Source organism: Amphiprion ocellaris, chromosome 9, assembly GCF_022539595.1.
Source record: "Amphiprion ocellaris isolate individual 3 ecotype Okinawa chromosome 9, ASM2253959v1, whole genome shotgun sequence".
Lineage (NCBI taxonomy): Eukaryota > Metazoa > Chordata > Actinopteri > Pomacentridae > Amphiprion > Amphiprion ocellaris.
The window spans coordinates 359591-431679 of NC_072774.1; the positions used below are offsets into that span (position 1 = coordinate 359591).

At 41.3% G+C, this 72089-nt stretch overlaps 2 protein-coding genes across 4 annotated transcripts; both read right to left on the reverse strand.

Annotated features, from left to right (window-relative positions):
* Positions 1-7800: 7800 nt before the first annotated feature.
* rprd2b (regulation of nuclear pre-mRNA domain containing 2b) lies at positions 7801-34818 on the reverse strand. 3 transcript variants are annotated; one of them, XM_055013664.1, is made up of 10 exons: positions 34454-34818; positions 29240-29369; positions 25355-25530; positions 25215-25267; positions 25012-25138; positions 18354-18529; positions 13692-13971; positions 13335-13589; positions 12289-12456; positions 7801-11659 (listed from the first exon to the last, which is right to left on the reverse strand). In XM_055013664.1, exons 1-10 carry the CDS (start codon positions 34800-34802, stop codon positions 9765-9767), a joined length of 3609 nt encoding a protein of 1202 aa, XP_054869639.1. In that variant the 5' UTR covers positions 34803-34818; the 3' UTR covers positions 7801-9764. The 3 variants fall into 3 exon arrangements, with proteins under 3 accessions (XP_054869639.1, XP_054869640.1, XP_054869638.1); XM_055013665.1 differs by having other exon boundaries at positions 12289-12453; positions 25215-25270; positions 34454-34816; XM_055013663.1 differs by having other exon boundaries at positions 25215-25270; positions 34454-34815.
* A 3937-nt stretch (positions 34819-38755) lies between these two features.
* On the reverse strand, positions 38756-57887 carry prpf3 (PRP3 pre-mRNA processing factor 3 homolog (yeast)). Its single transcript, XM_023294299.3, has 17 exons — positions 57722-57887; positions 51730-51883; positions 50946-51076; positions 49994-50161; positions 49803-49889; positions 48009-48256; positions 46067-46185; positions 45799-45986; positions 45559-45725; positions 44666-44748; positions 43838-43981; positions 43656-43755; positions 43422-43535; positions 43235-43353; positions 41138-41215; positions 40775-40830; positions 38756-40352 (listed from the first exon to the last, which is right to left on the reverse strand). The coding sequence occupies exons 2-17, from the start codon at positions 51872-51874 to the stop codon at positions 40203-40205; spliced, it is 2097 nt and encodes a 698-aa protein (XP_023150067.1). The 5' UTR covers positions 51875-51883; positions 57722-57887; the 3' UTR covers positions 38756-40202.
* Positions 57888-72089: the final 14202 nt, after the last annotated feature.

Sequence of the window (72089 nt, forward strand, 5' to 3'; positions counted from 1 at the left end):
AGGTTCTTTCTAACTTTATATTACATCTTTTAAACCAGTTGGATTAAAACATGAAGACATCTGTCAGTTAAATGCATCAGAATTAAAGCTGAATTAATAGCCTTTATAAAGGAAGGATTAATCTGCTGAGTGTTCCTAATAAACTGGACTGTTTCAGTCTTATGTTCAGTCTGCTCACTTTCAGGTCCATTATTATATTTCTATTAATCTTATTACTGTGGAAAACCAACCATAAAATCATGTTAAAAACATGAAGCTGATTAAAGAGAGCTGGTGCTGAATTATATTTAACCCTGTAAAGCTGTTTGTATCATATATGATCCATGAGTTTCTGAGACCTCCATCTCATCAACATGATAAATAGTTTCCTTAAAGACCTGCTGTATGTAACCTGATCCATGTTTTCTGCCCCCTTGTGGATTATAATTCCACTACTGGCAGTTGAAGTCGTATTTTGCCCCTTTTCAAAATGGCTACTCTCATGAACTCATCCATGCATGTTTTTCAGGAAAATCATTGCTAATTTTCAAGAAGGTAAAAATAACATCTAAACTGTTACTCATTTTTTAAAATAAGTATTTTCTGCATTGAATGAATGCATATTTCCTAAGTAATTCATTGTTTATATTTCAATTAACTTGTGTTAAAATGTCTATCATATATGATACTCCACGATTATAATGTACTTTTTTTCCTGAATTGTCATGTATCATTTTTGTAATGTAATCTACATTATACCTATGAAAATACAAACCCATACTACTTTACTTAGTTAACTTAATGAATGAAATACCATCTTCAAATGCATTCTGAGTATTTTTACAATAACAATTCCTCAGAAATCATAATTGCGATACTGTATTGACCAATTTTTAAATGTCAGAAAGACTAGAGGAAGAAGAGAGAAAAAGAAAGTCCATTGAAAATGTCATCAAGGAGATACTGGATGGAAACACAAGTGACATGGAGCAGTTAGAAGATGAGGACGAGGAGGAGATGGAGCAGGTTCTAGGCATGTACATGCATATGAGATTAGTACAGATGTTCAGTGTGAGAATCTACTGGGAGATGGAGACAAAGCTTCCTGCAGTTTGTTATTCTGTTCTTTCTTTTAATTTGATCAATTATTACATAATTTTTTTGCTATGAAGTGTGTCAGATCATTCAATGCTAATAGTAGACTGGAGCAGGTGGAGTTTTACTGTAGACTGTTGTCAGCAAAAAGTTACCAAAAACACCCAATGGATCATATTTGATACAAAAAATACATCATAAACAAAATGATATGGAAATTTTTTTTTTTTTTTGGGGGGGGGGGGGGGGATTTTGTTAAAATGGGTAATAAACATCTCAATTCCAAAAAATTAGAATTTTCTGGCTATTTTTTGATGGGTCAGGCTTTACAGGGTTAAGATCCTAATTATTAATAATTATTATTATGATTAGCCCTGTTAAATATTATTTATAGTTAATTTTATTTGATCACCGAGTTTCTTCTGACTGGAAAAGACATAAACAGGAGACCAAAGACGGTAAAACATTAAAGACGTTCATGATGGATCGGATCCACATCTTTTACTCAACATGTTCTAAACGGTTCAAACTCTTGAAACGCAGCTGGTTTCTAAGTTCTACCACGTTCTAGAGCTTCTAATGAACTATAAACCTTCTACCAGGTTCGAGAGCTTCTAAGGGACTATGAAGGTAGAACATCTGATGCTGTCGTTCTCCAGTCATGACCATGAAACCAAAGATCTCAGTGAGAACCTCTAGCTGCTCCTCACAAGATGTTTGAAGTCAGATCCAAGAGTCTTCAAGTTCCACGGTTGATGGAAAAGACCAAGGACCTCCACACTGAGGAACATGTCAAGGAGCTGCTAGGAAGAAGAAAAGCAGAGGACAAGAAGAACCCAAGGATCAGCACCAAGAGCATCCTGATGAATGTGAGTCCTCCAGAAGAACCAGGCTGGTCTCCATGGATCCCACCAGGAGGACACACTAAAGCTCAGCTGGACCTGTAGCACCTTTCTGGTCACCTACTGCTCAATCACAAGTCATGGCTGAAGGAAACACTTAGAACGTCAGGCAGAAGAACTGCTCCTTGGGTATCACTGGAGCTCCACCATGGAGCCAAAGTGGTAAAGAGAAAACAATGAGAAGATGCAGACCTGATCCATCCAGGATCTGTGGAGGAACTGAAGAGCAAAGTGATGGATAGGCAGCTTCAAAGATCTGGAGATGGCCTCTAGGAAGAACCAAACCCCAGTGGAGACCTGAAGACAGACTGTTGGACACCAGAAGGACTGATGTGGAGGAAAACAAAGACTGATGAACTCCATCATGAACCTCCAACGTGATGATTTACTATTTTCATGTCATTTCCAGCCAGAAGAACCCTGAAGGTGACGTGGAGATGAATGATGCTTTGTTTATATTCCATTTGATTTAGGTGTCAAAAGCATGTTAGCCATACGAGTTTACGATAAAGTTTATCTACTGGATGCTGCATTAACGGCCATTAGACACGTTTATCTGTTTTTAATTTCATAAAGATCCAAAATAAGACCAGAAATAATTAAATTCCATCACTAACATCTCTAACATCACGTCTTTCTGGGTTTTATCTGCTTCTGTCATTTTCAGCCAGAATTAATCTGGAAATCAGATAACAACTCTTTAAATTAATAACTTTGAGCTCAACTGAATAAAGTAATAAAACAAACTGTAGTTTTCAAAATAAAAGCAACAAAAATAAAATTAGTTCAATAAAAAAACAAGTTAAACGTGATTAAAACAGCTTCAGGTCACACATTATATACACAATAACACACACATTATATACACAATAACGCACACACGCATTATATACACAATAACACACACATTATATACACAATAACACACACACATTATATATACAATAACACACACCCACACAATATATACACAATAACACACATATATACACAATAACACACATTATATACAATAACACACACCCACACACACATTATATACACAATAACACACCCACATACACACTATAACACACACACAATATATACACAATAACACACACACACACACCATATACACAATAACACACACACACATTATATACACAATAACACACTATAACATACACATTATATACACAATAACACTATAAACACACATTTTATACACAATAACACACTATAACACAATTACATACACAACACACACAATTACACACACACACACACACACACACACACACACACACACACACACACACACACACACACACACACACACACCACACACCGAGCTAGCGGCTAACGTTAGCATCACTGACAGTTCCGGGTTCTCAACATGTCTGCGCACCTTGCTGTACCTCCGGAGCGCGCGGACCGTGGGCCGGCAGGTAAGCAGCCGGACGAGCTGCGTCACCGCCATCACACCTGGCTACAAACACGCGCTCGTGCCCAAATGCCCCTCATATCTACCCCCTGCACCGCGAGCCGCCATAACACAGGAAACCCGCACACCGGCGGAGATGACGTCGGAGGGGCGACAAGCTGTGACGCAGCTCCGGAGCAGCGGCGTGCGCGCTCCAGGCTGCGTCAGCGCCAGAGCGCGCCTCGGTACCAAGCTGTGGACATGCGCAGTGAGGTCAGGCCTTAAAAACAGCCTTAGTTCAACAGAAAAGGAAATCCTTTCTATCCTTTCATCCACAAACCAGCAGAAAATGTTCACAGACTTCAGGTAATGTCACTGAAAAGCTGAGACAGAATTCAGATGTTTTCTGTAAATAAATAAAATATTTTACATGTTTTATTAAAGTGTGTGATTTAAGCTCTGGTTCCACAAACTGTTCAGAATTAACAGAACAAACTCGACCACAATAACTTAAAACATCCCTTTTTCTGGAAACTTCTTCAAAATCTGTTAAAAACTGTCCTTAATGCTTTGAATCTTTCCAAAAATGTCTAACAAAATAAAATAAAATCCCAAAAAATTCAAAATCCTTCTGAAAATGGTTGAAAAACACACAAAACTTTCTGAAATGATTCAGGAAGTGTCCGTTACACCAAAATAAATTCAGTAAAAAAACTGCTCCTAATAAAACAAATCTTTCCAAAATGTCTTCAAACTGATCCAAAATTAGTTAAAAACCGTCCCTAATGACATGAAACTCTCCTAAATATCCTGAAACTTAAACCAACAGTTAAAAATCATCCCTAAAGACTCGAACCTTACAAAATGTCTTGAATCCAAAATAAGTTTACAACTGCTCCTAATGACATGAAACTATTCGAAATGACTCAGAAACCATCCAAGATGTCCTAAAATTTGTAGAAAAAAGCTAAAAGTTGCAATTTATAACGTGAAAGTGGTCCAAAAGAAGAAAAAAAATGGTCCCTAATGACTTAAAACTTTTAAAAAAATTTACTTGGAAGTGTTCAAAACATCATGAAACTCGGTGAATATAAGCTGAAAATTGTCCCTAATGACTGAATCTTTCCAAAGTGTCTGAAGCATCTTAAAACTTGGGCTAAAAAAATGACACAAAACTGCGCAAATGATTTTTAAATGGTCCAAAACGAGTTTAAAACTGTCCCTAGTGACATGAAACTAAATGAAGTGATTCATAGAAATGGACCACGTCTCGTCATTTAAACATAAAAAGCTCTAGATTATTAACTGGCTGGAGGTTAAAGAATAAAAGCATCTTAATTCTGTTAGAAATATAAACTGTAGAAATATAAGAATAGGGCCGAACCCTGCAGACGTTTACTGAGAAAAGTGACTCACGTCTAAGTTCATCATTTTAAAACTAATCTCTAAAAGAAGTGAAATTCTTAATTCAAATTAAACTTTCTGAAATGTTTTTTTTAAATCATTACACTTTTCTATTTTCGAAGCCTGATCTCTAGATAAGCAGAACTGACTCTGGTTTCACCATTTTAATAAAAACTAAACCAGCAGCTCAAATAATAGAGGCTGGATGTAGTACCACAGATCAGCCACAGGGGGGCGCTGCAGCACTGACACAGAAAATAAACTGCATCTCCTTAGAAGAGAAGAAACAAGAACCCAGAGATTCAGCTTTAAAACGTTAAAATCTACAGGATTTATTTAAACTGTTTTAGAACCAGGATTTAAATATTTAACAACTGCAGCGATTCACTGATTAGCAGGAATAGTTTTGATTATTGATTAATCAGTTTGATTATTGATTAATCAGTTTGACAGGTAAAAATCTGCATCTTCTTAAATCCAAATGTTCCATTTTCTTCCCTCTTTGGACAGTAAACTGGGTATCTTTGGGAAACACATTGATTTTCTTATTTAGAAAAAATTTTTTTAAATCATCGAACCGACACAGAAATAAATTATGAAACAGATTTATACTTTTTTGTCCAAACAGCCAAAACTAGGTAATTAGTCATAAAAATCCTTTTAATAATAAACTAATTAGAAATTTATTTTGCTTTTTCTTTTGTAAAAGATTAAAGATAAATTTAACCCAAAAAAATGCACTGGTTGCAAATATTGCAGCAAAATGACAAACATTTCTGCATAATTTAAATAACTTAAAAAATGATACTGGAGCTACTGTCCACTATTTAACTATTTTAATGACTGATTAATGTGTTTTATGTTGTTTCCTTGCTCCTGTAGGACAGTAAATAGTTGTTTTGGGGGGAAAAAGCCACTGATTGACATTTTTAACAACTAATTTATGAATCAACAGCAGAAATTCTGGTAGTTTACAAGAAATCCATCAACTGTTTTTCATCTACCTTTCTCAGAGATTTAACATTCATATATTTATTCATGTTTTTATTAGAAATGTAATGGTTAAAATGTGAACTGGTTCAATTCTGCTTCTTGAAGCTAAAAATTATAACGAGTAGAAAACTTCCTGTCAGAGACCAAACATTTAATCAATTCATCAGCAGCAGATTAATCAATGATGAAAATAATCAGTTTCTCCCTTCCCTGTGTGCATTTAAAAAGTAGTTTTACTTCACGTTCATCTCCGAAGTATAACTCAGTTAATGTTTTAATTTTGACAGTAAATTATGAATTTAGAGTCATTCTTAATTAAAATAAAATGTCTAAACTGTGATTTCAGCTCTTTAAATGTGAATATTTTCTGGTTTCTTTGCTCCTCTGTGACAGTAAACTGAAGATCTTTGGACAAAACAAGACGATTTTTACTAATGAACTTTTTTTCCCCCAGAAAATACCCGACTGATTATTTAAAAATTTATCTCTGATTTCTGAAAATGTGTCCCGTGTGGCGATATATTCTGTAAATCAGTGTTCGTTAAATACGTTCGAGTGTGAACTGTAATGAAAATGTTCCACAGGAAATCTCAAACCAAAAATAAAACATTAAAGGCAAAAAAATCTTCTGAAGGAGGTAATAAAGAGAGAAGTTTGAGGGAAAAAGAAACAAAAAAAATCCAACAACTCTGACTCCTTTAAATCAAACCGAGCACCGACTGATTACAGCCAACGGTGCAAACACCAACAGAAAGCAGAAAAATGTGAGAAAAGATCTAAAAATGGAGTTTTCATTCTGGCTGTAATTCTTTTAAAAAATCTAGATATCTGGAAATTTTTTTCATTATTTAACCCTCTGAACTCCAAAACCTGAAGGCAGATTTGGAGCCAGAAACTTCGAGAAACCACAAAAACTGGAAGAATCTTCAGACTGAAGCAAAAATAAACCGTAGGCTCAAATCAAATTTTATCAAAAAGGAAAAATTCTGTCCTCTTTGCAGAAAGCGTGACGATGTTCTCCACTCAGCTGAGACCGACAGTTGGGTGAGAAAACTTCAGGGAGTTTTTAGGTGAACTGCAGGATGTGTTAACACAAAACAGGAAAATCGTCCTGAAAATAAATAAAGATCTCTGCAGTTCTTTTCCAGTGTTGGTCACACCGTCTGTAGGTTTTTAACATTTTTTGTACAACAATAACAAAAAAATCTACTTTTTTTAAAACAAGATTTGTGTCATTCTATTGTACAGAAGATATTTCCCTCCATTTCCACAGAGGTGCAGGACTTCATATTACAAAACACACAGTAATAAAGTGGAGTTCAGAGGGTTAATCTGCTAATATTCTGTGTGCTGCTCGTTCATCACACTAGAAAGGATCGGACTCTCCAGACCAGTCGTTGATGAATATAAGACGGACACACCATCAGCTTCTCACGTCTTCACATGTTTCAGGTCATTTACAGTAGAAGAGTTCAGCCGTTCTTATCTAGCTTCGATTATTACAGATGTTGGTCAAAGACATTCAGTGAAACATCCAGAGACGTGCTTCGTTTTTTACACAGGAAGGTTTGCAGCATCTTGAACTATAATTTCCATTTATATAAAACAAACAGAGCAGTGTGGAGAAGCTGCACGAACGTTTAAAGGCAGAAGCATGAAATTAGCAAAGAAACAACCTGGAGAAAAGAGGCCACAACTAGAGCGGTATTTAAACAAACCCTTTAAAAGCAGTCCTAATTAGATCTGAGATGCCTGCAAACGGTCAAACTGCCAATTTTATCCGGTAGAAAAAACAAACAACGCACAACGGATAAGTGATAATGCAAGGTGAGAATGAAGCAGCTGTGTAAATATATATATATATATATATATATATATATATATATATATATATATATATATATATATATATATATATATATATATATATATATATATATATATATATATATGAGAACAGTTCCTCTGGATATATTAAAAACTGCGTAATTCAGTGATAAATAAAATACCTCCCCCCCCCAGTTGAATTGAAACTGTGGATTTTATTCAGGTCAGTACATGTTGAAACCTAGAAGACGTTTCTCTTCCCTCCCATCCTCTGAGTGTCTTCAGGACTCAGTCTAAGCGCCTCAAAACAACAAAAAACCTAAAACAGAATCATGTTCGCCCTCCTCTTCAGCGTTAGCAGAAACTCTTCAGGGCTAAAGCTTCTAGACGGGCGATAAATAACCAACCAGTGTCCTTGTTAACACAAACAGGAGCTGCATCCACTCAGTCTTTATATTTACAAGCTGGAATATTCAGTGAAGGGAAGGAGGGGAAAGAGGAAATCAGGAGAAAGAATTATTTACAGCAGGTACTGTGGAGGTAAGAACAAGAGTTAACACCTCAGCTGCAACACAAATCATTGTTTAAATAAGAAAACACAGCACACCCAGACCCTGGAGAACCTCCAGACCCTGGAGAACCTCCAGCCTGTCTTCACTCCTCACGGTATAAAAAGGACTGGTTCGACATTCTGGGAAACTAAGATGGTTCCTGTCAAGAGTTTTTATCTCAGTATGAAGCAGAAGACAGAGTCGGGCTCACGCTGCAGGAGTTTAAAACCAGAAAAGAAGAAAAAATGCTACAAAACTACAGGATGAGATTCTGTACATGGAAGCAGACCAGAGACTGAAGCTACAACTTTTAGTAACACTAAAAAAACTAAGCAGAAGCAGCTCTGATAAGAAAACAGTTCAACAGTTTCTCTTCAGCTGGAACTGGAGATTTTATCAGTTTCTATATCTGTAGCTAACGTTAGCTTGAAGGCTAGATTTGTGTTCAGGAGGTCCAGATTTATCTTCTGTTTGGGGTAAACTGGTCTGAAACTCCTGCAGCTGGAGCCCAACGTTAGCCGAGCATGAAGACCAGAAACTGGTTCAGTCTGGCTCCATTTTCTGACTTCCTGGAGATTCTAAGAAGTCTTCTGTGTCGGACTGAATGAATCAGACTTCATGTACGAGGTTTCAGGTGTTTATGCGAACTGAAGCTTCGTATACGCAGAATGATCAAAAAGTTCTGGGACTGCTGGTTTTCAGAGTGTGTCACGGTTCCAGATGTGCAACATGAGGAGCACTAAGAGTTACAGGAGACCTCGTTTGGTTTCACTATCAGAACCTGTTAAACACGTTTTAGTGACCAGAGGTGGGTCAGCAGCTACCATCAGCAGCAGCAACAACCCACAGTTTAAAGACCAGAAAGCTCAGGAACACCAGGAGAATGCTCGCTGGTTTTTTTCAACATTTATGAGGTTGTGAGTTAGTCCTCAGGAGTCGGACTGTCAACGCAGAGTTTCAATCGAAAGCCGGACGCTGTCGGAATTTTCTAGCCACAACAAAAAAACTGCTTTGCCTCACTGAAACTCATGTTTTTCCAACACATTTTACGAGATTCAGCTTGACGGAGTTTTGCATGTTTACAGAACAGGACTTCCAGGGAGTGTTGCAGGAGCACTCGGAGCAGAGCATCGCTGCACAAGAAAACACCTTTCACCAAGATGGCAGCCAAATTCAAATCAAGTTTTTAAAGTTAGTTGATGCAGTCTCTGAACTTTCTGATCACCCCTGGTACAGCAGGCTGATATCAGTGTTTTTATGTCACCCAGAAAGCTTATATACAAATTTCCCAAAATGCTAAATGATTGCTTTTAGATTCTCTCACATTCCAAGAATCACACAACTCTAAATGCAGCATCGTTTTAATTTCTACTTGAACTATCCTCTTTTTTTGTCACTCTTGAACCTAAAGCAAACTTTTATCCACTGTGAACGTTGAGATGGAAAAAGGGAGATGGAGGGTTGATAACCTCTGGGCTGTACTGGACAGCTTTAATCAGCTATTTACACACGACCTACAGGTAGTTTTTACTTGAGTAAAGATATCTGGGCTCATACCAGCAGGGCTAACTCTGCTCTGCTGGTTCCTTCAGCTGGGAGACGACCACTTCAGTAGCGAGGGGGGAGGAAAGGCCTCTTCTGAGCATGGAAGGGACTGCCTGCAAACGGAGGACCAGAGCGCTTCCCCCCACGAAACCCCCCCATGTGGTGGTCCTGCTGCTGGGAAGGGGTCCGGCCTCGCAGCAGGGGTCTCTGACTGGACAGGATGGGGGGCCTGGTGGTGGGCAGGTTGAGCAGCGGGACGGGGTTGGAGGTTTGGTTTCGGGGCTGCTGACCGCCTGGAGGGCTAGCGGGGGGCTGAGTGAGGGAGCGATTCGGGGGGGCGTCGACGGCGGGGGAGTTGGGTGTGGATGGGGAGGGGGTGGAGGATGTGGGGGAGGGAGATGTAGGTGGGAGAGGTAGATTTAGAGGCTCCTTTACGCGACCCAGTAAAGGTGGAGGGACGCCAGGGGTGCCGGGGCGGTGGAGGGGGAGTGCGTGGCGAGGAACAAAGGGTTCTTTAACGGTGCCGGGGCGGGGGAGTTTAGGGGGCTCACCCAGCAGCGACGCCATGAGGGGGGGAGGCACCGCTTTGCCTCCCCTCGCACTGCCTCGATCTGCACCTTCAGGTCGGATCGGGGGAGGAAGGGTGAGGGGGCGGTCGACTGGGACCAACACTCCCCCCACCATGACCGCTGAGGGAACGGATCCATGGGGGGGCGGGGGGGAGAGGCGCTGGGGAGGCGGGGGAGGGCGAGGGATCGGCGGGGGGGCGCCAAAGAACTGGGACGTTGGCGGAGGGTGGAGGTGGGAGGGAGGAAGGGTGTCGGGGTGGTAGGGCATGTGGAACGGAGTCTGGGGGGGAGGGGGGAGGGACAGGGAGTGGAGGTGAGGCGGGGGGAGGAGGAGGTGAGGGGGAGGCGGCATGGAGACGGCCATGTCCTCCAGGGGAGGCGGGGGGAGGTGGGGTGAGGGAGGCGGAGCTTCCAGGTACTCCTCCTCTTCGTACCACATGGCCCCGCCTGGCCGGCTGCCGGCCCCGCCCCCTCGCCGAGAGCCGCGGCCAATCACGCGGATACTCTCCACCGTCTTGATGCGCTCCCCGGCTAGAGGGCGGTTGGAGTAGCCCAGAGTCTGGATGGGCGCCCCCTCGGTGCAGGGCGACACCAGGGTCTCTATGCGGTGGTACTGGCCCTCCTTCCTGCCAGGGGACTCTTCACTTTTCAGCTCTCTCTTCCCGCCGTCCTCTGACCCGGTGCTCGCCTTACGGGAGCCGGCCAAGTGTCTCCGCTCGCCCATCGCTCTCATCCTCAGCTGCTGCTCGTCTTTCTTAGACTTCATGTCGCTACCGGGCGACGAGGAGACCCGCTTCCTGGCGTTCACGGCGTCATCGTCCTTTAATTTAGCGTCCCTCTTCTTCCCAGATCCGAACCGCGACGAGGCCAGAAAGTCTCCGTCGTTGTTGCTTCCCGACGGGGTGATGACAGCGTCCCAGGGTTCGCTCCGGTACGCGGTGGGCGACAGGTTGTGACCTCCAGACGAACCCAGAGACTCTGGGACGCTGCCGGGCGTGTCCATGATCTCGTCCTGGGTCGGGGTCCCGGCTGCCTCGTCTCTAACCGGCGTCCCGTCCACACCGTCCGGACTGACGTCGCCCAGAGCCAGGCTGAAACCCGGGTTTCCCTGCAGGAAGCTGTTGATCTTGGACTCCAAACTCGGAGGGGAGACGGAGGGAGCTGAGGGCCGAGGAGGTGGAGGAGGTGGAGGAGGAGGAGACAGCTGCCTCTCCTTCTCCCAGTCTCTGGTTCTTCCAGGGGCGTCTCGTTTGAGGTTGTTCCCCAGGACGGGCTTCGTCTTCGGGGTGGCCGGGGTTAGCGGAGCTTTGATGGTCGCCGATTCTGGAGAGGTTCTGGTGGGAGGAGCAGAGGAGGTGTTGGTGACGCTCTGCAGGAGGGACGACAGACCTGGAAGGACCAGACACAAGCAAAGAAAAGGTGACATGTAGAGAACAAACAAACCAAGTCTGTCTGTGGAGGTTCTCAGTCATCAGGTGATCCTCAGAGCTTCAGGAGAAACCAGCTGGACTTCTCTGTAGGTTCTGGAAGACGTTCCACCTCCAGGTGAATCCAGCTGATTCTACTGAAGCTCCAATGGAAACAAAGCTAGAACATTTCTGCAGCACGTTTGAAAACAACCTGATGTTCCTGATGTTAGAGAAGCAAAAACCAAAATACGTGCAATAAAACACAACAGAGAACAGGACAAATTCTAAAACAAACCAAATATAAAAGCATGAACACACCAGCTCAATGTTTTTCCTGTTTTAGGTTTTTATGGATGTTTTTATAGATATTTTCACATATCTTCTAACAGCTTCAGCTAATTTAGTTCTTAAATCACCAATAAGCTGCATCAGTGATTCATAAACTACATATTTATAGTATTTTTCTGAGACTTTCATATTTTACATTAATCACTGTGTTTTTAAAAATGTCTGTGTGAATTTCTGCTTAATTTCTTTTTAGACAAAAACAACCTGCTGTAATAAATGTGAATGGAGGTAAAATACGGACTTTATCATTAATAATCAGACCTGGTGTGTTGGTCTTGGACAGGGCGTTGAGGATGCCTTCAGGTGTGATGTCGACCCGTGATAGGATGCTGGCGAGGGCGGGGCTCGGCGGCGTAGTTTTGGAGGCTGCTGATTGGCCAGACGGGGTGGTGGGTGTCCCTGGAGACGGCCGTGGCGACGGACTCGCTGCTGAGAAACACATAAACAAATATCTGATTGACTGAGAGTTAAAACGAGTTACACACCGAAAACTGAAGAAAAAAAAACTGTCTTGTGTCAGTTTTTACCAAAAAATGAAAAATAAATCACACTTAAAATATTAAAAATAAATGTTTGTTTTTCATGAGTGACATCATGTAAACAAACTGACATTTATAAAATATTATTATTATTATTCTTAGATTGTTTTTACCACAACCAAATATTAATTCATTTTCACAATTTTAAACCTTTAAATGCCGGTTTGTTCACAATGCCACTGTTGTTTATTAACAATAAACAAACAATTTTTAATTTACTTTTGATAGTGATTAGTGATAAACAGATTTTTTTCTGTGATGTTCAGTGATGAGCAACACTTGAAACCTTCAGGTCAAAAATGTCCTTCTTCAAAAAATTTAAAATTTGTATTTATTATTGTTGTTTTCCCATTTTTACCAAGTTAGATATTTTAAACCAACAAAAGTCCAAATGTCAACAAAAAACTTCAAACAGAACAGAAATATCCTCATTAAAAAACTAAAATACAAATTTTAAATTTAAAGCCAGTCTGTTCACATGAAGTCACTGAAGTCTTTGATGGAAAAAAATATTGACTTTCCGTAATACACAAATCAAACATTATTATTATGGGTCACTGATTAGCTACAACATGAAATCTGATGGATTGTGATTATTTTTATTGTTGATTATTGGTTTATTATCAGAATTTTAACCCTTTAAATGCTGGTTTGTTTACATGAAGTCATTCTAGTTTTTAATGACAAAAATTCTAAAATGACTAATTTTAAGTCGAACAGGTGGTTTAGATATTCAGAGTCAAGTTAAAGTCTTCTGTCTTTTCCCACCTGTGTTCTTCATGGCGGAGGTAAGCGAGCTGAGGATGGAGCTGATCTTTCCCAGGTCCACCTTGGCCAGGTTGACTCCCAGCGGGGGTCCTGGAGCTCCAGCAGCTGCAGCAGATGTTGGGGTCAGCGGGGTGGTGGAGGCAGCAATGGAAGTGTTCGTCTTGGAGGCTCTTGTCGGCGTGATCGGAGGCTTTGACGCCACATCTGACTTGGTCGTCTTGGAAACGGCGGCGGACATCTTGTCTTTCTTGTCATCTGCGTGTGAAACAAAGACGAGGAGGCGATGTATCGCTGCAGCTGAACATGGATCCACATGAAGAATTAAAACCACATTAGACCAGATCTGCAACCACTGACCTCCTGCTGCGTCCACCTCCTCCTCGGACATGTCCATGTCCTCCATGTCTCGGTTGTCGTTCTGCAGCTCTCCTTCGTCCATGGCCTTCCCGTCCAGCTCCGGATCCACCTGGGCCCTGCCGACCCCCATCCCCAGGAAGGGTGACTCCGAGCCGGTGGGTGAGGGGGCGTCTTCGGAGGGTGAAGGGATGGGGGAGTCCTCAGGTCCGGGTAGAGTCGACTTCAGAGAATCCAGTTTCCTTTTGAGACTGGCCACACGGTTGGCAAAGGCATTATACGCCTGAAGACAAGAAAAGAAACAGAATTAAACAGGAGATAATAGGAAAATATTTACAGTTATTGTGATTGTAGCCGTCTACATACTACCGTGAGCTAATGCTAAATTAGCACTGGAGGAGTTGTACTGCTTGATCAGTCAGCAGATGAATGACAACCCAGAGGTGGCTGTGATCGTGGCCAGAGACTTTAACCAGGTCGAGCTAAAAGCAGTTTCCCCCAAATTTCACCGCTTCATAAGAAGCGAGAGACAATAACATCCTGGATCAGGTTTACTGTAACATACCTGGGGCATACAAGGCTGTTGCAGCACCACACCTGGGCATGTCGGATCACATCACTGTGAACCTGATCCCAGACTATAAACCTCTGATCTGCAGGGCAACACTGACCACCAGCACCGTACAGGTATGGACTGATGAGGCGTCCTCAGCATTACAGGACTGCTTTGAGTGCACTGACTGGGGAGTGTTCAAAGAGGACACAGATCTAGATGGATGCATATCATCAGTTCTGTCGTATCTGAAGTTCTGTACTGATGCTGTCCTGCCCACAAAGACCATCAAGGTTTTCCCAAACCAGAAACCATGGATGGACAGCACAGTGAAGCCCCTACTCAAAGCCCGTGATGCCGTCTACAGGTCAGGTGACAAGCTGGCCTACAGCAGGGAGAGAACTGAAGAAGGGCATTCAGCTGGCAAAATGCAGCTACAAACGGCGCACTGAGGAGCATTTTGCTAATAATAACCCACAAAGTACGTGGGTGAGAGGCATTAGGACCATACCAGACTATAAGTGCAGTGATCAGCTGGTTATCCATGATTCCACTCTTTCCGACACCCTGAACACATTCGATGCTCATTTTGACACACCTGGCAGCAGAGGAAGTTCATTTACCCCGACTGGAGGAACAGCATCAGTCTCTGGTCCTGCAGCTGCACCAAGGGAGTTCTTGCATGAAGAAAATCAACACCATCAAAGCTGAAGGACCAGACAGGGTGTCGGGTCGCACTCTGAAATCATGTGCTGACCAGCTGGCAGAAGTTTTTCTGGATATTTTCAACCTGTCCTGCAGCTTGCCACAGTCCCTGTTAGCCTCAAAACCTCCATCATTGTGCCTAAAAAATCAGCAGTCACCTGCCTGAACGATTACCTCCCTGTTGCTCTGATCCGGTGATTATGAAGTGCTTTGAGAGGATCGTCCTAAAGCACATGAAGGACGTCATCCTGCTGGTCTGGATAAATATCAGCTCACCTACAGGGAGAACAGATCAACAGAGGATGCAGTCTCCATGACTCTTCACACAGCCCTAACCCTAACCTGCAGCTTTCTAACACCTATGTGAAGATGCTGTTTGTGGACTTCAGCTTTCAATACGGTGACACTGAAGCTCCATAACCTGGGACTGTCCACATCACTGTGTCACTGGATCAGGGACTTCCTCACCAACAGGCCTCAGAGGGTGAGAATGGGAGACAGTACATCCTCCACACTGGTCCTGAGAACAGGAACACCTCAGGACTGCATTCAGTCCAGCCCTCTTCACACTATTCACCAGCAACTGCATCTCCATCCACTCCACAAACACGATGGTGAAGTTTGCTGATGACATCACCGTAGTGGGTCTTATATCAGACAATGATGAGATCCTCTACAGAGAGGAGATCCAGCACCTTATTCAGTGGTGTTCAGAGAACAACCTTGTTCTGAACACCAACAAGACCAAGGAGGTCATGGTGGACTACAGGAGGTCCAGGAGGACTACAGGAGGTCATGGTGGACTACAAGAGGTCCAGGAGGACTACAGGAGGTCCAGGAGGACTACAGGAGGTCATGGTGGACTACAAGAGGTCCAGGAGGACTACAGGAGGTCATGGTGGACTACAGGAGGTCATGGTGGACTACAGGAGGTCCAGGAGGACTACAGGAAGTCATGGTGGACTACAGGAAGTCATGGTGGACTACAGGAGGTCCAGGAGGACTACAGGAGGTCATGGTGGACTACAGGAGGTCCAGGAGGACTACAGGAGGCCATGGTGGACTACAGGAGGTCATGGTGGACTACAGGAGGTCCAGGAGGACTACAGGAGGCCATGGTGGACTACAGGAGGTCATGGTGGACTACAGCAGGTCCAGGAGGATTACAGGAGGTCATGGTGGACTACAGGAGGTCCAGGAGGACTACAGGAGGTCCAGGAGGAATACAGGAGGTCCAGGAGGACTACAGGAGGTCATGGTGGACTACAGGAAGTCCAGGAGGACTACAGGAGGTCATGGTGGACTACAGGAAGTCCAGGAGGACTACAGGAGGTCATGGTGGACTACAGGAAGTCCAGGAGGACTACAGGAGGTCATGGTGGACTACAGGAGGTCATGGTGGACTACAGGAGGTCCAGGAGGACAGAGCAGCTCCTCTCCTCATCAAAGAGGAAGCAGTGGACATGTTCACAACATCCAGTTCCTGGGCGTCCACATTCCATCTGACCTGACCTGGTCTCTGAACACAGCTCACCTGGTGAAGAAGGCTCAGCAAAGACTCTTCTTCCTCAGGAAGCTGAAACATGCTGGTCTCTCCTTTCAGCTCCTGATGAACTTCTACAGAACCTCAATAGAAAGCATCCTCTGTCTTGGTGCAACAGTGTGGTATAGCAGCTGCACAGCTGAGGACAGAAAGAACTTATCCCGAGTGGTGGAAACAGCACAGGGGATTATGGGAAGTCCTCTTCCAGACCTGGACTCAGTATACCGGGTCCAGAGGAAGGTCCGACGTGTCACTGCCGACCCCACCCACCCAGGAAATGGACTGTTTGTTCCGCTTCCCTCGGGCAAACGGTACAGAAACATAAAAACTCTGATCTCCAGACTGAAAAACAGTTTCTATCCCAGAGCTGTCCATCCATTCCCTCTGAATACACAACAGACACACTATGTGCAATAAAGAACTGAGTCTGCACTGGACTGAACTTTATCACTCATCCTACTGCTCATGTGCACTAAGACTGTTTACATATTTGTATATAGTGTGCCTTTTTCTATTTTTTATCTGTAGCTGGGTGTCACCAATCATAATTTCGCTGTTTGGAAACACAACGACAATAAAGATTCTAGATTCTTGAGTTAACTTTTATCTAACATTTGGACAGTTTCCTGGATCATTTTACTAAAAGATCATCGATAATAGAAACATCACCTGGATAACTCTCTGAACCCCAGAACCTGCTAGTGGATCTAAAAAGCAACTAAACCTAACCCATGATTATACCAATGAATCGGCCTCAAATCAGGTGTTTCAAAAAATTTCAATCTGGATATTGAAAAAGGTTCCAAAATGGTTTAGAAATTGACCAAAAATAAAATAAACTGATCTTAAACTGACCATGAGAGGAAAACCAAAGCTACTGGATGAATAAAATAAATGCAGCAGTGTGACGACCCTCTACCTGGACAGGTGTTCCTGTCTTTCTGGAGCTGAGGGTCATCAGCTGATGAGCCACACCTTGGATCAAGTGGCTCAACTCTATATAACCTTCCTCACTTCTACTGCAGCTCTGTGACAGGAGCGGCTCTCTGCGGAAGCTTCAGCACAGTGCTTTTGGGCTTTCCACGTGTGGTTTGTTGTGCACATTTTGGATTGTTTGGTTACAATAAAATCATTTTTAGTCACCACACTGTGTTTGTCTCCCTGTTTTGTTGCAGCCTTCAAGCCAAGCTGTAACAGCAGAAACAGTGAACAGAGGAGCACATTGTTGGAGAGCCATCCAGCATGGTGGAAAATCTTCTAGTTGTTGGAGATCCATCCAGCATGGTGGAACATCTACTGATGATGGTGGAACATCTACTGATGATGGTGAAACATGTGGAACATCTTTCTACTGATGATGGTGGAACATCTTTCTACTGATGATGATGGAACATCTACTACTGATGGTGGAACAATCTTCTGATGATGAACAGAGAGGAAAAGTCTAGAGATGTAGATGTTTTTCTACAGGATGTAGAGTTTCTGTTTTTCCTGTATTTTCTACTTGAAAACTACTGAACATTTTAATTCAATGCTTAGTTCTTTTTTTAATTTTTGCCAATTAACTAGTCAATTAGATGTAACTTTTCTCATGATTTGTGGCTTTTTTAATTAAGTTATACTGCGCAAAAACATTTCTTAGTTCTGTCTACTTCTAGTTTCCACAGAGCTGCAGTGAATTTATATTTATATTTATTTATCCTGCAGTGAAAAACGAACCACAGCAAGGAAAAATGAAACAGGAGCCCAGAGAAAAAACACAGATCACACAAATGAACACGTCCTAAACAACTGCGAACCCATTCCAGAGTTCTCTCCACTAAAATATGTAAATATCTCTACATTTTAGGAGCACTTCACTCACATTGGCCACAATCTTGACCTCCTTGTACTGCATCTCGTAGAAGATGTCTGCGTTTCCCAGAGCTTCCAGCAGAGGAGGTCCCATCTTCAGCTCCTTCTCTAGGAAACCCACAAACTCCTGCAGCTTCAGACTGCCATCCTCGAAGTCCTTGGTGAACTTGTTCCCTCCGGCTTTGTCTACATAAAAACCACAAACAAGGTTTGAAAGTCAATGTTTTCTTCAGTTTAAATTTAAATTGTGTTGAACCAACGGCAACAGATAAAAGGTCATAGGGTTAACCCTATCAGTGTTGGTGCTCAAAGCATCAGGAAATGGAAGAAAGAAAACAGGTAGTGTTTCAGAACAACATTCTGCAGAGGAGATGTGATCAGACCTTGTACATGGATCCTAACCCTGTACATGGATCCTAACTCTGAACCTGTACATGGATCTGACAGGTTAAACCCACTGTAAAACATCTGGGACTTTAAATATGTAATCAAAGATTCTCCTTTCATTTATATCTTTCATTTTATTCTAAATGTCTTCTTGAAAAAAATCCCAAGAAACAGATTTAATTTTTAACAGATCCTTAAAAAATAAACACTCTAGAAGCCCGATTCCAGAAAAAGCAACTCAACGGCTGATGGCTTCCAAGATGGACTAAAACTCTGCATTATTTCTCTGTTGGATGTTTTTGGGTCTGGTGCATTTATTAGAAAGGGTTTGGTTTTACCGTAGCTATATGGCTCCATTAAGCCTGTGAACTGTGGTAAAAATGGAAAAATTGCTATGAATTTAAAGAAATAGTTTATTCGAACACTTCGTTTTATTTCCTAAGTATGTAACTCTGACTACGATAAATTTGATTTTAAAAAAATGGGAGAGGAGCATAAGGGGTTAAAGTGTCAAAAATAAATATCAGCCTCAAACTTCCAGCAGGACTTAGGCTTTAAATGTGAATTATTAATACCAATTTCACTTTTATTTTAATTTACGGAAACTAAATGATCAAAAAGTTTACTTTTCTCATCATTAATGTCATTTTAACTGTGACCCTGCACCTCTAGTCATGGTTGTTCTGGTTCCATAGAGCTGCAGGACTTTACATTGCAGAGAAAGAGGAGACAGAAGAAAACCACCAAGAAACTGCTCAGAGTTCAGAGGGTTTGAAGGCCGGTATCTACCGCTGCTTTATTCTTTAGGTTGCAGTAAAAAATGAGCCCAATAAAAACAAACTGAGCAAGTAAAACGCCCGATTCAGAGGGTTAATGAGATAAATGTTTTACAGCAACAACATAAACCAGACGACGCATAAAAGGATGAACCTGCACTTATTTACAGAAATTACGAGTCAGAGTCGCGTCCCTATGCCTACATTTTTACTGGAACAAAACTAAACTTTACAACCGTCACTGACAAATGAGCGTCTCAGGCATCCGATACAACACTCTACAGGTTTCCTGGCACAAAACAATCTTCTTGTGTACCACAATAAACGCAGAAAAGAAGAGATGCTGATGCTGAGTCACAGTTTGGTAGAGATGCTGAAGTATCGACTCTCTGGAGTGCCACGATAGGCCGAGTAGGGGATCAAATACAGAATAAAATCTGAAGAAGGGCCTTGTGTGTATTCATCTGCATATTGAATCAAGTTAATCACACCAAAAGGGAAGAGGAGGGATCCAGTCAGGTTTCTGAACTATGTCTGTAGGGGGTATTATCCTGCTAAGTGTCCATCAGGGGAAGCAGCTGCCATGTTTAGGAGTTAAAGGAACATCCAGAACATTCAGATCTACAGATGGTTGCATTCAAAACCTTTTTTGTGAAAGCGTGCAAGCCAACGTTTCACATTTTTGCATTTGTACAAGTGTAGGATTTAGTGATGGGACGAACAACACTGATGCATCAGCACTGTGCTGAGCACACAAGAGTGAAACCCCGTATTGGTGCGTGTATCGCTTTAAGAAAAAATCATGTGACCGATACAGAAAGTGTGTCGATTAGATGTGCTGCGCCAAATTGTGTTTAAAAGGAAACAAACTGTATTGACATGTATTGTTGCTGTGTCTGTTTGACCTCACCTTGTTCAACTTCTGACTTCATGGATCGTTCCAATAAGAAGAAGTTTTCCCCAGTCTGGAATCATTTTGATCTTTTGACGGCAAATAAGGTAAATCTTTTTCTCCTTTGGGCATTGTTTACTGTTAGTTTTTTTAATTAAATATGTTTCTACTCTTTTCTGTAAGAGGTTTGATTGTTTTCAGATGGATTAACTTCCTATTTTATTGTAGGTGAAGTGTCGGCTCTGCTCCACAGAGACATCTTACATCAATAAGAGCACTTCATCAATGCTGAGGCATTATAGAGCTCAGCATGGCAATGAAGAATTGGCAGATACTCGTGTGAGTACCCCAGGTATGTTGAAATTCTCAAAAATTTGAATTTCCAAAAATAGTTTATTACACACAAAAGGCTTTGTGTGACTCTGTAATATTGTTGGTAAAAAATACAGTCCTTTAAGAAGCTTTAAACAAAATATTTCCGTTTTGCTTGCAGTTTCTAACAAGCAAGCAGTGGATGAGGCTGTGGTCAACATGATCATCAAAGACTGAAAACACATATTTTTTTGTGTTTGTATATTTCTGTTGCAGTTTGTCATGTAATAATAAACTAACAACTAACAGAATTATTTCTAAAATATTTGTTAGGGCACAATCTCTGGAAACCTCTGGATATGGAGGTTGAGGAGAACAACTCGACCTCGAATACTACAGCTGATTCCATAGTTGAAGTCCAACGCTACCTGGCTGAAACCAACACACCCAGAGCACAAGATCCGTTACAATATCGGAAAAATAACCAGAAAACATATCCACACCTGTATCAACTCGCACTTAAATTTTTATGCACACCATCCTCATCTGTACCCTGTGAGAGAGTTTTTTATAAGGCAGGGAAACTGGTGTCCAAGAAGAGAAATCGTCTCAGAGCAAAGACACTACAAAAACTTTTGTTCCTCAATAAAAGTGTATGAATGAATCCATTTTTAGTCTGTTATTTCGTATGATTGAACACTTAAGTTAAAAAAAATTCCATACATAAGTTAAAAATTGGAACTCTGAATTTTATTGTATACAAATTTGCTATATTTTACATACCAACTCATTTTAGCATTTACACAAACAAAGCAAATTTAAAACTCTTCTCATAAACAACTTCAACTCAGCAAACAAATTGAGCAAATGAAATTAAACAATGATGAGATCATATTTTCAGTAAAAGACTAGCAATTAAATAAAGATTAAATATTATTTCACAGGCTGATGTTGGGTTTGCAGCATGTAAGCTTTTCCATCTTATTTTATTTTTTTTTACCTGCAATGATTTTAGATCTACTGCAGAGGTCACTATTGAGTGACCAACACAGCGTCAATACAGTGCCAACACAGTTTGGGTAGTGTGTCAGTACACTCCTTGAGGCATCATCATCCCATCACTGGTAGGATTATCATTAGCTACTGAGTAAGCTATTAGGTTAAAATTGTACTTTCTTTGGTCTCTCCCTGCCTGATGAGTGAAATAATACATTTAGCCATTAGCATATTCTAAAGATGAAACCATCTACAGCTGATTATTTTAATAAACTAAACGAGGAGGAGGAGGACTGATGGAGAGGAGGAGCTCAGATACAGGCATGGAGATACTGAGTTAATACATTCAATCCTTGGAGCTACCGCAGCACTATGGCTACAGTGGGGATCGAAAGATTGGGCACCCCAGGTAAAAATTTGTATTAATGTGCATAAAGAAGCCAAGGAAAGATGGAAAAATCTCCAAAAGGCATCAAATTACAGATGAGACATTCTTATAATATGTCAAAAAAAGATTTTATTTCCATCATTTACACTTTCAAAATAACAGAAAACACAATCATGGCGTCTGCAAAAGTTTGGGCACCCTGCAGAGTTTATAGCATCACCGCCCCCTTTGGAAAGCTGAGACCTGACAGTGTCATGGATTGTTCACAATCATCGTCTGGAAAGACCAGGTGATGTCGGTCTCAGAGGTTTTAAATGCCCAGATTCATCTGACCTTACCCCAACAATCAGCACCATGGGTTCTTCTAAGCAGTTGTCTAGAACACTGAAACTGAAAATAGTTGACGCTCACAAAGCAGGAGAAGGCTATAAGAAGATAGCAAAGCGATTTCAGATGCCAGTATCCTCTGTTCGGAATGTAATTAAGAAATGACAGTCATCAGGAACAGTGGAAGTTAAAGCAAGATCTGGAAGACCAAGAAAAATATCAGACAGAACAGTTCACAGGATTGTGAGAAAAGTCAAGTCAAAATCCATGTTTGACTGCATGATCCCTCCAGAAAGATCTGGCAGACACTGGAGTTGTGGTACACTATTCCACTATAAAGAGATGCTTGTACAAATATGGTCTTCATGGAAGAGCCATCAGAAGAAAACCTCTTCTCCATCCTCACCACAAAAATCAGCATTTGAAGTTTGCAAATGAACATATAGACAAGACTGATGCATTTTGGAAACAAGTTCTGTGGACCGATGAGGTTAAAATAGAACTTTTAGGCCAGAATGAGCAAAGGTACGTTTGGAGAAGAAAGGGCACAGAATTTAATGAATAGAACCTCTGTCCAACTGTTAAGCATGGTGGTGGATCAGTCATGCTTTGGGGTTGTATTGCAGCCAGTGGCACAGGGAACATTTCATGAGTAGAAGGAAAAATAGATTAAATAAAATTTCAGCAAATTTTAGATGCTAACATGATGCCATCTGTGAAAAAGCTGAAGTTAAAGAGAGGATGGCTTCTACAAATGGATAATGATCCTAAACACACCTCAAAATCCACGGTGGATTACATCAAGAGGCGTAAACTGAAGGTTTTGCCATGGCCTTCACAATCTCCTGACCTCAACATCATAGAAAATCTATGGATAGACCATAAAAGAGCAGTGCGTGACAGACAGCACAGAAATCTCAGAGAACTGGAAGACTTTTGTAAGGAAGAATGGGCGAAGATACCTCAAACAAAAACTGAAAGACTCTTAGCTGGCTACAAAAAGCGTTTACAAGCTGTGATACTTGCCAAAAGGGGCAGTACAAGGTATAAACTCTGCAGGGTGCCCAAACTTTTGCAGATGCCATTATTGTGCTTTCTGTTATTTTAAAAGTGCATATGATGGAAATAAAATCTAACTTTTTTTTGACATATTATAAGAATGTCTCATCTGCAATTTGATGCCTTTCGGAGATTTTTCCATCTTTTCCTGGCTTCTTTATGCACATTAATACAAATTTTTACCTGGGATGCCCAAACTTTCGATCCCCACTGTAATATATTTAACCGAATATACCGTCAGTTTTTCTCTTCACACGATGGACTGCAGTACTGACGTTTAAAATGCACTAAACTCATAGAAAAACAATCACCTCCATAAAAATCGCTGTTTTAACCTCAGCAAATTGGACGTTTTCCAACTAATTTTTGGTCACACGTTTCTGAGCAGCCTGGCCAGCTTCACCTCAGCCTGCATGTGAGGCGTTTAGGGGACATCGGTAAATTATAGTGTCTACCTATCAGTAGACAGTTATAGGGCCGATATCAGGAAAAGACTGTTCATATTTTCAGATTAAAATACTTCACAACTATCAAGTCTTTAAACACTGACAATCTTTACATCACTGCAAAACTGGGTTCTACAAAGACGGCTGTTCATCAGCAGGGGGCGACAGTTCAGACGATGCTGGACCAAAATAACAGTGTAAGGGGAATGCCTAAATCATGAGCTGAGGCAACAAACCAAGAAAGTGTTAAAGTTATTGTGGAGCCGTCCACTGCCCTGCCACCATCTAAACAACACTAAACCAGACCAGGACGAACTCTTCTGTCGCTCCGTTCATCCAGTTTTGAAGCTAGTAGTTTTTAATGGTGGACAGGAGTCAGCATGGTACTAAAAATACAGAAACTATCACTGCAGCATTAAACTTTCAGCAGTTTGAGCTGCAGTCGCTCTTCTCTAAAATTTAGTTCACTGGTTTCCCTTTCTGGGAGCCTCTGGTCACCACTGGATCGTAGGAACTCCTAACAATGTGAAAACCTGCCGTTATGGAGACATCTGGACCAAATCTGTCACTCAGATCTTCAAACTGCTCATTTTTCCTGCTTCCAAAACACCAACTATAAGAACACCGTCACACTGAGGTTTAAAATCGACACATTACAGTAAAAATATGAATATTTAGTACATTTAAAAACTCTCACTTTATCCACAAGGATCTATGAAATATTATTTCTCTATTAATGGACTATTCTGTGCAATGTTAATTCTTCTCCAACAGTATTTCTACTAGAACTATTACTTCAGTATATTTGGGTTTATTTCTCTGCTGCCATTTCCTAAATATCTGCTGCTGTAACGATGCGAATGTCCCCCATGTGGTATTAATCATACCTTGTGTATATTAAGTGTAAATAAACCTGTAATTATTGTTATTAACTAGATTTATTTCTATTATCAGAATCTGCACTAAATTTTGTCTCATGTGATTACATGCATGTGGATCATGATTTTCATTAAACTAATGAGTGTTTTAATGCTTATCGGTGTGTGATGATGCAGAATGATGCTAACAGATGTTGATCTTCCAACCTTTGAGTCTTTTGAGGGCTTCGGTGCTGCAGACGTCCACCCTGTGGGTTGAGAGCTGCTTCTCCCTGAACTCCTCCTCAGCAACGGCTCGCCGGTACCTGGACAGCTGTTCTATGAGGGACTGAGGCTGGAAGAGAGACCTGAAGCTGCATTGTCTGTTTAACACACATTTCTAGAAGAAATGTCACATGAAGAAGACTTACCGTGAACTCTGCTACGATCTTGGACTTCAGGGCAGCTTTGGAATTAGCAGGAGCTGCTGGAGAACAAAAATAATGACCTTAAAACACCTTTTTATCCACAGATTGAAACTATTCTAGATCTGATAAACATGAAAACTGACCATCTGCAGGTGGAGTCTCCTTTTCTTTCTCCTTCTCTTTCTCCTTCTGCTTCTCTCGCTCCTTCTCCTTTTTGTTCAGGTTGGTTTTGAACTGAGCAATGACCTCCTCGGGATAAACGCTCCTCTCCTCCCAGATCGAGAAGATCCTTTCCACCGATTGACGAACCTTCCCGTCTCTGACAGCAAAGCGACAGATAAAACCGCAGTAAGACCAGGATCACATCAGGACCAGAAACACATCAGGACCAGAATCACATCAGGACCAGAATCACATCAGGACCAGAATCACATCAGGACCACCAGAAACACATCAGGACCACCAGAAACACATCAGGACCAGAAAAACATCAGGACCACCAGAATCACATCAGGATCACCACAATCACACCAAGACCAGAAACACACCAGGACCAGAAACACGCCAGGACCAGAATCACACCAGGACCAGAATCACACCAGGACCAGAAACACATCAGGACCACCAGAAAAACATCAGGACCACCAGAAAGACATCAGGAATACCAGAATCACACCAGGACCGCCAGAAACACATCAGGACCGCCAGAAACACATCAGGACCGCCAGAAACACATCAGGACCAGAATCACACCAGGACCAGAATCACATCAGGACCAGAATCACATCACGCCCAGAATCACACCAGGACCAGAATCACATCAGGGCCAGAAACACATCAGGACTAGAATCACATCAGGACCACAAACACATCAGGACCACCAGAATCACACCCGGACCAGAAACACATCTGGATCAGAATCGCACCAGGACCAGAATTACATCAGGACCACCAGGAACATATCAGGACCACCAGAAACACATCAGGACCAGAATCACACCAGGACCAGAATTACATCAGGACCACAAGGAACACATCAGGACCACCAGACACACATCAGGACCACCAGAAACACATCAGGACCACCAGAAACACATCAGGACCACCAGAATCACATCAGGACCAGAATCACACCCGGACCAGAAACACATCAGGACCAGAATCGGACCAGGACCAGAAACACATCAGGACCACCAGAATCACATCAGGACCACCAGAATCACATCAGGACCACCAGAATCACATCAGGACCACCAGAATCACATCAGGACCACCAGAATCACATCAGGACCGGAATCGTACCAGGACCACAATCACATCAGGACCACAATCACATCAGGATGACCAGAATCACATCAGGACCACCAGAATCACATCAGGATCACCAGAATCACACCAGGACCAGAAACACATCAGGACCAGAATCACACCAGGACCAGAATCACATCAGGATCACCAGAATCACATCAGGATCACCAGAATCACATCAGGACCACCAGAATCACATCAGGACCACCAGAATCACATCAGGATCACCAGAATCACATCAGGATCACCAGAATCACATCAGGACCACCAGAATCACATCAGGACCACCAGAATCACATCAGGATCACCAGAATCACATCAGGATCACCAGAATCACATCAGGACCACCAGAATCACACCAGGACCAGAAACACATCAGGACCAGAAACACATCAGGACCACCAGAAACACATCAGGACCACCAGAATCACATCAGGACCACCAGAATCACACAAGGACCAGAATCACATCAGGACCAGAATCACACCAGACCAGACACACATCAGGACCAGAATCACATCAGGACCAGAATAACATCAGGGCCAGAAACACATCAGGACCACCAGAAACACATCAGGACCAGAATTACACCAGGAGCAGAATCGCACCAGGACCAGAAACACATCAGGACCAAGATCACATCAGGACCACCAGAATCACATCAGGACCAGAATCACACCCGGACCAGAAACACATCTGGATCAGAATCGCACCAGGACCAGAATCACATCAGGACCACCAGAAACACATCAGGACCACCAGAAACACATCAGGACCACAAACACATCAGGACCACCAGAAACACATCAGGACCACCAGAAACACATCAAGACCAGAATCACACTCGGACCAGAAACACATCAGGACCAGAAACACATCAGGACCAAAATCGCACCAGGACCACCAGAATCACATTGGGACCAGAATCACACCGGGACCAGAAACACATCAGGACCACCAGAATCACATCAGGACCAGAATCACACCAGGACCAGAATCACATCAGGACCACCAGAATCACACCAGAACCAGAAACACATTAGGACCAGAATCACACCCGGACCAGAAACACATCAGGACCACCAGAATCACATCAGGACCAGAATCACACCAGGACCAGAATCACATCAGGACCACCAGAATCACACCAGGACCAGAAACACATTAGGACCAGAATCACACCAGGACCAGAAACACACCAGGACCACAATCACATCAGGATGACCAGAATCACATCAGGACCACCAGAATCACATCAGGACCACCAGAATCACACCAGGACCACCAGAAACACATCAGGACCAGAATCACACAAGGACCAGAATCACATCAGGACCAGAATGACACCAGAACCAGAATCACATCAGGACCACCAGAATCACATCAGGACCAGAATCACATTAGGACCAGAAACACATCAGGACCAGAATCACATCAGGATCACCAGAATCACTTCAGGACCACCAGAATCACATCAGGACCACCAGAAACACATCAGGACCACAAACACATCAGGACCACCAGAAACACATCAGGACCACCAGAAACACATCAAGACCAGAATCACACCCGGACCAGAAAAACATCAGGACCAGAAACACATCAGGACCAGAATCGCACCAGGACCACCAGAATCGCACCAGGACCAGAAACACATTAGGACCAGAATCACACCAGGACCAGAAACACATCAGGACCACCAGAATCACATCAGGACCAGAATCACACCAGGACCAGAATCACATCAGGACCACCAGAATCACACCAGGACCAGAAACACATTAGGACCAGAATCACACCAGGACCAGAAACACACCAGGACCACAATCACATCAGGATGACCAGAATCACATCAGGACCACCAGAATCACATCAGGACCACCAGAATCACACCAGGACCAGAAACACATCAGGACCAGAATCACACAAGGACCAGAATCACATCAGGACCAGAATCACACCAGGACCAGAATCACATCAGGACCACCAGAATCACATCAGGACCACCAGAATCACATCAGGACCACCAGAAACACACCAGGACCAGAATCACATCAGGACCAGAATCACATCAGGACCACCAGAAACACATCAGGACCACCAGAAACACATCAGGACCACCAGAAACACATAAGAACCAGAATCACATCAGGACCACCAGAATCACATCAGGACCACCAGAATCACATCAGGACCACCAGAATCACATCAGGACCAGAAACACATCAGGACCAGAATCACATCAGGATCACCAGAATAACTTCAGGACCACCAGAATCACACCAGGACCAGAATCGCACCAGGAGCAGAAACACATCAGGACCACCAGAATCACATCAGGACCAGAATTACACCAGGACCAGAAACACATCAGGACCAAGATCACATCAGGACCACCAGAATCACATCAGGACCAGAATCACACCCGGACCAGAAACACATCTGGATCAGAATCGCACCAGGACCAGAATCACATCAGGACCACCAGAAACACATCAGGACCACCAGAAACGCATCAGGACCACAAACACATCAGGACCACCAAAAACACATCAGGACCACCAGAAACACATCAAGACCAGAATCACACTCGGACCAGAAACACATCAGGACCAGAAACACATCAGGACCAGAAACACATCAGGACCACCAGAATCACATTGGTGCCAGCATGATGGACAGATGCTGCAAATAAAAACCTTGGACTGAATAAAACTGACTTGATGAGCTGAGCAGCGCTGGGAAGAACCTCAGCGAAGGCGGAACGGAACACGATGGCATTCTTCCTTTTGCAGTTCTGGATCACGTCGTTGGCCAGGTAGAAGAGATTCAAGCGATGGTTGTTGTCAGCTAGAAAAAAAACACACAAATAAGAATTAGATTGTGAATTTAAAGGCTCTGGGTTGTTAGAGAGTCACATATCATTAGGGATTAGGGTTTAGGGTTTAAGGTTTAGGGTTTAGAGAGTCACATATTGTTAGGGGGTAAGTTTAGGGTTAGGGTTTAGGGTTTGGGGTAGGGCTTAGGGTTAAAGAGTTGCATATCGTTCAAACTTCTCGCTCTGTGTTTCTTTAGGGTTTGGGTTAGGGTTTAGGGTTTGGTTTAGGGTTTAGAGAGTCACATATCATTTAAACTTCTCACTGTTTCTTTCCTGCTTTTACAGAATATCAGATATCTTAGTACAGGAGTGGATCCGTCAGGAACATAAAACTGCAGTACAAAGACTCCATTAAATTCACATTTCTGTTCATAATATTCCTAAAAAACCTCTCAGGGATCCACAAAGAACGATTTATATTTATGTTGTCCATTCAAAAATGAACATTTCCTGATACATGTTGTTCCGACGTTTTAAATCCTCTAAACCCGACTGCAGGTTTAAAAGGTTCTCTTTAAAAAACAACATTACGACATATTATTACGAAAGTTCTTAAAGTCAGGATTTAGCGTCAGATGGAGTCAGCTGGTGAGCAGATAGTGGGCAGTAAAAAAAATCCTCTTTTCAATGAGAACTTTTAGAAAGACTCTGCAAACACGACTGTAACACTGAGATATCAACATTCTCAGGATGAAGCAGATAAAAAAGTGACTTCCACAGGGAGCAGCTGTTAAACCTCATTACTGATCATTTCCTTCATCTGGTTCTTCATGCAGATCCCAGAACTGACACTTTGTATTTATGTAAACTATGAAATTCACTACAAAATATGGTAATTCTACATAATGAGTTTATCAGCTTTATTTAAAATGTTTGAACAGAAGACATGATCCAGAAATGTGTTTCTACAGTCACTGAACTCTTTAACCCGAATATCATTTTTTTCTGCATAGACGAACTTTTGGCTCCAGGGTTATTCTAAGAAGTTCAGAAACTAGAAAATATTCACATTTAATTCGCAATATAGCATTTTTTAATTGATAAAAATTACTCAAACAATTATCTGATAATGAAAACAGCTGACGATTAAATTAATTTACCGACTGATCATCAGAAATCTTTAACAAATGAACAATAAAACACTGCGAACTGACAGCGTTTTATCAGAAGCACAAAGTTAAAATGATCCAACTATGAATGAACTCTGGTAAAACACGAAGCTTTAAATGTTTAGTGAAAAACAAACACAGTTTAACGTCACAAAACAGAAAAAAGCTGAAGTCACACAATTTACCTTGTTTTCCTTGAAAAATTACAAAAACCAGTTAATTTTCTGGAGTGTGTTTTTCACATGGAGGCAACACAAAAACACGACAAACATTAAACAACAACAATAATAATAATAATAATAATAATAATAATAATGATAATGATAATGATAATGATAATGATAATAATAATAATAATAATAATAATAATAATGATAATGATAATGATAATAATAATGATAATAATAATAATAATAATAATAATAATAATAATAATAATAATAAACACAGCCGCCCATTCAACATCCAGCAGTTTACCTGAGCAGGAAACCAACCTTAAACTCAGAATATATTAATTATGGTCTATAACTCCCTGAAAACCACCAGCATCTTTATTATCAGACAGAATATATTAATTATTGTCTGTAACTCCCTGATAACCAGCAGCTTTATAACAGTTTTTATTTGGAATGAAGCCTTCTACATTTTGTGAGACCAGAGAAGCTGCAGACGTCCAGCTTCCCAACATTTACCTTTAAAAGACATCAGGCTCACCAGAAATGTTAAAACTCAGCAGAATCTCAGCAAATACAACCCAATAAACATTCAATTCAGCCTCAATCCCGCTTTAATAACTAACATTTGATCAGATCCACATCTACAAATTCATTCTGACTATGAACTAACTAAAAACTCCACCACAGTTTTGAGCAAATATAAAACCCAGATTTATTCTGGTAATAATCCTGGTGAACACGACTAAACCCCAGATTTATTCTGGTAATAATCCTCATAACTAAATGATTCCTGAACAGAGAAATTCCTCCAGGCTCTACTTTATGAATTCACTTTCTTACTTTACCAAATACAACAGAAAACCTCAAATAAAAACCATCAAATGCATGAACTCCTGCAATGAAAAGATCTCCTGAAACCGCTATACACATAAAATGTCTGATTATTATTAAAGCAGCTTCCTTTGTTCAGAGGAACTCGGATCAGAAGCTCCAAATATTAACAGCAAAACAGGATTTAGAGTAGAAGCAGCAAAGAAAAAGTGTTTTAATAAAAGGTCTCCAGCGAAAGAAATGAGAGCACAACTAATTTCATATTAAAGGAAAATGAATCCTGAGTGCAGACGACTGTCATGTATGACCAAAACAACATACCAACAGAAACACGGCATGTTTAATCTCATCTGGAACGTTTCCAACAAACAACGTTCACTTTTTCTTCCACACATTTCAAACATTTAGGAACAACCAAGTAAAACATAAAAACCTGTTATTAGTTAGACAAAACTCTATAATTACATTATTATTGTTATTATCGTTATTATTATTACTATTATTAGCATTATTAGCATTATTATTAGTAGTTATTAGTTAATAATAATAATAATAATAATAAATATACTACTACTAATAATAATAATAATATTCTTATTATTATTACTATTATTATTACTATTATTATTACTATTATTGGTAGTTATTAGTTATTAATAATAATAATGCTAATAATAATAATAATAATAATAATAATAATATTATTATTATTATTATTATTATTATTATTATTATTATTATTATTATTATTATTAGCATTATTAGCATTATTATTATTAGCATTATTATTAGTAGTACTAGTAGTATAGATGCTCCTCCTTTTACTGGACCTGCTGAGTCACAAAAACTTCTAAATGTGTTAAAACTCCTGCTCTGAACGTCTTTAAAATCAGGAAATAAATTCTGTTGTTAAAGACGAAGCAGTTTCTGCTTCAGATGTTTCAGATCATATTAATATAATAAGGACCAGTCAGTACTAATAAACCATAGATTAAAAATACATAAATATTAAAAAATACATTAATATTATCAGATCTGTAGAAATAAAAATCCACTAATAAACTATTGATAATTTAATATAATCAGCATCAGTCTGTAGAAATAAGGTACTGGATTATTTAGGATCCACTAATAAACTATTTTCAGAAAATAAAATGTGTAAAAATGTGTATTAATTATTAGTCATTATTACTTTATTTAACTCCCAGCTATGAACTGATGACAGAAAGCTCCTTTAATTTCCTGATTTTATTTATCATCACTACTTTATTGGTATTTAATTCATTTAAAAATGGAATAAATCAGTTTATAGCTTTAAGTTCTCATCAGTGCTTTAGAATTTAGTTTGCTTTAAATATTTTTACTATTACACCACTTTCTGTTTTGAATATCTTTCAAGTTTAATAAAACTAGTAAATAAAACATTTTATTGTTTTATAATCGGGTTAGAGAGGATTTCTGGAAGCTAAAGAGCAGATTTTCTCTTTTTATTGTGGACTTTACAGAAGAACCTTCAGCTCTTTTCCTTTATTATTTTAAATCTAAATTAATTTTTATTTTTTAAATTTAATTTAACCTTTATTAAATTTATTAATTAAATATTAATTTTCCCTAAACCTAGGAAAACAGGTATTTCCAGAACACGTGGTTGTAAATCCTAATGAACCAGATGAATTAATACAGTTGGAGAACCAGGATTTAACTATCCTGCAGCAGGGTATTATAATAATAATAATTTTATTTTTATTTATATATATATATATATATATATATATATATATATATATATATATATATATATATATATATATATATATATATATAAAACCCTAACCCACTCTGTGCTATAATACAACCCACTCTACGTTATAATCTAATTATATAATATAGTAATGTGGGCTGAGAGCATCTCACTCGTTAAAATTCATTTTCCTGTGAATAGTTTGAATTTATTTGGCCAAAAAGTGATTATCGTCCAGTTTAAATAAGTTTCCATCTGATTTTATCAAGACTAAACATTAAATACAAAGAACCAAATTCATATTTAAATGTTGGTAGTAACGGCAGGTCTCTGTTAAATAGAAATGATTGTATTTCAGATGTAATATTATTTATCATATTTAGGCTGATATATCAAAGAAACTACACTGTAATCAATATTATTTCTGGATGATTTATACGCATGAAATAAAGAAATGATCTCTAATAACAATAATAATAATAGCCCATGTAAATGAGCTCAGACATTTCTGTTATTTTAGGTTTTATAATCTCTTTTCTGCGAGTGCAAAATGCATTCTATGAAGTGAACTGGTCATTTCCAGCTTTTTAAAAACCCCTGGTTTGGTTATTAGAATAAAAATATTTACTGTTTATCAGTTTTAGGACCAAACTGAGTCTCTATTGTTCTCCTTTAGCTGGTTTGGTTTATTAGAATAGAATAATTACTGTTAGTCTCTAATGTTCTCCTTTAGTTTAAAACTGTTAGCATCACAAACCCAGTCATCATGTTAGCTTAGCAACCAGCTTCAGGTACAAACCACCGCCTCCAGCTGACATGTAGCTAATAATAATAGCTAATAAATATTAATAAGGAGAATAAAACACGTAAACCGCCTTTCTTTCTCCATTCAAACCAAGCATGAGTCGCTGTCCGGACCGTGAACCCGACAGGCCCGACTGTAAACACAGCTAGCTGTTAGCCTAACTCGCGTTAGCGGCTAATTTAAGTACAACGCGACTGTTAGCTTCCAGAGATGCTGCCAGTTGAAAGCTAAAAATTACGTTTGGAAATGAGTTTTTATTTGCATTCCACTGCTCTGCACTGAGAACACAGCGACCACGGAGAGCTGCAGCCGAGTTTGGTTGGTGCACGGATGCATTAGAATCAGCTAAAGTAGGCTAAAGTTAGCCGCTAAAGTTAGCCGCTCGACTACTCACACTTCTTGAGCCACTTCATCCAGTGGCGCACGATTAGGCTGTGCTGCTTCTTGTTCTCGATGCAGAAGCTGGAAAGTCCCTGGATGGACTCCATGGTGTTGGATACTCCTTGGAAGCGCCGGTCCAGCGTGGCTTCCAGCGCAGCGGTGGAGCTGCGGGCTCCGTGGCCGCTCGCAGCGCCTGAACCGGCCGCCATGTTCGCAGCTCTGGCCGCCGATGATGAGGATGAAGGAGGAAGAACCGGAGAGACCCGCCCCCGGTCCGCTGGACCAAGATCCAGTCTTGGACAAAAAAATACTGCAGCAAATAACCTGGAATCTGAGTCCGAATGATAATAGAAATTAATCATTTTACTGTACAACACTCTCGATTAATCGATTAGTTGTTTCGTCGCTAAAATGTCAGAAAATGGTGAAAAATGTCAACGTGTTTTCTAAACAACCAAATATATTCCGTTTTCTATCACAGACCAGGACAAAAAAACTGAAAATCTTCACATTTACGAAGATTCAATCACAAAACGTGATATTTTTTATGAAGTTGTCGACGACTAGGGAGGCTCCAACCGATTCAGGGTTCCCACTCTGTCCCTGAAATCCTTTTCCAGGACTTTTCCAGCAGAGACACACGTTGTCACGTCATACACTAATACATTCCCGTCCCCCTCATTCTTTGGAAGTGTTCTTTACTACAGCTGTAACTTGCATTTACCCAGATTGTTTCTATATTTATTACTCAGACATTTGATGTGCAGTCTATGGCTGTAATTTATCTATGAAAAATAATTATGACAACTGTATGATAGAATAATGCAAACACACCCACAGATTACAGCGTAGCGCTTCACTAGCATGACAAACTGGAGTTACAGTGTTCAACTGGGTAATTCCAACTCAACTTTCTCTTCTCTCTTACTTTCTCTGGTGCAATTGATTTAAAAATATTTGTATATTTTCAATAAATCACTGAAAAACTACTTCCTTTGTTTCATGTCAGTTTACTGCACTACTCAGATTTTTTATACATCTGGCACCTGCATTTCTCAGACATAATTAAAATCAAAATCACTGCCAAAATACCCAAACACATCATAAACTGTAATAAATATAACTCAAATATCAAAATAAAACTTTATCCTGCAGTGCAATAAGGTCAATATAAAACAACGTCATTCTAATAAAAATGCTCCTCCAAGAAGTTGCTCAGTTATTTTAGCTGCTTGACCCCTGCTAGCGGTTCAAATGAACATGTCATAGTTCCAGATTCTCCTCTTCCCTGAGGTCTCTGTGCACATCTCACTCTGTTGACAACTACTTTTATTGGAAATTAAGAACTGGGTTGCAGAACTGCTGGAAGCGGAAACGCACATTTGATTGGCTGGTAGCGTCACGTGGTGCGCTGCGCTGGCTAGAAGCAGAGAAGCGTTATTATATATATATTATTATATATATTATATGCCTTAATGTTGCCCAGAAGATAAGGGGACAACACACATGCATGAAGGATAAACATTTTTCCAGGATAACTTAACCGTTTCCAGGACATTTGACCTTTTTTCTCATTTTCCATATGTTTTCCATATGTTTTCCATGACTGGAAAATTGGTCAATCATTTTCCAGGTTTTCCAGGACGGGTGGGAACCCTGCCATTGTTGAACTTCGGATTCAGGAGGAGCAATGATTCCGTCCTGGTCATGGAACAGTGGATCGGAGCTGCTGAGGGGGTCATGGGAGTTTGACCTGCCAGTCTACATGTGTTTTGTGGATCTGGAGAAGGCCTACAACCGTGTCCCCTGAGGGCTTCTGTGGGGGGTACTGAGGGAGTATGAGGTACTGAGGGAGTATGAGGTACTGAGGGAGTATGGGGTACTGAGGGAGTATGGGGTACTGAGGGAGTATCAGGTACTGAGGGAGTATCAGGTACTGAGGGAGTATGGGGTACTGAGGGAGTATGGGGTACTGAGGGACTATGGGGTACTGAGGGACTATGGGGTACCAGGCTCTCTGATACGAGCCATTCGGTCCCTGTACAACCAAAGTGAGAGCTGTGTCCACATACTCAGCACAAAGTCAGACTCGTTTCCAGTGGGTGTTGGACTCCTCCAGGGCTGTCCCTTGTCTTGGATCCTGTTTGTGGTCTTCATGGATCTCAAAGTGCAGCTGGGGTGAGGAGGGTCCGGTTTGGGGACCTCAGGATCTCATCTCTGCTTTTTGCAGATGATGTGGTTCTGTTGGTTCCTCAGACCTTCAGCAGCACTGGAGCAGTTTGCAGCCGAGTGTGAAGCGGCGGGGATGAGGATCAGAACCTCCAAGTCCGAGGTCATGGTTCTCTGATGGAAACCGGTGGATTGCTCCCTCTGGGTTGGGAGGGAGTTGCTTCCTCAAGCGAAGGAGTTCAAGTATCTCAGGATCTTGTTCATGAGTGATGGGAAAATGGAGCTAGAGATGGACAGGAGGATTGGTGCAGCGTCAGCAGTAATGAAGGTGTTGTACCAAACCGTCGTGGTGAAGAAGGAGCTGAGCCTCAAGGAGAAGTTCTCAGTTTACCATCCATCTACATTCCAACCCACACCTATTGTCATGAGCTCTGGGTAGTGACCCAAAGAAGGAGATCACGGATACAAGCATCTGAAATGAGCTTCCTCTGTAGGGTGGCTGGACTCAGCCTTAGAGATAGGGGGAGAAGCTCAGACATCCAGAGGGAGCTCAGAGTAGAGCTGCAGATCCTTCACCTCTAAAGGAACCAGCTGAGGAGGTTTGGACATCTGATTCAGATCCTCCAGGGAGACTTCCTTTGGAGGTTTTCTGAACACATCCTCCTGGGAGGAGACCCCGGGGTAGACCCAGAACCCTCTGGAGGGATTATATATCTCATCTGGCCTGGGAACGCTTCGGGATCCTCCAGGAAGAGCTGGAAAGTGTTGCTGGGAGGAGGAACGTCTGGAATGACCTGCTTCACCTGCTGCCTCCACGACCCCAGATAAGAGGAAGAAGATGGATGGATGGATGGATGGATGGATGATGGATGGATGGATGATGGATGGATGACTACTAATCAACAACTAATCAATTAATCTGTAGCTCTGTAAAAATGAACATTAGTGTTTAAGATGCCTTGTTTTGTCCACAAGCCAAAGATCTTCAGTTCACTGTCACAGAGGAAAGAAACCAGAAAATATTCACATTTAAGGACCTGAAATCGTTGAATTTAGAGCTTCTTAAACCCCCGAATCAACCATCAGAACCTGTGCTGCTGTATTTAATAGTCCACCATTAAAGGAGTCATTTCTGAAGCTTTATTTATGTGCAGTAATGTTCAGGAGATAACTAACATCTACAACATGAAACTGGAGTTCATTCCTATTTGGAATAAACTTTCAACACTTTGGCAGAGCTTGGAAACACAGATTGACATTTGTGTGACATTTTACAAGACAAAATAATGAAAATATGAATTAGTTTCAGCTCCTTCAGACAACAATATTGTCAAATTAAGTTTGATCTGAAAAGATTAGTTGATTAAGCAATGACAGTTCACAGGAACTCCTTGGATCAGGAATAGATTTACTTCATCTTTTCCAATGTCAGCAGTTTGTTCTGTTAGTGTGGAAATAAAATTCTCCATCCCCGATTTAAATCCCGATTTTAAACCCTTTTCTCGTAAAACATCAATATTTATAGATACTTGTGAAATTTTAGCTTCATAAACATTTTTAAAAATCTGTCCGTTGACCCACTTTATCAGGTTTATCATTCTCTCGTTAAATCAACAACATGCGAGGAACTATTAGAGATAAAAACCTGAAAGTTTCTCTCTTATTTTTCATCATGTCATTGATCCAGAATCTGGAATATTAGACAGTAGATCAATAATAACATGATGAGAAAGAAGAGAGAAACTTTCAGGTTTTTATCTTTAATAGTTCACACATGTCACATGTTGTTGTTTTAATAAGAGAATAAACCTGATGGAAGTCTGTTAAAATAAATCTCTGAATATATTTAATAAATGAAGCTAAAATTTCACAAATGACTTTAGAAATATCCTGATTTTATGCTGTATAATCAAACAAATTGTAAAGATTTGCTGATTGGAGCTGGAATGATTCAGTTTCCGGTCATAGAGGAATAAAACCAGACAATATTTAAAATTCAGCAATCACAGAAACTTTTCATCAAAGCGACACATTTATTATTAATAATAATAATAATAATGTGTTATTATTATTATTATTATTATTATTATATTCAACAGTTGACACCGGATCGATTGATCGTCATGGCTCTAAATAAAGAACTGAGTCGGTTAGATTTGGTTTATTTCTTCCTCTGACTGTCGAGTTACAAACAGTTCGTTTCTGAAAACAAAAAACTGAACGGGGAACTTTTAAATTCTGCAACATCGTCACCTCGCATCCTTCAGCTTTAGTCTCAACGAGTTTGTTCACCGTTTATCATCAGCGCAGGTTCTTCTGCTCTTAACACAATCGTCACGCAATCTATCAGACGGCATTCAATCACTCCTAGGAAAACATCAGAGAAGCCGACAAACAGCCGGATCCACACAGATAGTGTTCACGTCTCTGGGGGATCCACCGAGGAACGACGGTCAGCATAGAGGGTCTGGAAGGAGGGAGGAAGGATGGAAGGGAGGGAGGATGGATGGAAGAAAGGAAGCCCTTCCTTGGATGGAAGGAAGGAAGAGAGGAAGGAAGGAAGGAAGGATGGAAGGAAGGGGAGGGAGGATGGAAGGAAGGGAGGAAGAGAGGAAGGAAGGAAGGGAGGATGGAAGGAAGGGAGGAAGGAAGGAAGGAAGGGAGGGAGGATGGAAGGAAGGGAGGAAGAGAGGAAGGAAGGAAGGGAGGATGGAAGGAAGGGAGGAAGGAAGGAAGGAAGGGAGGATGGAAGGAAGGGAGGGAGGATGGAAGGAAGGGAGGAAGAGAGGAAGGAAGGAAGGGAGGATGGAAGGAAGGGAGGAAGGGAGGGAGGATGGAAGGAAGGGAGGGAGGATGGATGGAAGAAAGGAAGGGAGGAAGGGAGGGAGGAAGGATGGAAGTGAGGGAGGAAGGATGGAAGTGAGGGAGGATGGAAGGAAGGGAGGGAGGATGGAAGGAAGGGAGGAAGGGAGGGAGGATGGAAGGAAGGGAGGGAGGATGGAAGGAAGGGAGGAAGGAAGGAAGGAAGGAAGGGAGGGAGGAAGGATGGAAGGAAGGAAGGGAGGGAGGGAGAATGAAAGGAAGGGAGGAAGGGAGGGAGGATGGAAGGAAGGGAGGAAGAATGGAAGGAAGGGAGGAAGGAAGGGAGGGAGGATGGAAGGAAGGGAGAAAGGAAGGAAGGGAGGGAGGAAGGAAGGAAGGGAGGAAGGGAGGGAGGATGAAAGGAAGGGAGGATGGAAGGGAGGAAGGGAGGGAGGATGGAAGGAAGGGAGGGAGGAAGGAAGGGAGGAAGAATGGAAGGAAGGGAGGAAGGAAGGAAGGAAGGATGGAAGGAAGGGAGGAAGGATGGAAGGAAGAATGGAAGGAAGGAAGGAAGGAAGGAAGGGAGGAAGAATGGAAGGAAGAATGGAAGGAAGGAAGGAAGGGAGGGAGGGAGGAAGGGAGGAAGGAAGGGAGGAAGAATGGAAGGAAGGAAGGGAGGGAGGAAGGGAGGAAGAATGGAAGGAAGGAAGGAAGGAAGGAAGGGAGGGAGGAAGGGAGGAAGGAAGGAGTGAATTCAGGGGACCAGAAGGACGATCAGCTCTCCTCCAGCTTCAGTCGTCCGTTGGCTCCAGGACGCTCTGACTCAGCGCCAGGTCCCAGTAATGTTCTGTTGCGTGCTTCTTGAAGTGTTCCCGGGCCATGCTCTCCGTAGGACACTGCTTGAACTTCATCTCCCCGAAGCTTCGCTCTTTAGCCGTTCCCTGGAGAGACCAGACGGATTATTATTATTATTAATGACACATAATGAAGGAGGGAAGGCAGTCAGAAAACTAGAAAGAAAACAGAAACCAAGCCTGAAATTAAGCAAAAAACAAGAGAAAATAGTGGAAAGAAAGAAAAACAGAACGAAATAAAGAAACTGAAAGAAAGACAGATGGAAAGAAAACCAGAAAGAAATAAAAAAGAAACAAATTAAAATAGTTAAAAAGAAAAACAGAAAGAACTAGAAAGAAAGAAAAGCTGTTCTAAAGCATAAAGAAAGACAGAAAGGTGAGGAGGACGGTGCTTTTAAAGAAGTCCAGGAGCTCATCGAAGGAAACTCATGTTCAGACTAATGCTGGTGGAAGGAAAATATTTAGAATAAAAAGCAGTAAAACTAGAAGCAGCATGTAGAAAGCCTCACCTCCCAGATCAACCAGCACCTGTTGTTCCTCTTGGTGTCGTCGTCGCCGTCTGGATCTGATGCAGAAGAAATGGAAAGAAAACAGTTAGTGATGAAGAATTCACCATCGCAAGCCTGGAAACATGGAACGTTTGAAGAAAAACACTGAAGTCATTTAACTTTTCTTCTTTTATTATTTATCTGCAGCTTCTGCTTTAAATTCTGCACATTAGTGACCTTTTAAAGATGATTTAATAATCATATTCTGGTTATTATTGACATTTTAAAGATGATTTAATAATAATATTCGGATTATTCTGGTTGTTACTGACCTATTAAAGATGATTTAATAAGAATCATTCCAGTTATTAGTGTCCGTCTCACCGTCTCGTTTGCTGTTGTGTTCCTCCCATTTGATTCTGTGCATCATCAGCCTCTTGAACTTTTTCTGGGATTTTGGGCCTAAAAACAGAAAAACACATATTTAGACTTTAAAAAATAGAAATGTAAGAAGAAATGTATTAAAACGGGTTTATTAACATTAGATTTATGTTTTATCCATTCTGCAGCTCCTTTTACATTAATAACAATAAAGAAATGATTAATAAACAGTATTTAGTAGAACAGAACAAAGCAGCACATCAAGCTCCAGATCTGCTGTTTTTCTGTCCTAAATTCTTTTTAAAATATCCCAAATCTCCCAGATAAATAATAAATCAACAATGTTTTGTAAAACACAGCTACACAAAGTAAATATTAATTTTAAATGATTTGCTCTAATCTGTCTAGAAAATCACCCAGAGTTGGTGGATGAATGAGTTTGAGAATAAAAGAGCAAAGATCCGTCTAGGAAACATCCAACACAACAAGATGCTTAGAATAAAAGAGCAGAAATAATAACGCAACCAAAGATTTGTCTAGGAAACGTCCAAAAGAGCAGAAAATAATGAGAAAACGACAAAAGATCCGTCCAGGAAACGTCCAACACAACAAGATGCTTAGAGCCGATGATAAAAACTTCAAAGTTTCACTAAATAAACCACATTCTGGCATCATTATTTATTTTTAGAATCTAGTTAACATGGAACTTGGCTGATAGCTGCTGAATGAGGTCTAATCTTTATGGAACACTGACATAATTTTCTACCATTTTCTGATATTTTCTGGATAAAAACATGAAACTAGACGTAGTAAACTGTCAGAGCAGAGAGGATAAGTTGGTAAAAATCAATTATAGCTAACAACAGATCACTTCTATTATCTTTTTAACATTTATTGTGTAAAAATGCTGAATATTTTCTGACTCCGTCTTGTCCAATGTTCATCTAGTGTAGTTTATCTGACAATAACAATAATTACTTACAGTTAACATGCTTATTGATTATGATGCTGAATATTTAACTTCATTTCATCAATCTGATCATAAAACACAGATATTTATGAAGACATTTGTGAATTTTTTAGCTTCAAAACAAATACTTTTAAAGATAATAGATTTAATTTCCAATCTGAGCAATAACATGTGAGGAACTATTGAAGATAAAAGGCTGAAAGTTTCTCTCATTGATCCAGAATCTGGAATATTTTACAGCAATCAATAATCTCTGATCATGGAGGAAGTAAACTTACAGAAAATAGTGGCTCATAAAAATAAAAGAAAGATATGTTCGTTTAACTTTCACAATTTTCCAGATCCAGAAACACCGAGTTATTCCACCTTTTTATAGATTTAAGATATAGATTTAAAGATGTGTGAAACATATAGAACACTAAGAGTGATATTTAATAAACTAACCCAGAGTCAAAGAAAGTTTCTTTCTACGTCTTTTATCCAAAGTCCAGACATTTCTGACCCGTACTGACCTTAAATAACGTTATTCCTGCTTTAATCAGCTCCAGACTGGACCACTGAAATTATTATTATTGTCATTATCATTATTATTATTATCATCATTATTATTATTATCATTAATATTATCATTATTATTATCATCGTTATTATCATTATTATTTTATATCAGTGTCTCCAATCCTCGTCGTCCATCCTCTCTGGTCCGTTCCTCTCCACCGCCTCCATTCCAGCATTCTTTAAACTCTGATTGATTTTAAAGCTTTGTCTTGTTTATCTGAGATTTAAACTCTAAAGGACCAAAGAAGCTCTGAGGTCTGATCAGTGTCTGAATCTAAACCCTGGGGTGGCCACATGTTCCCTGGAGAACCACAGGTTCCATCACTGACCCGTAGGTGTGGTTGAATCAGAGCTCTAACCTTTCCTGTGTAAACAGCTTTAATACTGAGCAGCACGGTGATGTCTGATGACTTTTATTTCTTCCAGATGTGTGTTTTACTGCTGTTTATATTTCTATTGTGTATTTTCCTGCTGTCTCTGAATTCCTGTGCTGATTCTAAGTTATTCTCTGGTCTCCCTCTGGGCTGTACAGGACTCTAGAAATGAACTCTGACTGATGGAGATCTATTTACCTCCTTCCACCACCACCAGGTTGACATCTTTGTGCAGAACCACGGTTCCTGTCAGGTACAGCTGGTTGGCGTTGGCCTCCACCTTAAACTTCTTAGCAGGGTTCTGCAGGTTCCGGATCCTGGAAGAGAAGGGACTAAATGAGACCCAGAGACAGCTGTATCCAGCGTTAGATTTGTTTCTACCAACCTGTACACCGCAATGTAAACACCGTCCGTCAGGTCTTCTTTTAACTTCTTCACTTTCTTCTCTTTCCTCTGCTCTGCCGTCAGCTTCCGAGCTGCATTCGCCTCCTCATGAGCCCTGCAGGAAAAAACTGTTTTATAAGGATCGGTGCAAGAAATTAACAAAAACAACCAAAGACGAGGAAACAGAGGAATGAATATTTAACAAGAAAGGCTGAACAAACAGAGCGTCACTGACTTCTGCCTCTTGGCCATCTGCGCTCTGACGTGAGCTTCCACTTTGGTGGGATCCTGAACCGCCTCCGTCCCCAAAACTCTCATCAGGTTGGAGATTCGCACTGAGGAAATGAACCCAGACGTGATGAAAGTCTGTTTAATGTGGGGTTATAATAAACTACAGTTGCAGGGATTAGTTCCTACCTTTAGGTTCTGGGGGAGGCATCAGACCCAGACGGACTTTCTCCTGAACTTCTTTCTGACCCTCCCTTCGTGTTTGTCTTCTGAGTTTCTTCTGTTCTTTCTTGGTCAGATAGACACCCAGCGTTACCGGTTTATCTGTGTCCACTGAGAATGAAAACAGGTTTACTGTGACTGATATTAATAAACACCATTAAAGACACACTGCAGCAGATGTTTAGTTTTATTTATATATGAAGACAGAGAACAGGAATTATCACCAGATGGCTTTAATAACTGATTATTCTAGACGGAATTACTCTAGAATAATTGGGTAATTTTTTTTTTTAGGAAAGTTCATCCGCATGAAAAAAATCAATTAAAAAAATTTCCTGGGGACAAATAGTTCCTACAGCTGACAAAAACTGCACAATTCTAATTATTATTATATTTATTTATTATAAATGATAATCCTGGTGATGCAGATCAACACTGACCTCATAAATATGTGTTGATTTTAAAGAGACTGTATTTTTATTGTATTTTCTGATTAAACAGAGCTATATTCCTGGTAACCTCCTAGAAAATTCTGAGTGTAGAGCATCTCCTAGAAGTTAATATGAATAAAACACTCCTATTTACAGACGCTCCCTAAACGCCTCACAGAAGCTTCTGGTCTCTATCAGGTACTGGAGACTGAAATAAGGAGTTTTAATCACATTTACGTCAAACAAGCTGGTTTTAGCAAACTTGCACACATACGTGCACAGCTGCTCTTCTTCCTGCTGATGACTGCAGCTCTAATTTCTGCTTCTTGGATGAGTTTATTTGTCATAAATCCTACAGACTCACCTGGAGGACTGATCTGAGCCGGATGTTCCACCAGGTTGGTCACACCAAACAGATCGAACTCTTCAAATTTAGTGTCGGGGTTTCTTTGGGACGTAAAAGAGAAAATATTCGTTAGATTTATAGTTACTTTCACAGATACAAACATCATCATCTGTGTTTAAGACAGAACTTTATGAAGGAAATTCTGAAACTCTGATGCTGCTCAGAAAAGAACTCGATTTAAACGTGATGCATGAATAAAAATGAAAATAAGGGAGCTTCCTGTTAATGTACAGCAGCATCACATAAACACGGCCCTCTTCTCTCAATAACTTTATAAGTTCAGTAAGAGAAAAGCAGAAACAACTATTCTGTATAAATGCACCACTAATAATAAAGTAATAATATTAATAATAGCGTATTAAAGTGCAACAGTCGCACATGAACCGTCATTGAAACTCCAGATTTAACCAGAACTCTGCAGATCCATTGGTTCTTTCCCACAGAATTCCACTTTATTTAAAAATATCACAGCTTACAGTCACCTAATGTCAGAATTCTACCTGACAACTCTGAACTAACCCTTATTATTATACTCTGAACTAATTAAAATGTGTATTCATAAAAACAGCATGTAACTGAAAACTAAAGAAGATAAATAACAGATGAAGTACGGTTGTGCACGTCCTATCTGTCCATTATTCATCTGAGCCTATAAAAGGTGCACTGTCTTTATTTTAGGTTTATTCTTAGCTTTAATGTACTTTTTTGTTTCTAGTCCTGATTTTTTCATCTGGATCAAACTGCTGTAAAACTTCCCCAATCAGGGAACAATAGAGTCCATCTTAAATCAGACTAGAGTGGAATGAATGGCAGTAGGAAGGTATCATTAAAGACCATGAAGAGCTTCTTACATGTCTACGTTGGAGGGCAGGATGTACGAGTCCCACCACTCGATGTTGGGCACCTCTCCTTCTCCGATCTCTTTCTTCGGGGCGATCAGAGCCAGTTTGGTCGACGCCTGGATTCCCGTCTTCTTGGCCGCCTGAGCAATTTCATTCTGCAGCCGTTCCAGCTGAGCCTGATCCGGAGAACAAACGTGATGAACAAACTCAGTACGAGACGACGGCTGATAGTTTGGTTTTACATCCCACCTTAGTCCTGATCCTCTGAGCGATCTTCTCGAAGCGGCCCTGGTCGTGGAACTTGAAGCCCCGTCGGGCGCGCTGAGCCGGCGTGATGGAAACCCGATGGTCAAAGTAAGACGTGGACTCCAGGTCGTCTCCGGGTTTCTCCTTCAGCTGCTGGCGGAACTGTTCCCGTTTCACCGCTCGGATGTTGGCTGAAGAGGAAAGAGTCGGCTTGAGGAGGACCAGAAGCAGAACAGACGGAGTGTTTCTGTGATTGTCGTATGAATCAAACCTTTCAGTGTGGGCATCCGGTGTGTGAGCTCCACCTCCTTCCCGCTGGCATCCACTGTTCGGCCCTTCTCGTCCAGAATCAGAGGCGTCGGCTTGTTCACCTCCTTAATTTCTACTTTTCTGCACATGAACACGTTCATGTTTGCAGTGAGTAAATAAAGATAGGTAAGATCTTAACCAATACACAGCTTTATTTCATACAATAGAAGAAAAACGACTATAAACTATTTCTAAATGACAGAATCATTAAAAACAGGAAGCGAGGAAACACCGCGAAAATAAACACCATGAAGCAGAAAAAGTCACAAAATAAGAGCAAAACGAGAAAACAATTACCGTATTTTCGCGACCATAAGGCGCACCGTATTAAAAGGCGTAGTCTCAGTTCTGGGTCCTATTTCTGTATTTAACACATACATAAGGCGCACCGGATTATAGAGCATGGGCAGGTAAAACATACCTGTACTAGCTTAAAACATGCATGCTAGCGTGTGTTTTAAAAAAGGCAGCAAAACTGAGTTCAGTTGTACTTTATTGAAGTATTTAGCAATGTTTTCACGTTGTTTTTTGATCAATCCTCATTCACAAATCCATCAAAGTCCTCATCTTCTGTATCCGAAATGAACAGCTGGGCTAGTTCTCCATGGAACACGCCAGGTTCCCGCTCGTCATTGTCAGAGTCAGTCTCGTTGCCGTGCGGCTCCTCATAAATGATGCCAGCTTTTGCGAGAGCTCGAACAACAGTGCAAGCAGACACGTTAGCCCAAGCATCCGCAATCCATTCACAAATTGTGGCATAACTCGCCCGGCGCTGCCTCCCAGTCTTAGTAAAACTGTGTTCGCCATCTGTCATCCATCGCTCCCCCGCCGTTCGCAACTTCACTTTGAACGCCCTGTTTACACCGATGTCCAGCGGTTGGAGTTCCTTCGTCAAGCCTCCCGGAATGATAGCAAGCTCCGAGTTCATTTGCTGCACTTGGTTTTTCACAGCGGCTGTGAGATGGACGCGCATGGAGTCACAGATCAACAGGGACGGTGACGCCAAACCCATGTTGTTTTGCATAATGCAAATACCAGCACTATATACCAACTGGGGGCAGCCTTTAGCGTCTTCTTTCACGCCCACACTTCCCCCTTTAACGTTCTCATGCTGTCCTCTGTCACGTCCTCCTTTTCTCTATATAAGCAGCGTGTCGGCAGGAAATGCTCTCAGTCAGTCAAGCGGAGCTCATCAAAGTCAAACAACAACATTTACAGATTTTGGAACTCAGTGCACACATAAGGCGCACCGCATTATAAGGTGCTCCGTCCATTTTGGAGAAAATTTAAGACTTTTAAGTGCGCCTTATGGTCGCGAAAATACAGTAGGAAGTGAGGTGATAAAAAAAATAGACTAAAATGTTTGGATTAGTAGAAAAATAAGTGAAAAACTGAGTTAGATAAATAACAAAGTGCTGCCTGACTAGTGGTTTGGCTAGAAGGCCTTTATCAGAAGAAGGTCCAAAGCAAAAAGACTTTTTAAAGAGGTCCACATCCCTAAACATTATTAACTAGTAGGGTTAGTATAAATAATAATAATTAGTATGTATAGTGGTTTCCAGACATGGCTTCATGTCCTGATTATTGGTGATGTTTGTGCTTCTTATTCAGTTTTTCCAACTTGTCTCTGTGCTAGAGAGGAAAATGCTGACGTTAACCAGACTAGCGTTAACAGCAGGCAATATACAGAATAATGATCAACTGATAATCAGTAGATCCTAATATAGTACATATAAGTATATAATATAATTTAACTCCTGATAATCAGTGGGTCCTCATATAGTACATATAACATAATAAAACTTCACCTCTAACCCAGAGACTGACAGAGGAAACCTGGATTAAAGATGCTGCGTTTAGAGGCTGTAGGTGAGATAAAATAAAGCTTCCATCCATAAACTCACGGCGGGGCGATGCCCATGGCGTGGAGGTTAGCCAGAGCCACCAGGTTGTGAGGCCCGCTGTTTCCCAGTACTCCCAGTATGCCGGGCTTCATGGCCAGCTGGGACTGGATCCGGGCCTGCAGCTCCGCCGCCTTCCGGGCTTTTTCTATGGCATCGTTCATGAAGCTGGCCGCCTGAGAAGGAGCGATGGAGGAGGCACCAGAGGAGCTGCCAAGGAGCCGCGAGACTGGAGGGGAGTCAATCTGAGACTGGAGGGGGAGAGGAGGAGGAAGAGGAGGAGGAGGAGGAGGAGGAGGAGGAAGAGGAGGAAGAGGAGGAAGAAGAGGAGGAAGAGGAAGAGGAGGAGGAGTAGGAGGAAGAGGAGGAGGAAGAGGAGGAGGAGTAGGAGGAAGAGGAGGAGGAAGAGGAGGAGGAGGAAGAGGAGGAGGAAGAGGAGGAGGAAGAGGAAGAGGAGGAGGAGGAAGAGGAAGAGGAGGAAGAGGAGGAAGAAGAGGAAGAGGAGGAGGAGGAAGAGGAGGAGGAAGAAGAGGAGGAGGAAGAGGAAGATGAGGAAGAAGAGGAGGAAGAAGAGGAGGAAGAGGAAGAGGAGGAGGAAGAGGAGGAGGAAGAGGAGGAGGAGGAGGCAAAGGAAGAGGAGGAAGAGGAAGAGGAAGAGGAGGAAGAAGAGGAGGAGGAGGAGGAGGAGGAGGAAGAGGAGGAGGAGTAGGAGGAAGAGGAGGAGGAAGATGAGGAAGAAGAGGAGGAAGAGGAAGAGGAGGAGGAAGAGGAGTAGAAGGAAGAGGAAGAGGAGGAGGAAGAGGAAGATGAGGAAGAAGAGGAGGAAGAAGAGGAGGAAGAGGAGGAGTAGGAGGAAGAGGAGGAGGAAGAGGAGGAGTAGGAGGAAGAGGAGGAGGAAGAGGAAGAGGAGGAGTAGGAGGAAGAGGAGGAGGAAGAGGGAGTTTACATCTGTTTGGTACTATATATGTGTACTATAGTACAGGTCTAGAGGTATCAGATTACTGTAGTAACTGGAGGAGCATAAGTAATCAGATTAGTTGCCATGTTTACATGAGACATTTCATTCCTCTTTAATTCGGAATTAAAGTTAATTCTGCTTTAAAATCTCCTTGGAAACACTTAATTCCGAATTAAAAAATAAATTCTGAATAAACTACATGGTTTCTTCCAATGTTAATTCCGAATAAACTAATTCCTGTGTATGTTCTATTCATGTATACAGTTAATTCCGCTTTAGTTAATTCCGGTCATTCTGCGCATGCTTGGCTCCTCATAGCGATGACGTAGCGACGTACACAGCTTGGTCGTCTGCCTCCTTCTCCGGTATTCTATCTCTCTTCTCCTTCTCAAGTGACGCAACAGAAGTAGTACGCCATTGTCGAGTTGCTGTTTCAAAACGACAATAAAAAGCAAAGCGTAAAGCGTGCTTGTTAGTTGTTCCTCCATGTTGTTGGGGAAAAGAAATGCCGCAGCAAATGGAGTTTGTTTTCTTCCGGTAAACAGTGATACGTCACGTCCACTCCCTGTCCAATCAGAATCCTTTCCAATGCCCAAGCGTTAAAGCGGCATTAAGGAAGGGGAATAAACGTGCGGTCCATGTAAACCTTAATTCAGAATTAATATTTCCATGTAAACGCAAAGCACAAAACTTTAATTCCGAATTAATAATTCCGAATTAAAAAACTTCATGTAAACGTGGCCACTGTAGTAACTGGAGGAGCTTCAGTAATCAGATTACGGTAGTAACTGGAGGAGCTTCAGTAATCAGATTACAGTAGTAACTGGAGGACTACTTACTGTGGCTCCAGGGACGGAGGAGGCAAAGCTCAGCTGCTTCTTCCTCTCTTCTATCTGCCTGGTGGCGGCTTCCATCATCTGTTTGATCTGTTGGTAGAACACCAGAACCTTAGCAGGGTTAGGGTTACTTATAGAACCGTCACTCACAGACCAGCTCCTCATTTTGCGGAACTGGACTGCCGGTTCTGTACCTGCATCTTGGTCAGCATGCCGGGGCTCTCAGCTGGAGGTCCAGGAATCACCTCCGGCTCCTCCACCTCCTCAAAGCGAGGAACTCGTTTCCTCTTCGCTGTCGTCCCTCCAACCGACTCGGGAGGTTCCCACATGACGCCTGGTTCCGGCTCGTCTCCGAACACGTCCTGAGTCCGACCACAACAGAAAGTTAAGGCTGTGCCGTTTGACTTCATATGTGTCAGTGAAATAAATCCAAATTCATCCCAGAAGAAGGATGTGAATATCTGTAGATATAACCCTGTACTTCTGTATTTGCTGTCCGGTGCTGAAGGAATTTCACTCTTGGTCCTTCAAAGTTTGCTGTAGTTTTATTGGTATTTCCGATAATATGGTGGATTTACCGACACAGTCTGCAAAGGTTAGTTAACCCAGAACATTTTATAGGGATGTAGAGGATGGATCAGAGGGTAGGGAGGGGCTGGAGGTAAATACAGGGTGAACAGTGATTAATGGGTGCTCATCAGTGACTGAAGGTAAGACAATAACAACAAAACGGTAATTTAATCAAGGGTCTGATAAACGACTGCAAATAGCAACGGTGTGACAACAGAAGGTAAGAGGGGATCTGACAGACAGTAGCTGATAACAGAAGATAAAAGAATTGTGGATAACCGAGGGAAATGGAATGACGGTAAGTACCTGTAAAGATCTGGTATTTTCTTCATCATTCCTCATCTGGATCAAAATGCTCTAAAATTTACCCAATAAGGGAACGATAGAGTTTATCTTAACATAAGAACAGAAGAGCAAGAAGTACTACTGAAGTAGGAGAGTAACATCGCACATGATAATCAAAGTGAAAGAGTAATTAACACTTCCTGATTATTCGTAGAAATCATATGCTGTTCATTTTAAAGGTTCAACATGAGGTTTAACGAGATCAGCCTAATTAAACACGGATTTTATTACCTTCAGGTCTCTCTTGCGGTTCTTCTCTCCTCCTCCTTTGTTTCCACGAGCGATGCGACTCTCCTCCAGCGCTTCGAAGAGACGCTCGACGAAACCTCCAGCAGAGTCATCGAGGAATGGACGCAGCTGGTCTGAAGGAAAAGCAGAAATAAGGAACCTTTAGATCAAAAATAAAACAGATCTTCAGAGGCTTTACCTGCAGAAAACACCTGATCAGTCTGAACACTCAGCTGGTTTCTGCTCTAACCTGAAGACATTTAGGGGATTTTAAAGCCTGACAGTTAAATATTAATTACAGACAGTAACCTCTGTAACCTTGGTAAAGATTCAACATCTTCCCTGAAGGTGAGGTATTTCCCTCTGCTGCAACAGCAACACATTCAAACCTGTGAATTATGAATATTTAATATTTAATCATGAAAGAATCTGCATGTCATCACTTAGATTTAGATTTCATTATAATTCACATTTAAAGGAATCTGTGCAACATCTGGATTTCCACATGTAGGTAGATAACTTTAAAGAATCGGTACCATATTAACAGTACTTATGCATATTTTTTTACTATATTATATAATATATATTCTATATTTTTAGTGTTGTACTGGTGTTCCTGACACGTAAATTACCTTTGTTGTTTTAAATCATAAATGTCCCCACTGTGGGATAAGTACAGACTGATGATGATCACAGACGTTCTAATGAAACTCTGGACTTGTGGCGTCAGGTTCTGAACCTTCCTTAAACATGTTTTCAGGTAAACGTCAGTGTCCAGGTGAGTTACCTGTGGTCTTCCTTTTGTCCAGGCCCTTCCCCACACAGTGCAGAGCTGCAGTGACCACGGTGGGTTCAGAGAAACCCAGAACCTTCTTCACCGTTCGCTCTACCCACGGCCTCAACTCCTCCACCTCCCGCTTTGGAAGAGACATACTCCAGGCCTGCAGAGTTAGCATCCCGTGAGCATCCCGTTAGCATCCCGTGAGCATCACGTTACCATCACGTTAGTGACATCAGTCATTAATGCTAATCAATCAAATTATCACTGAAACATCTTCATGTGTTACCTGTCCAGGTGAACCTGTGATAGACTGTTACCTGTCCATGTGAACCTGTGATAGGCTGTTACCTGTCCAGGTGGACCTGTGATAGACTGTTACCTGTCCAGGTGAACCTGTGATAGACTGTTACCTGTCCAGGTGAACCTGTGATAGACTGTTACCTGTCCAGGTGAACCTGTGATAGACTGTTACCTGTCCAGGTGGACCTGTGATAGACTGTTACCTGTCCATGTGAACCTGTGATAGACTGTTACCTGTCCAGGTGAACCTGTGATAGACTGTTACCTGTCCAGGTGAACCTGTGATAGACTGTTACCTGTCCAGGTGAACCTGTGATAGACTGTTACCTGTCCAGGTCAACCTGTGATAGACTGTTACCTGTCCATGTGAACCTGTGATAGAGTGTTACCTGTCCAGGTGGACCTGTGATAGACTGTTACCTGTCCATGTGAACCTGTGATAGGCTGTTACCTGTCCAGGTGGACCTGTGATAGACTGTTACCTGTCCATGTGAACCTGTGATAGACTGTTACCTGTCCAGGTGAACCTGTGATAGACTGTTACCTGTCCAGGTGAACCTGTGATAGACTGTTACCTGTCCAGGTGGACCTGTGATAGACTTACCTGTCCATGTGAACCTGTGATAGGCTGTTACCTGTCCAGGTGGACCTGTGATAGACTGTTACCTGTCCATGTGAACCTGTGATAGACTGTTACCTGTCCAGGTGAACCTGTGATAGACTGTTACCTGTCCAGGTGAACCTGTGATAGACTGTTACCTGTCCAGGTGGACCTGTGATAGACTGTTACCTGTCCAGGTGAACCTGTGATAGACTGTTACCTGTCCATGTGAACCTGTGATAGACTGTTACCTGTCCAGGTGAACCTGTGATAGACTGTTACCTGTCCAGGTGAACCTGTGATAGACTGTTACCTGTCCAGGTGAACCTGTGATAGACTGTTACCTGTCCATGTGAACCTGTGATAGACTGTTACCTGTCCATGTGAACCTGTGATAGGCTGTTACCTGTCCAGGTGGACCTGTGATAGACTGTTACCTGTCCATGTGAACCTGTGATAGACTGTTACCTGTCCAGGTGAACCTGTGATAGACTGTTACCTGTCCAGGTGAACCTGTGATAGACTGTTACCTGTCCAGGTGGACCTGTGATAGACTGTTACCTGTCCAGGTGAACCTGTGATAGACTGTTACCTGTCCATGTGAACCTTCACCCTAAGTCAGCTGGGACAGACTTCACCCCCCCACAACTCTAATGAGGATTAAGGTGTGTAGATGATGGATGTATGGATGATGGATGGATGATGATGATGTATAGATGATGGATCGATGGATGGAGGGATGATGGATGGATGATAATGGATGTATAGATGATGTGTAGATGATGGATGGATGGATGGATGATAATGGATGTATAGATGATGGATGGATGGATGGATGGAGGGATGATGGATGGATGATAATGGATGTATAGATGATGGATGTATAGATGATGGATGGATGGATCGATGTATAAATGATGAATGGATGGATGGATGTATAGATGATGGATGGATGAATGATGATGGATGATTGATGGATGGATGTATAGATGATGGATGGATGGATGGATGTGTAGGTGATGGATGGATGGATGTATAGGTGATGGATGGATGGATGATGGATAGATGATGATGGATGGATGAATGAATGATGGATGAATGATGGATGGATGATGGATGAATGATGATGATGGATGGATGATGGATGGATGAATGAATGATGGATGGATGATGGATGGATGTATAGATGATGGATGGATGTATAGATGACGGATGAATGATGGATGGATGTATAGATGATGGATGGATGAATGATGGATGGTTGAGGGATGGATAGATGAGGGATGGATGCATGGATGAATGCTAGATGGATGGATGATGGATGGATGATGGATGGATGACGGATGGATGAATGATGGATGGTTGAGGGATGGATGGATAGATGAGGGATGGATGCATGGATGAATGATAAATGGATGGATGAATGGATGGATGGATGAATGAATGATGGATGGATGATGGATGGATAGGGTTAGGGTTAGTAGTAATATATTATATTCAGGGTTCCCACTCTGTCCCTGAAATCCTTTTCCAGGACTTTTCCAGGACTTTTCCAGCAGAGACACACGTTGTCACGTCATACACTAATACATTCCCGTCCCCCTCATTCTTTGGAAGTGTTCTTTACTACAGCTGTAATCTGCATTTACCCAGATTGTTTCTATATTTATTACTCAGACATTTGATGTGCAGTCTATGGCTGTAATTTATCTATGAAAAATAATTATGACAACTGTATGATAGAATAATGCAAACACACCCACAGATTACAGCGTAGCGCTTCACTAGCATGACAAACTGGAGTTACAGTGTTCAACTGGGTAATTCCAACTCAACTTTCTCTTCTCTCTTACTTTCTCTGGTGCAATTGATTTAAAAATATTTGTATATTTTCAATAAATCACTGAAAAACTACTTCCTTTGTTTCATGTCAGTTTACTGCACTACTCAGATTTTTTATACATCTGGCACCTGCATTTCTCAGACATAATTAAAATCAAAATCACTGCCAAAATACCCAAACACATCATAAACTGTAATAAATATAACTCAAATATCAAAATAAAACTTTATCCTGCAGTGCAATAAGGTCAATATAAAACAACGTCATTCTAATAAAAATGCTCCTCCAAGAAGTTGCTCAGTTATTTTAGCTGCTTGACCCCTGCTAGCGGTTCAAATGAACATGTCATAGTTCCAGATTCTCCTCTTCCCTGAGGTCTCTGTGCACATCTCACTCTGTTGACAACTACTTTTATTGGAAATTAACGAGATTAAGTCGACATGAAAAGTCGTTAATCTCTCTAATTTCTTCTCTCCATCTATCTGTGCACATAGTAATACAACAGAATTCCTCATGTTGTTTTCATTCCCTTATTTCTGTCAGACAGTAAAACAGGTGTGAACTACTGAGTGAAACGTGGTCCATTCAGATTCCCTGTTAAACTCTCGCTGTGCTGAAATCACAGATGTTGCATCTCGCAGCTCACAGCCAATCAGGAACTGACACGCCCACTAGAACTCTCCTCTGCTGTCACTCCACGGAGGACAGAGAGGAACCTGTGGCCGCCCACGGGACAGAAAACCCTCACACTGCTGGACCAGCACTAGCCACACTTTTCAGCTAACAGTCACTAGATTTGTCTCTAGGCGATCAGTCCTTAACGGGGTCTGAAAACTTGCTAAACGTAGCGACAAAGTCAACTGGAAGAACTGGGATGCAGAACTGCTGGAAGCGTAAACGCAGATTTGATTGGCTGGTGGCATCACGTGGGGCGCTGCACCGGCTGGAAGCAGAGAAGCGCTATATATATATATATGTATGTATATATATATATATATATATATATATATATATATATATATATATATATATATATATATATATATATATATATATAGAGAGAGAGAGAGAGAGATATGTATATTATTATTATACATATATATTATATTATATGCCTTAATGTTGCCCAGAAGATAAGGGGACAACAGACATGCATGGAGAATAAATATTTTTCCAGGATAAGTTAACCGTTTCCAGGACATTTGACCTATTTTCTCATTTTCGATATGTTTTCCATGACTGGAATATTGGTCAATCATTTTCCAGGATGACTGGGAACCCTGAACATGAGCAGGAAGAGGAGAGGAAGATTTGTCTGCAAAAAGAGAAATCAGCTGCATGGAAATACTTCAGCTCCAAAAACAGCAGAAACAACTACAGGTTCTCTTCACACAACTAAAGAGTTTAAATCAGCTAAATAACACAACGTTGTTTCCTTCCGAACCATGCAGACTTGGTTCTATCACTCCAGTCTTCATGTAGGAGGTGGATTCACCTTTCAGCAGGAGGAGAGCTGCACTATGAGCTCAACTGGTCCTTCACAGCTTTTTAAACAGGTAAAAATAGAAGGACAGAGAGCTGAAGACGTGAAGATGATTCCAGAAGAGTTGTTAAACCTGGATCTATTCATCTTTTATTCTAACCCAAAGCCCTCCAAAACATCATTAAACAATTCATCAAAACACAACTAGGCTGTCTATTAGCTACTCAGAATGTTTTTATCTTCTGGTAGTCAGCTCACAGATTCACTATGGCTGAAGGCTTACAACATAAGATGAAGAAGAGCAAACATCTGAATCTCTGACAGCACTTAGATGTTTGGACACATGACTGACGAGCTACACCATATAAACTGCCCTTTAGCATCTCTATCTCCTTCCTGATCGTAATTTATATTGTTTTCTTCTGTTTTAAAGAATGTTTTCATTGTTTTGGCTCAGCCTCCAGCAGTCGCTTTTCATTTCACAGCCTGTACAGGACCAACATGTGACAAATAAAACCTCCTGTTATCATCGAGCATGAAAAGAGTTCAGTGTTTCCACAACTTGTCAAATGTTTATAGCTTTAAATTGCCATAAATAAAAATAACTGCATAATATGTCTATTTATTCTGCACACACTGAGAATATAAGAAAAGAGCACAGTGTCTAACATCTTATATTCACTTTACTCTGAAATAACTGCAAAACTGTTTACTCCTGCACTTTTCTCTTCCCCCATTTTAGACACGCATCCTCCTACTTATGTGCAATAACTGATACCTCATCAGTGCAATAACTGATATCTCATCCTCTTGTATATAATCTTCTACATATTTATAAGAAGAAAAAAATCATCTGTATATAATGTTTTTTTTCTGCAATTTTTGCACTGTGTTTCTTTTTCTTATCTATTCCTGCACTGCCTTTATACTTTTTCTTTGGAGCTGCTGTAACGGTGAACTTTCCCCACTGTGGGATCAATAAAGTTTATCCTTAAAATGATGCATCTATTAGATTTATTAGCATTTAAAATGTAAAGATTTGTGTTTAGATCCTTATAAAGTTGATTAATTTTGTCTCAAAGTTTAAGATTCGAGCTGAGAATCGATCATGGATGTTAGGGGAGACATCTCTCCATCTGTTTCTGACTGTGAATCACCAAATAATGAATAATTTATTGGTTGAACTATCCTGCACACAATATTTATAAATTCTTTTTGAGCACAGAAACAAAGCGGGATGACATTATTTTGGAGACAGCACAGCGTCAGGTTTAAATGTTAATATTTCTGGGTCGAACTGAGCTCCTAATGTGTTTAGATCCTAACATCATGTATAAAGTTGTTTATCTCAGAATCGATCATGGATGTTAGACGAGACTTTATGAATAAAGGCTAACTCTAACTCTGATTAACGGGTAAATAAAGGCTAACTCTGATTAACGGGTAAATAAAGGCTAACTCTAACTCTGATTAACGGGTAAATAAAGAGTAACTCTGATTAACGGGTAAATAAAGGCTAACTCTAACGGACCCAAACACCACATTCACGTCTTAGCCTCACAAACAGCCACATTCAGCGGTTCAACTCATAAAAATTCTCAGTCAGTCACTCCAGAGCCGCCCTCTGACAGTTTATACAGGTCTAAGTGGAGTTAAACCGGTTAAATAACCGTGCTAACCGGAGCTTAAAGAAGCTAAACCCAAAACTCCGGTTAGCGGTTAGCATCGCGCTGCCAACATCACACATTAATTGCAGAAAACGCTCACAAACCTTCGATTTTGTCTTTAATCCACTTCAGTCCGGGTTCGTTGTTGAAATCAAACAGAAGCAGTCCAGCTTAACCGGTTTTAAACTCTCAAACCGCGGAGTTTTGTGAGAAACTTCCAGTTTAGTGGCACCGTTCACACAACGTTTCTGCCTCTCGACCCGGAACCAGAAACCTGCGCTGCTTCTTCTTCGTGGGTTTTTCTGTGCATGCGTTTCAGTAAAATGCCCGCTCGTTCCACCTGTCGGTCAAAACAAGGAACTGTCCTCGTTTTTCTGAACCAGTTTTAAAGAAGAAATAATGATTAAAACAAGCTTTTAGAGAAGTAACTAGACTTTTAAATTCTGCATTTGATCTAAAACATTACTAAGATATAAAATGAAATGTTAAATATGACAGAACTTGGTGAAGCAGTTGGTATTTTGACACATTGACACGGTGGACACATGGTGGACACATACAAATACCTGGGTGTTCACCTCAATAATAAACTGGACTGGACACACAATACAGAGGTTCTGTACAAGAAGGGCCAAAGTCGTCTCCACCTGCTGAGGAGACTGAGGTCCTTTGGAGTGTGCAGGACTCTGCTCAGGACATTCTATGACTCTGTGGTAGCGTCTGCTATCTTCTATGCAGTGGTCTGCTGGGGAGCAGGGAGCACTGAAAGGGACAGAAAGAGACTAAACAGACTGGTCAGGAGGGCTGGTTCTGTCCTGGACTGTTCCCTGGACTCCATAGAGGAGGTGGGTGAGAGGAGGATGTTGTCAAAGCTCACATCCATCATGGACAATCCCTCTCACCCACTGCATGACACTGTGGGGTCTTTAAGCAGCTCCTTCAGCAGCAGACTGAGACATCCACCCTGCAAGAAAGAGCGCTATCGCAGGTCCTTCATTCCATCTGCTGTAAGACTGAACAACATCAGCATCACTGGCTGATGTTAACATAAACTGGACTATATCATTACCACCCCAAACCATAAAATTTGCACTGAAATTCTTGCACTGCACATCTTTGCACTTTTAAACTTTATTTTTATTTTTTCTGTTAAAAATTTTTTTCACCCTTGTATATATTGTAAATAAAGCTGCTGTAACAATGTAAATTTCCCCTGGAGTGGGGAGAAATAAAGAACTTTATCTTATCTTTATCTTATCTTATTTTAATTTCAAAGCAGAAAGGATCTTAATATTCTTTATGCTGGTCAACAGGGTTAGTGAGTGACATTTGTTACAATTAAGCCTCAAATTACTCAAAACGAGGCCAAGTTTTGCTTTGTTTTTGAGTAAATGCAGGTTCAATTAACACACAAGCTTCAGAAACAGGGATATTACTGCACCAAATTGCAAAAAAACATATATATTAATGCATTTAAGTCTCAAAAACCTTGTTAATAACACATCAAAGTATCAATGACTTGGTCTATAAGGATCTAAAGTGCAAAAAAAGAATATTAATGCAGGGTTAGGGTTAGGGTTAGGGTTAAGTTGCAAAAATATGATTATTGATGTACAAAAGTTGCAAAAACCTGGAAATTAATGCACAAACAGCACCAAACCTGAATATTAATGCAGCAAAGTGCAGAGAAAATCATTTTAGTACATACAAATCTGAAAACCCAAACTATTGAATCACAAACATTGCAAAAACCTGGATATTAAAGCACAAAATTAACCTGGTCATCAATGCAACTAAAAGTCAAAAACTTGCATGTTAACCAACAGAAGTCTTAAAAAGCTGAAGATTTTTGCAAAAGAAACCAATAATCTGGTATTTTAATGCACAAAAGTCTCAAAAACATGATTATTAATGCATAAAAAATGCCAAAAACCTGGATGTTCATGCACAAAAAGTGTGAAAAATGTGGATTTTAATGAACCAAAGTGTGAAAAAACAGGATATTTATGCAAAAGCCCATCAATAATATAATATAATAACTTTATTAATCCTCGAAGGGAAATTTAATTGCATCTTAATGCATCACAGTAAAAATTCTGACAGTTAACACACAGAAGTATAACAAATATTAACAAGTAGATATTGTTCACTGTTATTGTTAATAGATTATTCCTGCTGTATTGATAATGTATGGATAATATTCCTGATCTATTGATAATGTATGGACCTCAGAAGGTTCTCGTCCTAACTCTAAGTCTACTAACCCTACTAACCCTACTAACTCTACTAACTCTAACTTTGCTAACCCTACTAACTCTAACTCTACTAACTCTACTAACCCTACTAACTCTAACTTTGCTAACCCTACTAACTCTAACTCTACTAACTCTACTAACCCTACTAACTCTAACTTTGCTAACCCTACTAACTCTAACTCTACTAACTCTACTAACCCTACTAACTCTAACTCTACTAACTCTACTAACCCTACTAACTCTAACTCTACTAACTCTACTAACCCTACTAACTCTACTAACCGTAACTCTAACCCTAACTCTAACTCTACTAACTCTACTAACCCTACTAACTCTAACTCTACTAACTGTAACTCTAACCCTAACTCTAACTCTACTAACCCTACTAACTCTAACTCTACTAACCCTACTAACCCTAACTCTAACGCTACTAACTCTACTAACCCTACTAACCCTACTAACTCTAACTCTACTAACTCTAACTCTATTAACCCTACTAACCCTAACTCTAACGCTACTAACTCTACTAACCCTACTAACCCTACTAACTGTAACTCTACTAACCCTACTAACCCTAACTCTAACACTACTAACTCTACTAACCCTACTAACCCTACTAACTATAACTCTACTAACTCTACTCACCATACTAACCCTACTAACTCTAACCCTCCATCCTCTGCTGATAATCTGCATTTATTTGTGTTCAGTCTCAGGTTAAATATTTTCCAGCTGACCGGCCACACGCTCACATGAACTCATTCCCCTCATGGTGTAAACACGGGATTGTCATGTGACCTCCACTTCCTGCTGGCTAAGCCCTGCCCCCTGCCCCCAGTGGGTCAGCAGGGTGGTCGTCGTGGAGCAGGAAGCCTGAGGCGTTGATGCTGCATCCGTTCATCTGATTCACCCACATCCTCACATTTACAACCAGCTCAAACCAAACGGGGATTTTACAGCTTTAACACAACTAAAGTTTTTTGTTTGAAAAGGAAATCGTCTCATTTTAGGAAACACAACATGGAAATCTGAGAAAGCATCTTTGTTCTGGAGAAACACAACCTGAGTCTGTGAACTCCCCGGAGGCTGGAAGCAACCAGACAAGCAGCAGTTAGACTCAGATCAGAATTATTTTGCTTATTAAACAACCAAACAAGTTTTTATGAGAATAATTTGAACACAAAACATGAAAGCAGTATCCAGAGCTGCAACTATTACAGAGACGACAGCCACAGGGTTGTAAAATAAAGACATTAAAGCAATACTGATATTTTACATTTACTCGTTTTCTAACCAGACATGTAGAATAAAGGGATTTTGGTGAAATCCATCCATTATCTATACACCGCTTAATCCTCACTAGGGTCGTGGGGGCGCTGGAGCCCATCCCAGCTGACTCAGGTGAAGGCAGGGGACACCCTAGACAGGTCACCAGTCTGTCACAGGGCTACATACAGAGACAAACAATCACTCTCACATTCACACCTACGGGCAATTTAGAATAATCAATTAACCTCAGCATATTTTTGGACTGTGGGAGGAAGCCGGAGTACCCGGAGAAAACCCACGCATGCACAGGGAGAACATGCAAACTCCATGCAGAAAGATCCCGGGAAAGCCGGGACGCGAACCAGGGATCTTCTAGCTGCAAGGCGAAAGTGCTAACCACTACACCACTGTGCAGCCCCATTTTGGTGAAATATTTTGATTTTTTTTTTTTTGTAATTCACTTTTTTATTAGTTTTCAACTTTTATAACAGAGTTAAACGAAAACATAACATCAATAATAACAATAATAGTAACAATAATCACAAATGAATAAATTAAGAAAAAAAATAAATGAAACGAATAAAACAAAAAAACAAAAAAAAAAGGAAAAATTATAAAAGTAAACAGAACCAAGATAAAACAGAATTAAGTCTCTCGTGTTACACAGGGTAAACAATTAAGTAACTCATCTTTCCAAAAGAACGATAGAAACAGGCATAGGCTAAGACAATAAGACATCAGCACAGGTGTCATATATCACTGTACCACACTTATACTTGGTGTTGCCAAGATAGAAGTCCAGTCACAAGAGATACAAGATACAAAATACAAATCATGAGAAAAGCACACATTACCATCCATTCAGCTTATTCCTTCGAAATATTTTGATTTTAAGCTCAAATTCGATTCGTGTTTAAAGAAAAATGAATAAAACACTGGTTCCAGCTCCGTACATGTAAATATTTACTGTTTTTATGCTATTTTTTCTATTATTGTTATTTTTCTGAATATTTTCGGGCTGTGGACTGGTCTTTGGACAAAACTAACTTTATAAGTGGTGGTTTTGTCTCGTCTTCGTCATTTTATGTCTCGTTTGAGTTTTATGTCTCAGATTTTTCAGTTTATGTCTGATGTTTTGTGTCTGATTTCTGTCATTTTGTCTCCTCATCCTGTAGATGTTTTTATATTCTCATGCTTCCAGACTTTTCCTCTCTACTCTGCTCATCATCAGTAGAAAGATGTTCCACCATCATCTGTAGATGTTCCACCATCATCTGTAGATGTTCCACCATCATCTGTAGATGTTCCACCATCATCTGTAGATGTTCCACCATCATCAGTAGATGTTTCACCATCATCAGTAGATATTTCACCATCATCTGTAGAAAGATGTTCCACCATCATCAGTAGATGTTCCACCATCATCAGCAGAAGAGGGTTCAAGGGTGGTTGTGGTCAGGGTGGTTCTGGGTCAGGGTGGTTCTGGGTGAGGGTGGGTTCTGGGTCAGGGTGATTCTGGAGAAACTGTAACTCTTGAGAGACTCGATGGTTGTAGCTCTGCATTGGACCGGGATTAGCGACTGCAGGCTAGAAATGCTCAGCATTCCAGTAAAATAATGGAATAATTCATCCGGCTCTCAGCACAAACCCCCATGGGGCTGCTGCCTACCATCCGGCTGTGTGCATGTGAGCCGTGCACGTTTGTTCCCCCGTTGTATAGAAATATCTGGGCTATTGTCTTCTTATGTGCTGAGGTGTCATTACATAACAGAGCTGCTGGAGAGAGAGAGCAGAGCAGCCAGGAAGTTCAGTGGGAGGTTTCCTGGCTGTTTACCGGCTGTTTACCGGCTGATATTTACCTGCTGATATTTACTGGCTGATATTTACTGGCTGATGTTTATTGACTGATATTTACTAACTGATTACATCCAGATTTAAACTTTGCTTCTCTTATTTTCATGCAGATATTTAAACTGGATGTTTTCCTGACGTTATTTACTCGTTAAGCTCAGATTCAGGTGTTATCTGGTTTTAAAAAAAGCAAACTTTCTTTTTTAAAAATCAACAAACTAACACTTTTTATCAGCAAGAAAACAGAAGCAATCAGAAAGAAAATCCAGATTTCCTTGAATGAATCCTGTGTAATGTCTGGCTCATGTGAGAAAATCAACCAAACCTGAGCTTAAAACTGCAATATTTCATCAAAATTTCATGTAAAAATGGGTCAAAAACAAACAGTTTGCACTAAACGGATTCTGTACAAAACCATAAATTAATGAAGTACAGCTGCAAAGCCAGAAGGGACCGATCGTCATGCAAAAAGTTTGAGAGTTTTTCATGAATAATTTGTATGTTTTTGCTAATTTTCCTGCATTGGTTTAATCTCTCACATGAGCTCAATCACAAAATTTAATTAAATCAAAATCTTAAAATCGTGATATTTCACAAGAACCACTTTATTCAAAATATGCCCAAAATAAATCATTTGTACAAAACAGATTCTGCAAAAGTCTAAAAATTCTGCTCTCTCTGGTAGAAAAGATTTTAGAGACTCAGCAGCAACCAACAATCATGAGTTTCCAGGTTGAACTGCAGGAAGTGTTTCCTCAGAGAGACTGAGAGGAAAGCCAATAAAATGCAGCAGAACCAGAGAACAGAGGAGCAGGTAGTTGGAGATCCGTTCAGCATGGTGGAACATCTACTGATGATGGTGGAACATCTACTGATGATGGTGGAACACCTACTGATGATGGTGGAACACCTACTGATGATGGTGGAACACCTTCTACTGATGATGGTGGAACATCTACGGATGATGGTGGAACATCTACTGATGATGGTGGAACACCTACTGATGATGGTGGAACACCTTCTACTGATGATGGTGGAACATCTACTGATGATGGTGGAACATCTGCTGATGATGGTGGAACATCTACTGATGATGGTGGAACATCTACTGATGATGGTGGAACATCTACTGATGATGGTGGAACATCTGCTGATGATGGTGGAACATCTTTGTACAGCTGATTAATGTTTGTGAAAGTAGAAAACATGGAGATGTTTGCATCCAAAGTGCCCCTAAAACAAGTGAGAAAGTCTCCGAGTGACATAAACTTGGTCGTTCTGTTTTCATTGAGCTTTTATAGGATTTTATGCTGCAGAGAAAAATGAACCAACAGTGAGGAAAAATGTGAGCAGAGCAGAAAAGGCTGAGAATGTGCTGTGGATCAGTGATCAGTGTTCTAATATTCTGTAAATATTACATAGGTGCATTATTTATGAGTTTGGCTGATCTTCTCCATCTGTCGGACCGTCAGGTTTACGGATCTTTCATCACGCTGACCCACTTCTGTTTCTCCGGATCTGACAGCGGCACTAAATCATCCTGGAAGATGTGATCTCTGGGGACGCTGCCGTCTTCAACGGACCTCAGGATCCAGCCGTCATCCAACCAGCATCCAGCAGCATCCAGCCATCATCCAACCAGCATCCAGCCATCATCCAGCAGCATCCAGCCATCATCCAACCAGCATCCAGCCATCATCCAAGCAGCATCCAGCAGCATCACGCCGTCATCCAACAGTCATCCAGCAGTCATCCAGCAGTCATCAACCTTCATCCAACCGGCATCCAGCAGCATCCAGCCATCATCCAACTGGCATTCAGCAGCATCCAGCCGTCATCCAACCAGCATCCAGCAGCATCCAGCCATCATCCAACTGGCATTCAGCAGCATCCAGCCATCATCCAACCAGCATCCAGCAGCATCCAGCCATCATCCAACCAGCATCCAGCAGCATCACACCGCCATCCAACCATCATCCAGCAGTCATCAACCGTCATCAAACCGGCATCCAGCAGCATCCAGCCATCATCCAACCAGCATCCAGCCATCATCCAAGCAGCATCCAGCAGCATCACGCCGTCATCCAACAGTCATCCAGCAGTCATCCAGCAGTCATCAACCTTCATCCAACCGGCATCCAGCAGCATCCAGCCATCATCCAACTGGCATTCAGCAGCATCCAGCCGTCATCCAACCAGCATCCAGCAGCATCCAGCCATCATCCAACTGGCATTCAGCAGCATCCAGCCATCATCCAACCAGCATCCAGCAGCATCCAGCCATCATCCAACCAGCATCCAGCAGCATCACACCGCCATCCAACCATCATCCAGCAGTCATCAACCGTCATCAAACCGGCATCCAGCAGCATCCAGCCATCATCCAACCAGCATCCAGCAGCATCCAGCCATCATCCAACCAGCATCCAGCAGCATCCAGCCATCATCCAACCGTCATCCAGCCGTCATCCAACCTCCATCCCACCGGCATCCAGCAGCATCCAGCCATCATCCAACCAGCATCCAGCAGCATCCAGCTGTGGTCCAACCACCATCCAGCGCTGTCTTCTCCTCATTCACAGCCTCCCGGCCGGTGGTTCCCTCCTGCAGAATAATGGAGCAGCTGAGTGTGAGATGGCGTCACACATCGAGGCCACGGCGGCGACGCTCCTCACCTACAGCTGCCCCAGATATCTCCCACAATGTCATGGGACACACGTGTGTCCTTGAACACGCCTGTCCCGGCGTCTTGGCATGTCCCCCGGATGTGACGTCACAGAGACCATGGATGGCGGGAAGAGCGATGCTGTGAACCGAGGCCTCATCATCTTCTGGAAACAGTTCCAGTGTACCAGTTTAACAAGCGCCTGGGGTTCTGGGAGGAGTTTCATCAGAGGGAATTTTGGGAGAAAATGAGGGAATAAGAACCTGGTTGTGTTGAATTATTACAAAATCCAGCCACGACTACAAGCCAGCTGAACAAAAAAGACACAAAATGATGGAAAGTGATAGATTTAATTAGAAATAAGTGTTTGTAATAGTGACTAATGTTTGATGTGAGCTTTATCGGAGTTTAAATAAGAAGCTGTTGCAGAACTACAGTCATTAACCTGCTAGAACCACAATTAAAAGCTACTAATAATTAAATTCATCCAACAAATGCAGCTCAGAAAACAGCTTTAGAGAGAACAGGGACGTTGTCATCGAGCATCGCGGCTAGAACTCAAGAAATAAACACAACAATGACAGAAAACTGTACACATTACTAGAAATATGCAAAAACAACTAAATATTATAAAATACAACCTGCACAAGCCAACTGACCAAAAAAAACCCCCAGAAAACAAATGAAGGAAATGTGTCCATATTATTACACATATATCCAATAACAATGACATGTTTTCTTCAATGCTGTGAGGAAACATCTGCTGTTGCCTCTGGACTCAGGGCTGGTCAGACCCAGCTTGTGTCCAGAGCTACTAGGCCTCAATGGACCTCCTCTCTTGAACCATCTTGAGCAGTGGTCCCCAAACTACGGCCCGCGGGCCGGATACGGCCCGCCTCCACATTTGGTCTGGCCCCTTGAACAATACCAGAGACGCATTATGATTTTTTTCAGTCTGGCCACGCGATCGAGACTAATACACACATAGAACGTGACATTCTAGTCCACCCTTCTGCAGTCTAGACTCGCCCCTGTCAAGTAAAACGGAATAATGGCGAAAAGGTTAGGTAAGAGAAAAACTGATTCAGAATGCAGGGTATTTAACCTGCAGTGGACAAACGATTATTTTTTTGTTCAGTGCAAAGAAAAGGCTGTTTGTCTCATCTGTCAAGAGGTGGTGGCGGTATTCAAAGAATACAATCTGCGCCGACACTATGAATCCCATCACAAAGACAAGTATGAAAGCTTGCAAGGCCAAATGCGAGCAGACAAACTCAAAGCTAAAAAGTGGACTGTTAGCTCAGCAGAATACATTTGTACGCCAAGCTCAGCTGAACCAGTCATCCGTTCGTGCCAGCTTTCAGGTTGTTCAACTGATAGCAAGCAGCGGTAAACCTTTCACTGATGGACAATTTGTCAAGAAATGTTTGAATGCTGTCGTGGAGGAGGTGTGTCCCGAGAAGAAAGATATCTTTAATGCCGTGAGTCTGTCGGCGAATACAATCACCAGACGCATTAAAGAAATCAGGGGTAATGTATTTGCCCAGCTGCAGCAGAAGACCAAAGAATCTGACGTTTTTTTCATTAGCACTGGATGAGAGCACAGACATGCAGGACACAGCGCAGCTGCTCATTTTTATTCGTGGAGACTTTTCATATGAGTCATTTAAGTAAGAGATTCTGCTCTGACAACTAAGCTGAACTTTTACCTGTTAAGATTGTGCATGGCAGAACAGAAAGTTAATGTTCCATGGACTTTTTTTCTGTGAAGAACCCAGAGAGGGTTATTTGATTTTTATTGATTTCCTAAATAGTGTAATTTTATTTCATTAATAGTGTTATTATTTATTTCCTGACTTTTTTCTGTAAAGATCCTGGAAAGGGTTATTAATATTTGGTTATGTGTGGCTTTCTGGAAAACAATAACTGTTTACGTTTAGGCACCCCTGCGATCGTCACACTTTTTCTGTTACAAACTGACCCCAGCCCCCCATCAGAGAAGGGAAAAGGTATGTGGCCCTCACAGAAAAAAGTTTGGGGACCCCTGATCTTGAGGCTTTTTCTACGGTGGGTCTGCAGATGGCTCTCCTCTGGACCAGGTCGTTGTGTCAATGAGAACCAGTTCTCAGCTAACTTACCTGGTAAAATAGAGGTTGAAGAAATAAAAATAAGATTCCTCTCTCCCTCGATCCATAGCTGGCTGAAGTTAAGGAATGGACTACAAACCCCTCCATCCCACTTCCACTGGAGACACCTTGATCTCCATCCTGCTGCTGACAGCTGTAGACCACCTCTGCATATCTGGAGCGCTTCTGTTCAAAGGCCTCTTCCAGGAGGTCTTCCCATTGACTGTCAGCTCCAACAACCTGCTTGGTGGATTCAGACACGAGGACAATGTCTGAGGGCGGTAGCTGTACTGTGGTTGTGGAACTTTGGCTGCTGCTGGAGGTCCACGAACAGCTGCTGCTGGAGGTCCACGAACAGCTGCCTCTGGAGGTCTACCAACAGCTGCAGCTCCAGGTCCACCAACAGCTGCCTCTGGAGGTCTACCAACAGCTGCAGCTCCAGGTCCACCAACAGCTGCCTCTGGAGGTCCACCAACAGCTGCTGCTGGAGGTCCACGAACAGCTGCCTCTGGAGGTCCACCAACAGCTGCAGCTCCAGGTCCACCAACAGCTGCCTCTGGAGGTCCACCAACAGCTGCAGCTCCAGGTCCACCAACAGCTGCCTCTGGAGGTCCACCAACAGCTGCCTCTGGAGGTCCACCAACAGCTGCCCATCCCCTGCAGAGGTTAGGATGCCTGATGCTCTACTGGCAGGTTTTGGTTTCTTCCCAGCTCTGACAGAGATGATAGTCTGCTTGGAGGGTTGGAGCTGCCTCGCTGATGTCCTCATTGTGCCTCCAAAAGTACCGTCCCTCTTTGCACAGCTGTTGAGGATGTGGTCCAGCATCCATCTGACCCAGTGGACATGCCGGTGTCTCTGTTCTGCCCTCACCTCCTCCTGAACTTGGTGTTCAGTTGTGGAGATGGGAAGGACCCTGACCCACCTGACCTCCTGTCTTCTCCCCTACCAGCTTCCCGAACGTCCTCTTCGGCCTCCACTTCCTGCTTTGGCCACCTTTGGATCTTTAGTCTCTGTACTGGATCCCTTCATTAGAGTCTCTGTACTGGATCCCTTCATTAGAGTCTCTGTACTGGATCCCTTCATTAGAGTCTCTGTACTGGATCCCTTCATTAGAGTCTCTGTACTGGATCCCTTCATTAGAGTCTCTGTACTGGATCCCTTCATTAGAGTCTCTGTACTGGATCCCTTTTCTGGCTCTGACACCTTGAATTTGTCCTCCTAGGATTTGGAGGCCAGCTGTAATTTGTTGTGGTGTCCATGGAGTAGCCCCAATATATATATATATCTGTATATAAAATACTGCAAAATGCAAGATGGACAAAAATAAAATGAAAATGATATATATTTTTATTTATAAATGTGTGCTAAGTTTTCTCCACCTTCTATTACAAGTTCTGTTAATTATGTGCATTATTATTATTATTATTATTATTATTATTATTATTATTATTATTATTAATATTAATAATAATAATAATAATAATAATAATAATAATAATAATAATAATAATATTATTATTATTATTATCAGTTTATTTAAAAAGGGACCATGTACAATATTAGACATAAATGTTTCCATTTGATGTATTGCACCAGAGTTAGCTTTAAGCTAATTTCCATCTGCAGTCCCTTGGCAGGTCACAATAAAACATTTATAATTAGATATGTGATAAAAACGACATCTTCCTCTTAAGTCTGCATGAACACACTAAAACTAAATACAGGCTAAAAAAGTGGAGAAATTTCAGTTCAGTTCAATTCAATTCAATTTTATTTATACAGCACCAATTACAGTCAAATTGTCTCAAGATGCTTTACAGAACCCATATGCCTGACCCAACCAAAAGGTTTAAAACAGTACAACTATGGGCAATAACAATAAACTACTACAGAAAACAACAAGCACACTGAATATCACAGGACAACTGACCCGAAAAACACAAAAATTATTTTTAAAAAGTCATATTTATTAAGAACTATTACAAAATACCAGAAGCACACAGATTACTACAGGACAACTGAATAAAAACAGCTAAATAAATGCACTGTAACAAATTGCTGTAAAAATACAGCATATTTTGTACAGTAATATACCGTTCTTTGTAAATACAGCTGAATACTGTAAATTCACGTGTTTTTCAAGAACAAAATATTAACAGCAAGCTACCGTACAATCTTACAGCAGATTACAGTATTTTTCTGGTTTGGGTTGATTGGAGTGTGACTGTTGCTGCAGTCCGACTGTTACTCGTCTCGGCAAATTTTCCTGCACATCACCACATTTAGCAAACAGCCAACACAAAGAAGTGACGAAATAGGTTTAAAATATTCTGTATCAGTGATTCTACTCATTACTGAGGGAAGATGTGGAGAAAAGGAAGAACTGAGGACGACGATTTTCGGGCCTCAGACCTGCAGGGACCATCTGTAGTTGATCCATCCTGCTCCGGTTCACTTAACAAGGTAACTGTGATTATTAAAAAGTCAGCCTTACTTTTAATTCTGTCAGTCTATTTTATGTTTTATTCTTTGACAGTAACATAAATATAGCCAGGTTAGTTACTGCTTGGTGTTAGCCACGAGTCGCTAGCATGAATGCTAACGTTTCCCACACTGTTAGCTAGCAGCTAGCATGAATGCTAACGTTTCCCACACTGTTAGCTAGCAGCTAGTTAGCTAGCATCCTCCCCTTTAGCTGCAGAGTGGACAAAACTTTGGCTCTTTCTTTTAAACCAGACCAGGAAAATGAATTTCTAAGCAACCAGATCCAACTTGGTTAAGTTATCTATCTCTGTCTTTCATGTAATTTTTGATCAACTATACAATGTGATGCTCCACTGATCTGTTATCACATCTCCACATGTACTTGTCTGCTTTCGACCATTTAGGTAATTTCGAGTTTTAAAAAGGTTTGTAGGATGTGTCATGTTGCTTTTCTCTCCACTTAGGAAAGGTAAACTTGCTTGTTATGCAAACGGCTGCAAAAATTAGATTTAAATGTGTACTGAAGTAAACAGCTGTTATAAGTGGAAGCCTCTGTTTTGCTTAATAATTTTAGTTTCCTGTTTTGTTTTTTTTTGTTAGTTTGTTTTTTTTTTTGGTGAATGTGACAGAGTTCCATATTGAGTTTAAGGGATGTTTGCCTACCACACCTAATATATTCTTTCTTTGTCATTTCATTGTAGGCTCTTCCTTGGTATCAACCCTGAGAGGGGAACAAAGGGCAGCCAGGAGAAGGTGATGTCCAAGAGGTCAGGAAGCTGTTCCAGAAAAAAGACATCTACTGTAAATCCCCATGTAGTCACCTTTATAAAAAGACTGATGGACTCTGAGTGGGACTTCATGTAAACCCACAACACCTCTCCACACAGAACCTCACTTTCACAAAGGAAAAGCCCCGTCTGCAACCAGATGTTCATGTTGTCATTCTAAGGTAACAAGTCTCAGTATTGTGTGGGTTCAGTATAAAATACTTCAGTCCTGGTGTCTCAGTTTTGTAGTTCCAGGTTTGTTCCATGACTTGGTGTTTATTGAACATGATCAAGAGTTATGAAAGACTGATTCTGAAGGCAGAGTACCTGAAATGTGATGTGCAGTTTTTAAACAGATTGTTGACAACCTGTTAAACATCATTAGTTGTTTTTAAAGATTGTATTTTACAAGACTTCAGTTTCTTGAAATTTGTTAGCTGCTGAATGTGTTCAATGCAGTATTAAATAATTTAAGTGATATATAGGAATCTTTTGTTACAGTTCAGGAAAAATGGAAACCAAACTCAGTGTACCTGAACTAGAACATGCACAATGAGAACCTGTTCAGCATGAGGAAATGATTGTATGTTACTAAAACTTAATGGGTTAAATAAGTAAGTTTTTGAACTATGTTTGATACAGAATTGGCTTTAATAAAAGCTTAATGTTGAAAAGTCATCTCTTGTCTGAGCCATTTCTATACTATGCTATTTCCTGGGGCTTTCATTTTGAAAGCCCCAGGAAATAGCTCTCTAAACAGCATAATACCGTAATATTTTTTACAGTATTAAACTGTTGTTGTAGAATACGGTAGGATTACTGTAAAATAACAGTGCACTGCTGGCAACTTTAGCTGCCAGCTCTTTACTGTAAATTTACAGGGAAATTTCTTAGTGTGGTATAAAACTGTAAATATGATCAGAAATATGTGTGAATACAGTGAACTAACATGAACAGTGAGTGGAAAAAACACCAAACTAATGCAGTTTATTATTAGAAATAAGTGTGGAAAACAACACGTGTTCCGAAAAACCTCTCTGTGCCCTCCATCCTC

What these genes read in the sequence shown, in the direction of transcription:
- rprd2b (XM_055013663.1), bottom strand. Translation starts at nt 34,802, where the DNA reads ATGATTAATTTCTATTATCATTCGGACTCAGATTCCAGGTTATTTGCT. An exon ending in AGATCGTAGCAGAGTTCACG is followed by an intron (nt 25,139 to 25,214) that starts GTAAGTCTTCTT and finishes TCTCTCTTCCAG; the next exon opens with CCTCAGTCCCTCATAGAACA. An exon ending in AGCCCTCAAAAGACTCAAAG is followed by an intron (nt 18,530 to 25,011) that starts GTTGGAAGATCA and finishes GTTTTTATGTAG; the next exon opens with ACAAAGCCGGAGGGAACAAG.
- prpf3 (XM_023294299.3), bottom strand. Translation starts at nt 51,874, where the DNA reads ATGTCTCTTCCAAAGCGGGAGGTGGAGGAGTTGAGGCCGTGGGTAGAG. An exon ending in GGCTCAGATCAGTCCTCCAG is followed by an intron (nt 43,982 to 44,665) that starts GTGAGTCTGTAG and finishes TTTCATTCTCAG; the next exon opens with TGGACACAGATAAACCGGTA. An exon ending in ACACAACAGCAAACGAGACG is followed by an intron (nt 40,831 to 41,137) that starts GTGAGACGGACA and finishes CTTCTGCATCAG; the next exon opens with ATCCAGACGGCGACGACGAC.